Below are 72,089 nucleotides of genomic sequence, written 5' to 3' on the forward strand. Positions count from 1 at the left end.
TATTTTTTTGGCTAAAATAATTTTGAAAATAACTTTAAAATAATTTTTAAAATAATTTTTAAATTATTTTTTTGATAATTTTTAAATTAGTTTAATTTTAACTTAGTTTAATTTTAATTTAGTTTAGTTTTAGTTTAATTTAATTTAATTTAATTTAAATTAATTTTAGCTTATTTAATTTAATTTAATTTAATTTTAAATTTATTTTATTTTATTTTATTTTATTTTATTTTATTTTTGATTTTAATTTTAATTTAATTTTAGTTAATTTAATTTTAGTTAATTTAATTTAGTTTAATTTAATTTAAATTTAATTTAATTTAACTTATTTTAATTTAATTTATTTTAATTTAATGTAATTTAATTTTAATTTATTGTAATTTAATTTAAATTAATTTTATTTTACTTTTAATTTAATTTTAATTTTAATTTTAATTTTCATTTCCATTTTAATTTAAGTTAACTTATTTTAATTTAATTTAATTTAATTTCTTAGTCATCTCACTCGATTTATGTTTTCAATCAGAGTGCTATAATTTTGTGAGATGAATTAAATTTAATTTCAAGGTTTGGTTTAACTTTATGTTAGATTCTGGTTTAGTTTTGGGTTCAACCAACAAACATTCTTTGGATAAACTTTTCACCTAGACATCATTAGGGTAACCATGCCTTTGAGGTTTTCCAAATACTCCTATCCACTAAACTTAGTACAAAACCTTGGTCAAACTGGTTAGCATTCGTAAGGGGTAGTTTCAGTTAGTTCCACTAAGCCAAATGCACTAGGTCGAAGTCATATCTTCCTAGACATGCATAGATAGAGATTCCCTAACCTGCTATCATTCAAAACTTTACTAGTACCATAGGTCAAGTTAAACTTTTGTCTCTTTTTAATCTAATCCTAATTACCCTGTAGGGTAGGTAATTTTTGGAGATGCCAACTCGTTTGGAGTCTCTCTCTAAATTATTGATTTTTCTTTTAAGATTTTTGTATAATTAAGATTAGTTTTAGTTAAGATTAATGTTTAATTCGTAATTTAAATTTAAGTTTTTAATTTTGAATTAATTAAATTGATCAAATTATCCTTCTTTAAAAGAGTGTATTTAATATTTAAATTTTCTTTCAATTTCAATTTTATTAGGTTAATTGAATTGTCTTTCTTTAATAGATTATTGTTAATGTTTAAGTCTTTATTAGTTTTTAAATTCGAATTGATTAAATTGTTTGAATTATATTTATTTAAAGATTTATCTTTTAACTTGTTATTAATTGTTAATTTCGAATTTTCTTTAATATTTAATTTTGAATTTGTTAAATTTGGTTTTGATTTTAATAGAGTGTTTGAATTTATCCTTATATTTTTTTATCTTTTAAGTTCATATTATTAGTTAAATTTATTAGATTAATCTTATCTTTAAAATTTTCTTGGCTTTGGATAGAATTTTCTAGATTGATATTGTCAAGATTATTAAATAATTTATTAAGGTATTTATTGATTTCATCTAAATCTATTTCGTTATTTTTTGAATTCAACTTTATTTTAATGTTTGAATTAATTATTTCTGAATTAATTAATGTGTTTGAATTGATTTGGTCAATGTTTTGTTTGACCAAGTCAGATGTTAATTTGATCAAAGCCTTGATTGACTTTATCAAAATCTAGATAGTCATTCAAATTGATTTGGTTATCATTTGAATTTTTAAGGTTATTAATTATTTTCAGATTTTCTGAATTTTCTAAATTAATTAGATTTATTTTATCAGATAATATCCTAAGGGTATTTTTGCATGTATTGTCAAATACATTATTTTCACGTATATTTTCAGAAATATCCAAATTAACATGTATATTTTTTAAACTACTACTAGCAGGGGTATTTTGGTAAATATTACTAACCTTGAGTGCAACTCTAATGCAGTAGGCTTCTCCATTGGATCTGACTCGAGTCCAAATTCGATTTTGACTTGATCGTCTAACTCCAACGGCTCCTCGTAAAGCTTGGTCAGGCAGGTCCAAAACTCGTGGGCATCCTTGACCTTTCCTATTCTGCAAGTAACTTTGTTAGGTAATAAATCTGAAACTAACTTTATTACCTTTTGGTTTTCTTCCGAGTTTTGTGTTGATATTCTCAATGCCATACCACCATCGAAGTTGTTCATGAGGATAAAAGTTTCCATCTACATCCTCCAAGTACTGATGATAGAAAACTAAAAAGAGGTGCCAAGACTTGGTCTTGGATTAGCAGTACTGGAGAAAAAAATATAGTATTTCACTAATTTCAAAAAAAATAATAAAATATTAATAAAAAAATATTATTTCAAATTTTGGTAAATGCGATATTTTGCTAATACTAACCAACGGCGAAAAGATGACAATGGATTTTTGAAAAATAATTTTGGAGGGAAAAAATAAAAGACGTAAGGATATTTTTTAAACACAAACGATATCTATTTTTCTTTTAAAAAGAACCTCCCCTTGCTCGATTGGTGGTTGCACCAATTCAGAGTGGTAACTTTCTCTGATACTACTTGTTAGATTGTGAAAACGCTAGAGGGGGGTGAATAATGATCGTTTAAGAATTCGTAAATCAAATCGAGTACGCAACAGAAAGATAAAAGTAAACACAATGCTAACACAAACCAATTTTACTAGGTATGGAGCTTTCGGCGAATCCTACTCCAAGGTCCGCACGTGAGAGTGCTTTCGTTGGATAATCACTAATAAATCGTAATAAGTATAAGAATTTATATAATGAAAATACTGACCACAATAAAATAAAGGCTTAATCACTTAGTTGTCAGTGAGGCTTCGCAGTGTAGCAAGAGCGTCTTGGAAGCAATGCGCACGAGAGCAATCACAGAAGAGAGTTGTTGTTGAAGCTCTGGTGGATGCTTTCTTTTATAGGAGTGCTCCGGGCGCCCGGATCTCTTCCAGGTGCCTGGCCCATGACGTCGGCCAACCAGTCAACGCACTCCAAGCTATCGAGATAAGATTTACCTTCCGGGCGCTCGGACCAGTTCCGGGCGCCTCGACCATCCGGGCGCCCTGACCATCCGGGCTCCCTGACCATCATTTTCTAACACTCCTTTTTTTACAAGAAAATGTTAGTCCGAGGCAAAATATAATTTATACTACCCTGTAAAATAAAGTGTTAGCATAATTATATTCAAAATAGTAGTAATTAGATTCTGTCTTCCCGAGACCATAATCTAGTCACGATCTCAACTTAGATTTCTGAAATGGTTCTAAGTTGGATCGACGTCTACTGTTCCTTCGAACGGGAAACGCGTTCTCACCAAGTCACTCCCCTCCAGTGACTTATCTTAACTTACCTGCCAGACATCCGGTCAGCCCGTTGACCTGTCTGGATTTCATGCCAGCTATTAGGCCAGCCCATCGACCTAGCTAGACTTCGTGACAAACATCCGATCAGCCGGTCGACCTGTTTGGACTTTGTGTCAACTATCAGGTCAGCCCGTCAACCTAGTTGGACTTCGTGCTAGCTATCTGGTCGGCCCATCGACCTAGTTGAGTTTCGTGCCAGATATCCGGTCAACCCGTCGACCTATCTAGACTTCTCCTGTACACTTAGTCAAAGTGTCAGATCACTACAAAACTAACTTAACTTACTTTGTCATTCATCAAAACCTGAGTTAGACCGTTAATGTTAATCGCACCAACAATTATTTCCATTTTTATAATTCTAAACTTTCAAAGTTTATAAAGAGGCTACTCTACCTATTTAGAAGGAAATCATTTTAGTGAAACTTTCACTGCCTTGGATTAGCAATCTTCTCGGTTGTAAACCAGGTAAATCTTTGCCTCTTCCTTAATTAATGTTTTTATTGTCTTTAATTAATCAGCATGTATTTTTCATTGCTAAGTTTAGAAGCAAGAGAAATGTTAATTTTTTTATTACAGGGTTATTCACCCCCTCTAGCTGGCCTACCTAGACTTATAGTTTTTGTGTATTTGATTTTTCTTTATTCTACTGCAACTTTGATTCAATTTATAAAATGTAAAAGAAAGTTTTTATTGCGCAAGATTTACCCCCTCTCTCTTGTCTCTTTCTATCCTAAGTTGTTGACTGTTGTCTCAGCTATTAAACGATCACTAACTTTTAATCTGCAACTGATATCATCCTCAATTTTAGACATTAATCAATTGATAGATATCTACCTATCGACTGATAACAATCAGTTAAGTTAGGAAATCAAATTAAAAATTTACCAACAGTTGACTGATGTCTATTAGTCAAGTTGGCTAATTAAAGTGAGAATTTTTAGTTCTCTTTGAAATGAACAATCGATCAACTGATATCTTTGATGAATCGACTATAAGAAATTAGTCGAGTTGTTGAGTTGATTGCCAAATATTCTATTCACTTTACAACCACATGCGGTCAATTACTCAACTCAACTATTAGAATTATTATGAAAAATCCTCAACCTATTTTGAGATTTAGCATATCAATCGATTGCTATAACATAGCAATCAACTATTGCCATCCCTTTAGGCCGACTTGAGATTTTACAAACCCTAAACCCCAAATAGAAATCCCCTTCTATTTTATAGTTCAATAGTCGATTGATACACTTGTATCAGTCTACTGTAGCACTATTTTTAGCCATTCAAATGGATGATTTTGCCTATTTTTTAAATCTATCCTCAATTCTTATTTACCTCATGCTAGAGAACCCTATTCTCTAGACTTTTGTATCTAGAGACTTCATATCTTTGAGTCTTCATTTGCTCTGCATCCAATCTTTTGATATACTCGGATATTCTCTTTTGCCAAGAATATGACCTTCAGGCTTCTTGGACTTGCTTTCTATCTGATCTCCAGATTTGTGATGACTTGCTCTTGCCAAGAATCCGACCTTCAGCTTTCTTGAACTTCTCTTCCTTGCATTCAATCTCTAAACCTATGAGAATTTTTTATGCACACTTAACATGGAAATGAAACACCACATTCTCCATCTTAACTTAAATTCTTTCAAACATCAAAACCACATATCCGAAACATGATTGCATCAACATTCTCCTCAACCTTGACCAACCCATGTACAAGGCCTCGAAATGTCTTTAGATGCTTTGTTCGGTCTCCATTATTTGTCATATGTAACATATAAAATTTCCTCATGAGAAGAATTTGATTAATGGCGTTGCTCACCATTTAGCATTTGTCTCATCTCTACATAATGTCTTTTCATGTAGTCTAGCTAGCCACAATATAAACAATTTCAAGAATACATGATATGAAGCTACTAACTATTTTAACGGCTAATAGTTCCCAAATCTTTCTTATTGATATCTTACGACATTCTCTTTATTAGAGTATGTTGGGACCGATGATGTCGTTAAAATGGGGATAGAGATTTGTTTTATTCTTTTGATTTGTACTCATCTACAATAGATTAGTATGCTGTGGAAAGAAAAATATAAAAACAAAAACAAGCATATAACAAATTGATTTTTACATGATTCGGAAATCTTGGTTTCTACTAGGCCTATTGTTTTAGCATCCTAGTGATAACACTACTATCCTTTCTTCTTCTTCGATACCTTTCAAGGGCAGAGAAACCTCTTATAAATATATTCTTACAAATCAACACAAACAAAGACACACATACAAATAAAACTGAATACAATTAAAACAACAATTTACACTAATGAAATTTTATTTTAAGCACTTTTGGTTGCTTTGGATTTGCCTTCTGAAGGTCTTCCCTTCAAAATCTCCAAGAATTGATGTTCAAAATCCTCCATGAAACTCTCTTATAGAGTTAGTGTCATGACTAGTAACCCCCTAATAGTTGATTTCTTGTCATGATTAGTCAAATTATTTCCAAAATTTGAATATTGCACCTGTAGAACGACTCTTCCAGCTTAGCATTGATCACAATAATCAATTGTTTTTACTATCAATTGGCTATTACCACATCAATCAACTGTCTCAACTAAGTTCAAAACTTTTTATTCTCTCTAAGAGTGTCATCAATCGATTATTCATACCAAACAGTTGATTGATATACAACAACCTCCTCATATTCTCTCAAAATCCAAAACTTAAGGTTTTGTAGTCATCAGCTGATTGCTACCAATAGCACTCAACTGTATCCTTATCAAAATTATATTATTATCTTTTCTAGTATCCAATTGACCTCAATTTACCAAGACTTTCTTTGCCTAACATCCACTCAACCTTGACTTGTCAAGAGTTCCTTGGCCTAACACTCCGTCAACTTTGACATGTCAAGATTTTCTTTGCCTACCATTTGATTAACCTTGATCAATCGGGATTTCACCATTATCTAACATTCAGGCAACCTTAACTTATTGATTTTTCATCATTTTCGAGCATTTGGGCAACCTTAACATGCTTAGACTTCACCACTTTACCATTGTCTAACATCTAATCAACCTTGACCTACTAAGTCATCATCATTGCCTAATATTCGATCAACCTTGACGTATCAAGACTTCACCACTATCATATATCCAATCCTCTTTGACTTGTTTGGATTTTCCTTTTGGTTCTTAACATCCAGTCCTAGATCTATGATTTGTAAGGACTTCAGTTCTTGTGCCTAACATCCAATCCTTCATAACCTATTAGAACTTCCACTACTTCCCAAGTGTCTAGTTAACCTTAACTAATTTATATTTCATGTCTCATGCTAAGTATTTGATCCTGTATTAACCAGTTGGACTTCTCCCCTGCTAATTCCCTATTGGACTTTCAACTATCAAGTGTCTGGTCAACTGTAACCTGCTTGGACTTCGCCCTTACTAACTCCCTATTAAATTTCTAACCACTAAGTGTCCAATCGATCGTGATCCACTTGTACTTTTTCATTGTCAAGTATCCAGTCAATCTTGATCTACTTGACTTTTCACTCAACCATCTATGTTCAAAGCAATCTTGGTCAATATTGAGTCGAGGTCGATTGTACCAATAATCTCTCTCTCAACAAACTCTCTTTTTACTTGATATCTTTGCTCGCCCATCAAATATATTGACCTATTAAGCATCCGATTAACCACGACTTAATATATCACTCAAACTCAAACATATTGATGAAATATTGAAACTCAACTCAAGTTAATTCAAACTTGGTCAACCATGACCAGAGGTCGATTACACCAAATAGTACTCTAGAAATCTCGCTATGTTAACAAATTTGATATACTAAATCATCACAAAATGAAATTCAAAATTCCATTAGACATCTGAATAAAGTTTCTATTATACAAGATATCTGCCACATATATTGGTTGTTCTATCTACTATGAGATCTTGAATCCACCATTACAAGATTTGACAATCTATCTCAATACTCATACCATTTACAAATGTCTTTCATATTATTGAACAATGTTAGAGATCATTCTATTACCACTTGGTATATATTGCTACCTCAAACCATAGGCAAATAAATCCAAATTAGTGCCCTCAAATGTAAAATAACCATCACCACATGCCCACATGATAAAATGTTCATCTCCTTCAATTGAATATGTAGTACGAATAGAAAAAAAGGATCAATTTTAAATTGTTTGAAGTAATTCTACATCCACATCAAACCTCCAAGTTTATAGCATATGAGGGAAAAGTACAATAAAATATGGACAAATTAATGTTTATACCTTCCACAAGGGATCTCTTGATTCTCATCATAAATCCTTCTAGACACCAATACATGAAAAGTGAAAACCTCAATCTTAGAGAGGCTGTGCAATCGTTTACCATATCTTTTGTGATAGCCGACACCTACACGAATAATTTCATAAGAAACACAAAAAATTGTCAACTAGATTTCTTAGTCAAAATTGAATCACAATCAAATTTTGTGTGCTAACATTGACATGTGCAGCTACATAGTCGAAGGCTTCAACCACAAGAGATAGAGCATATTAATTAGCTAGTTGTTCTTTAGTTTTTCTACTTCATTACAAAATTTTGTAATTAGGGCATGGGAATATTAATTTGGTGGCACTTACAACAGTTGGAGAATGGGAAACAAAGCAAGCGAGTAGTGCTGTCTGAAACAAGGATGTCATAGAATTTGTTTAAGGTTCTAACCCTCGTTGGGCATGCATGTGAGGTAGGGAATCCAACACATCCATCACAATTATTATCTTACTATATTATTCCTCCATATTAATTAATTAATTAATTAATTAATTTATCATCCAAACCCTACTAGCTTTGATTCATAACACACATTTACACATCAGACTGGCAGCCACATGAAAGCCAGCTTTCTCTCTGCTAGTAGAACTAGCTAGGGTTTCTGACTTACTTCATGGTGTTCATTACTTTTCTATATCTTTTATTCATATATTTAATTCATTAAGATAAGTGAGTGAGTGAGGGGCAGCCCTTACACTTGAACAAACTCAAAGGCATTCAAACACGTGGTGCCACAGGAGTACTAGAGCTGCTCTCCTGCAACTAGCCAGCCCTTCTGCCACGTGTGCTGAATATTCAACATGTATCGTCTTCTTCCTCTCCATTTCTCCATCAAAAGTCTGCAAACCTGTAATGTGAATGCTTGTGCTTGAAGCAACAAGCAAGGTAAGGTAGTGTGTGTGTGTGTGGTGTGGTACATGAACAATTAAAATGCAGAGAATAAAGTAGATCGAATAACGTGGATGATCAATGCAAACCATGAAGTTTAATAATGAATTTTAAGTTTACGGTAAAGAGAGGAATCTGCTGCTTAAAAAAACTATGCTGATATTTGTGAAAAGGAGACAAGTTAAAGAGATAACCTTGGGAGACATGAATGGTGGTCCTAAAGTTAATGCTCCCGGTCCCAAAACATGAACCCATTCCTCCATTCAACCAGCAAGCAACAAGTGTCCTTCGTTGTAGGGCTCTCCTCCTTCGTCCCCCCTCCTCAAATACGGCCTCTTTGATGATTAAACTAGTGTGCAGTCTCCCTTAATGCATTTGCATAATACTTGAAAATTCAAATCATATTTTTCTGGGCATCTTCATTTTAGCATATCAGTTATAAATAAGCCTCCAGTGTTTATCCATCCCTTCACCCAAGGGGGTTTGTTTTCTTCTTCCTCCTCGTTTCCAAGACTAGTTTGATTAGGGTTTCATTTACAGTCTAAAATGAGCAAATCTAGCATTAGTCGAGTGGAAAAGAAGATGGTGTTGCCCTCTCTCATAGAATCTGAACTCTCATCTCAGCTGTCCCCTCAAGGTTCTTTTTATTTTCTTTTGGTCTTATTTATTTTGATCATCGATCTTCATTAATTGCATGGATTCCAAGAGCTTGGTGTTCTTTTCCTTGGCCTTTCTAAGTGTATATGTGAAATAATTATTAGGTGACATAAGGGCTCGGAGAAGGAGGAAGAAGGTGAAGGGAGAAGAGGCGAAGAAGCGAAGGTTGAGCGAGGAGCAAGTGAAGTTCTTAGAGATGAGTTTTAAGGATGAGAGGAAGTTGGAGTCAGGAAGGAAGGTACACTTGGCTGCTGAGCTTGGTCTTGACCCCAAGCAGGTCGCTGTCTGGTTCCAAAACCGGCGAGCACGACACAAGAGCAAGCAGGTGGAGGAGGCCTTTGTCAAGCTGAAGATGGCACACGACTTGGCCGTAATTGAGAAATGCCACCTAGAGAACGAGGTACTCAATTTCAATTGATCTAGATTTTTGAATCAATGTTGATTCGACATCATCACTATGATTATCAAGTTATTTTTGTTTTAACGATTTAGGATCGACTTGCTTAGGTGATGAATCTGAAGGAGAAGCTAAAGGAAGCTGAGGAAGAGATAAGGAAGTTGTCAATGGGGGATTGTTTCAGTGGAGGCAACATCAATAGAAGTGGTAGCCCAAGCTCGAGCTTCTCCAACGCAAGCCACCGACCAATTGTTGGATCGGAGTTTGGAAGCAAGGGAAAAGATGAACTAATTTATTTGCAAGAATATGACAACTTCTACATGACAATGGAGTGGGCTACTTTGTATGAAGATGTGTAAAATTATTAGTTTTTGGTTAATATCTTTATTATTAGTCATGTGATTAATCCTTATGAATTGTGATCCTTCCACTTAGTAATTATTCTCCTTTTTGGCAAAGATTTGTATTCCATGAGTGCTCGAAGTCCATGCTTGCTTGCTTTGAACACTAAATCATAGGTGAATAATTCAACATTATCACTACAAGATATTAAAGTCGTGAACATTGTTGGGTAGTTTTATTGAAAAATAAATTTGCTATGTTTCATGATGGTTCAAAATTTATAAAAAATTACTTATATTCTAAGAGTTAAATCTATTTGTAAGAGTCATGTTTAGTCCATGTTGTATTTGTGAGTGTCTCGCTCTAAGCAACATGGTAAATTATACACATAAACTTTAACTACCTTTTCCAAACAAAAAAAAAAAGTAAATTATCTTTTTTCAAAAATAATTTTAATAGAGTTTCACCTATATATTATAAAAGAAATATTGGTGCAATCAACCTCTGATTAAAGTTGATTATCCTCGAGTTGGTTTGAATTGAGTTTCGATATTTGATTAATATCTTTGTTGATGAAAATGAGATGTTCAAGTGAAATGAGAGATTGTTGAAGGAGGAGATTGTTCGTATAATCAAGCTCAAGTTAGGTTGACTAAGATTGATTTGAATATGGATGTGAGAGAAAAAAATCAAGTAGATCAAGATTGACCAAATACTTATAGTGAAGAAGTCCAAGTGGATGATGGTTGATAGAAAAATTTGATAATTAAATGTTTAATAGGGTGTTAACATGAGAGGCAAAGTCCAAGAGAGTCATTGAGGATTAGATACTTGTTGATTAAAAGTCCAATAGGAAGTTGGCAAAGACGAAGTCTAAGTAAATCATAATGGATCAAATACTTGACATAAGACGTGAGTGAGTCAAAGTTGATCGGATTTAAGTATAAGAAGAGAAGTTCCGGGCTGCTAAGATTGATCAGATACTAGGGAATAGTGAAGTCTGACAAGTCAAGGTGGATCAAATGTTTGACAAAGAAAGTCATGACTGGTCAATGTTGACTAGATATTAGGCAAAGAAAATCCTAGTAAATTGAGGTTAATCAAAACTATATAAAGTGAGAATTTAGCTTTGGTAAGGCTGAAACAGAGATATATCAGTGAATGTTATGGATTAATGATTGACTAAACTTGAGTTCGAGGTATGAGAGACTTTAAGGGGGTTTGTTACATATTAGTCAACTGTTGGATGAGCAATTGACTAATGGCACCGTTGCAATGAATATAAAATTTTAAACTTGGTCGAGACACTCAACTAATGCGACAATAGTCGACTGACAGTGAATAACAGTTGACTGTTGTGGTTGATGCTAAGTTGGAAATAGTCATTTTGTAGATGTAGTATTCGAATTTAAGTAGAGAAATCGACTAATAAGAGCTAGCAGTTGATTGTTAGGCAATTTTTAGTCCAGACTTGAACCCTATAAAAGAGGATTTTCATGGAGAATTTCAGTGCCGATTCTTGGGGGTTTTAGAGGAGAATATTGTTGCAGTTTCATACTTTCAAAAGGAAAACAGAAGTAATCAAAAGTGATTGAAGCAAAGATTTATTGTTGTAAAGTTATTTAATTTGCATTATTCTTATTTGATATTGTATCTTTTGTGTTCATGTTTTTGTGTTGCTTGTGTTAGAGTGTATACTAAAAGTCTAGCTTTTGTATAAACATTTAAGAATCACATTGGTCAATATCTACATTTATATGTTAAGTGTAGTTGTTCAATTAATTTATATTATAGATAACATGGTGTATGGTGTCACACACAGAAGATAATGTTATCGGTTCTTTATAAATTATAAACAGTAGCTCACGACTAAATGGAAAGGAACAAATCATTGGAATAGTCGTAGTGTAATTTGGTATTAGTTTATCTTAACTATAAAATTACACTAGTACACTCTGAGTGTATTTGCAGGACCATTTAAGGTAAGTTCCTTTTATGCTGACTTAATAAAAGAACAGGACCTTAGTTATTATGGAAGGGTGTGCTCTTAATCCTAATATAATAACAAGCACATATATTTAGTATTCACTACAACATTTTTTATTTTTGGCAACGCCTCTGATTGCAACGGCTTAAAAACCATTCTCTTAAAGTACATCAGGCAACGATTTTTAATAGTGTTGGTTTAATAACTTTTTTTAATATGCAACGATTAAAAACCGTTCTCTAAAATACATTTATTAAAAAAAATTATACTAAATAGATTAGGCAACGGTTTTTAATATTTTTTTAAAATATTGTTGCGCTACATTAGGCAACGGTTTAAACTACAATATTCTTTATTTTTTGCAACGCCTCTCATTGCAACTGTTTAAAAATCGTTCTTTTAAAATACATTAGGCAACAGTTTTTTTAAATTTTTTTGCAACGATTAAAAACCGTTCTCTTAAAATACATTAGGCAATGGTTTATTTTAATTTTTTTGCAATGATTAAAAACCGTTCTCTTAAAATACATTAGGCAACGATTTTTTTTAAAATTTTTCTCCAACGATTAATAACTGTTCTCTAAAATAAAATTCCTATTTTTATTTTCCTTTTCTAAAATTTCTATTTTTTTAATGATTTAAACTTATTATAATTTAACCCTTAAATTTTAAAATCAGAAACTATTAAAAAAAAAAATTATTAACTCAAATACATTATAATCCAACTCATAAATTTTAAAATCTTAAAAGTTAAATACATATAATATATCTTAAAAATATAAATAAAAAAAACCTTAATCGAACACATAAATTTTAAAATCTTAAAAATTAAATACATATAATATATCTTAAAAATATAAATAAAAAATAAAAAAAAAACCTTCTGCCCGCTCCGGTGCCTGGATTAACTCCCGTGTCTGTAAAGTCACCTGGCTTTTGATCTAAGCAGAGTAATCCCGTGTATCCAGAAACTGACTTTGAAATTAGTCAAAGAAGCGTTTACACTAAGACAATGAAAATAAATTGATTATATTAAAATTTACTAGAAGTTTATATATTATTGATTATATATAAATATATTTAGCACCGTAAGGGTGCTACCCGCGCGCGCATTTCCCTACTATTTTTTTGGCCGACCTTTTATTTTCCCTACTTTTTTTTTCTTTTCCCTCCTAAAGTTTCGCTACCCGCGCGCGTATTTCCCCCAACCGGCACAAGCGTCGTCAAAAATTTCCCCCAACCGGCATAAAGTTTCCCACGCACCCTCCAAAAATTGCTGTCTACCCCGCCGGCACAAGCGTCGTCTCCCCCGGTTACACCAGTCCATGTTTATATGGGTTCGCTTGGAGTAGCTGGTTAACAAACAGCAAGTCGGCCGCTTGCACCAGTCCTGAGACCTGATCGCATCCCTTACGAGGGAGAGGACGAAGAGCAGATAGATTTCGGCTTGAGTTCCGATTGAGAAGGCAACGGGTGGCCTTGAAGCAGGTGCGAGGTCTGTAGGTTGTTTCAATTTTACTATTTGTTGATTGCAAATGCTGTGGAAATCTTGCGCCCTTGATCCAACTATAATTTCAGTCTCTGCTTGATTATCACTACTTCATTATCACCAGATCCTTCGTTGTAGTAATGTGCACAATAATTGTTTGATATAATGCTTAGGAGATGTTTTTTATTCACTGTTTGCATTAATTTTTCTTTTCAAGTAAAAGGGGGAAGGTAGATTCCCTTCCCTGCTATAAGAAAGCTTCCCTGATATAAGAAAGCATTATTGAGTATGCTTGTGATATTGAGGGAAGTGCCTTCTCGTCATCCCCTAAATATCAACTTGGACAAAGCAATTGGAACTTGAAAGTTTTGATATGTATCGCCCTTTTATGTAGACATCTAATCCAATCATGACTTTAGCCGAATCTATCATGACAAATTACTTTTTACTAAATACTCCTTATACATGTTACAACCTTGTAACATGATAAGTTTCCTGGAACCATCATGTTTATTTTTATAAAACAGCAAGATGATCTTCAATTGAATAATAACCAAGTCAACTTTATTATCGTCAACGTCACCAACCATGTTGATCCCAACTATATGGGTGTAACAACATGTATTGTATCCTTTCGCTGAACTTTTTGCAACTATATTACTAAATAAGATAAACTCTGTTAACATTTCCAAAATAAGACTCAGATTTATATATATATTTTATTTTTACCTGTAAAAATTGCAATTCACCAAGTGACAAAAGCACAACTACAATCCATTCTATATTGAACCATGATTTCTTTATGAGTTCATATCATATCTAGATTCTAGAATATCAGAACTTAGTAACTTGGCCTGAGCCCTTCATGAGCCTGTAACTTTGGTTTAAAAGGTCTTAAGCCACCTGATTAGATCCAACACTCTGTGGTTCTATTTTTCAATCATGTACCTTTAAGTTTGCCAGCTGCAAATAACTTGATTTTTATGTCATATTTTATTTGTTAATTTTGCATCCTTCTTTTTTGTTTCCTTTTTTTTCTTCCCAGTAAAATAACAAGAACCAAAGAGATAGTATAGCACCTTTGTATTGGTTAGGTGCTTCAACACTTATGTGATTTGCTGAGATACTAAATTTTTACATGGAATTTTATTTTTACATGTTTTAAGTTCACCAATTGATTCTATAGGTTGAATTAGAGTGGAAGACCTAAGAGATAGATATGCCAAAGAAAAACAATAGTCGACATAATACAAAATAATACAAAGAGACTTACTTGACTTGAGTATTTGTAGTGATATAGTTTTGCAAAGAGCTCAATTGAGATAAACAATTGATAGTTTATTAGTGATAAGATTCATCTAGCCAACCCAAATAGTTAGGACAAACACAACTTGATGGTGAAGATAGGTATGATGATTTATTCTTTAATAAGATTGTTAAAAATCGCCTTTGAGCTCAGTTGTAGTGTTTATATTGTTCTCTATAACATGTAATGTTCTCTGTAACATGTAATACATTACTCTTTATATTGGTCATACATTGCCAAAACAATATCTGTCTGATAACCTTACCTATATTTGAGAATGCAGGCATTCTTGAACCTCTTTCCTTATGCTTAGTGTTATAGAATATGGTCTTTTATTGTGTACAGGATGCACTACTATTCTTTTTTATGTTAGTCTAACCACCAGTCTCATAGTGAACAGTATATAACCCTTTCACATTAAATTTAGATGTTTGTTATAATAGATGTTTTTCTAGGTTTTAACTGCAACAGCACATTTGACCAGGGAACAAGTAAGGTGCTATGACAAAAAATGATTTGGAAAAGTAAATATAACTCAACATCATATTCATGGCATTTAAGAATGTCATAGCTTTTCATTACATATTGGCATACAAGTAAATATTCCTTATCCTTTTTTATTTGATGCTATCCTAAGGAAGCCGATGGACAAGGCGTGGATGAAATTACCAAGATATAGCCCAGAATACATTAATGGTGTTGAAGTTTTTCTAAATTATGCGTACACAAAAGGAAACCCCCAAGGAGTAGAGATTTTGTGCCCTTGTGCTAAATGCCACAATGCTTTTTGGAGGACAAGGGCAGTGGTGCTTGATCATTTAATTGGATACGGATTTGAAAAAGGATATGATGTTTGGGTTCGTCATGGTGAGGGGCTAATAAACCTGATGGATCTCAATGGTGATATGGATGATAGAGAGGATGCAATTGATGATATTGATGGACTATTGTATGAACAATTTAGAGATGTGGCACAAGAAGAAAATGGAGTTGGTGAAGGCCCTAATGAAGATGCTAAAAAGTTCTATAATCTACTTGAAGATGCAAAGCAAGAGTTGTACCCGGGTTGCAAAAACTTCACTAAATTGTCATTCACTATTCGACTGTATTTGTTGAAGTGCCTTCATGGTTGGAGTAATGCATCTTTCAATGCTTTATTAGTGCTGTTGAGAGAATCTATGCCTCAATTGAATATTCCCGATTCATTAAACAAAACTAGAGGCATGATAAGGGATTTGGGGCTTGATTATAAAAAGATTGATGCTTGCCCTAATGACTGCATGCTATATTGGAAAGATCATGAGAATGACACCTCTTGCCATGTTTGTGGAGCTCCACGATGGATTGAGAATGTTGAAGGAGATCGCCAACTTGAGGAAAATAAGAAAGCTTACAAAATTTCTGGTAAAGTTTTGAGACACTTCCCCTTGATTCCTAGGCTTCAAAGGTTATTTTTGTGTTCAAAGACAGCTGGCTCATTAAGGTGGCATGAAGAGGAGCGTTCAAAGGATGGAAAGTTAAGGCATCCCGCGGATGGAGAGGCGTGGAAAGACTTCGATAAATGCCATCCTAACTTTGCCAGTGATTCACGAAACATAAGGCTTGGATTGACCAGTGATGGATTTAATCCTTTTAGATCCATGAATGTGTCTCACAGTACTTGGCCTGTGGTTTTGATACCATATAACTTTCCACCTTGGTGGTGTATGAAGGCTGAGTATGCTATGCTATCTTTATTAATCCCTGGCCCGCAATCACCAGGGAATAACATTGATGTGTACCTCCAACCATTGATTGAGGAGTTGAAGTTATTGTGGGATTCAGGAGTAGAAACATATGATTCTTCACTAAATCAAACTTTTCAAATGCGAGCAGCTCTATTGTGGACTATCAGTGATTTTCCTGGGTATGCTATGTTGAGTGGGTGGAGTACAAAAGGGAAATTAGCATGTCCTTGTTGCAATTATAACACTAATTCAACTTATTTGAGGTATAGTCGAAAGATGTGTTATATGGATCATCGTGTTTTTTTGCCTATGGATCATGAATATAGATCAAATACAAGGGCTTTTAATGGGAGAAAAGAATCCAGGCCTCCACCAACTTTGTTGAAAGGGAAAGATACCTTAGAATTATTAGAAAACTTCAATAATGTCTTTGGAAAGATGCAAAAAAAACTTACCAATGGTCCTTGGAAGAAAAAATCAATTTTTTTTGAGTTGTCATATTGGAAGCACAATAGCTTGCGCCATAACCTTGATGTGATGCATATAGAGAAAAATATATTTGATAATATAATTGGGACTTTGTTGGATATCCCAGGGAAGACAAAAGATCATGAAAAAGCTCGTTTTGACTTACAAGACATGGGCATTAGAAAGAAACTTCATCCCAAAGAGACAAATGAAGGTAAAAATATAATGTTCTCAAAAGCATGTTTCTCCATGACTCCGAATGAGAAGACTATTTTCTGTGGTGTTTTAAAGAAAGCAAAAATACCAGATGGTTGTGCGTCAAACATCTCAAGATGTGTTCATGTTGCTGAGAAGAAAATTTATGGTTACAAAAGTCATGATGCACATTTCATTCTACATTACTTGCTACAAGTAGCTGTGAGAAGCACAATGTCCAACCAGGTTTCCCACCCTTTAATTCGTCTTTGTTCATTTTTTCGTTGCTTATGCCAAAAAGTAATTGACGTGGGGGATCTTAATATCTTGCAATCAGAGATTACTGAAACACTTTGCCAGTTGGAGACAATTTTTCCTCCTACTTTTCTTGATATAATGGTTCATTTGCCTATACATCTAGTGGATGAGATAAAATTAGGAGGGCCAGTACAATTTCGATGGATGTACTTTCCAGAAAGATATTTAGGTAAATTGAAGAGTTATGTTCGTAACAAGAGTCGACCAGAAGGTTCTATTGCTGAGGGATACTTGGTTGAGGAATGCTTAACATTATGCTCACGATATTTGCATGGTGGTGTAGAAACAAGGCTTAATAGAATGACAAGGAATAGTGATAGATGTGATCCTTATGAAGTTAGCATTGGTCATTCTATTGGAAGTGCAAAAGTAATTTCTCTGGAATATAAGTTAAGGAGTCAAGCCCACCGTTACATCTTGTTTAATCATGATGAAGTTCAAGAATTCATTAGGTAAGTAAATCTATTGGTTGTTGGCTTTAATTATGTTAAAAGTATTTAACATTCATTTTAACAATGCAATTTCAATTGTAGGGAGCATGAAAACGTAATTACAAATGTTAAAAAAAGAAAGAAGTGGAGCAAAGCAAAGAGTCAAGGACAAGATTTCGTTGAGTGGTTCAAAAATCGTGCTTTGATGGATGATGTACTTGACCACCTTAAGGAGCTATCTAGAGGACCAAATACAATTGCAAGATGTTTTTCTAGCTATGTCATTAATGGTTACCGGTTTCATACAAAGCAACGTGATGCAAAACGCAAGACACAAAATAGTGGTGTTTCGGTGGTGTCAGTGACCCAAAGCTTTGCTAGCACTAAAGATGAAAATCCAACAACAAAACCAATAGCATACTATGGATCAATTATTGAAATAATTGAACTGGACTACTATGGTAGTTCTAAATTTGTGTTATTTCGATGTGATTGGTATGAAGTTGAGAACGACAAGTATGGGTTGACTTGTGTTTACTTCAATAAGAGATGTTATGTAGATGATCCTTTTGTGTTGGCTTCTCAGGTCCACCAATGCTTCTATATTGAAGATCCTTTTGATGCTAACAGAAAATATGTTATGAAGACCGTTCCACGAGACTTTTTTAATATGAAAGATGATATAAATTCAAATGCCCAGGAGTTATATCAAAGCGAGCCGTCAGATCATGCTGTAAATCTAGCTATAGTTGATTCCAATTATGAAGTCGAGTTGGTCAGGGATGATATGCCGGCGACGGTTATTGAAAATCCATTTCTTAAGTCAAATATGGTGGAATCCGAAGATCAATTAAATTTTGATGCCACTTTGTCGGAATCCATGGATTAGTCTATCTGTACTGATTTTATTTTGTTAATTCAATAGTAACTAATTAGTCTATCTGTACTAATTTTGTCACTTTTTGCGCCAGACATTTAAACACAATGAGTATCTTTTATTTGTTCCAAATTGTTAATATTTGCTTATCTGCTATTCAAATAATTTCTTTACTTTATTTGTTCTAAATTTCTAATATCTACTATTCAACTTGGCTGGTTCTAGAGTATTGTGTTGGTGGTGACCTCGTGACATTATTCAAGCAGGTGAGTGTGTTTATTTTTTGCAAACCAAGATTTTTTTTTCCAGATTGCATTTTGATTGGCCAGATGATTAAGTAGTTTCACCTATCTAGCAAGCTCCCATCCTAAATGTTGGGATCTTAGATGGACCGATCAGATGTCGCTCTTTCCAAATGCACGCAGCTTCTGATCGGTCTGCGGACCGATCAGGCACTAATCTGATCGGTCCCGAGACCGATCAGGCACTAATCTGATCGGTCCTGAGACCGATCAGATGTCGCTCTTCCATTGCGCTTACAGCCTCCTGATCGGTCTCCAGACCGATCAGTAAAATCATAGTAGGCTACTGATCGATTTCTGATCGGTCTGCAGACCGATCAGTAATCGCTCAGTAGCCACTGATCGATTCCTGATCGGTCGGCAGACCGATCAGGTGTCCAAGGTTTCACTGGATCGGTCTGCCGACCGATCCAGCTTCTTGACTCAGTCCGGGTCGAGCCCTCTCTGACCTAGTCCGGACAATTTGATCCTTCAGTATATTATTTATCTTATAGTATCACCAGTCTCTTTGTTTACAGAAATTTGTTCTTAATTCCAGTGCTTTTGTTCTTAATTTTTCATACATTGTCTCACTTGTTATGTTATTGTTTTAATCATTTTATGTGCTTTTGGTTTTTTTTCCTTTTTTAGAAAAATGAACAGGAGAATTGATATTGAACCTCATCAATTTCAAGTTAAGTCCAGTGCTGAATTGCTCAAACTGTATAAAGTAAAAGTAGAAGGTGCCAAGAATATGAAGAAAAATAAAGAATCTACTTCAAAGCAAGAGCCAAGGAAAAATTCTACAGCTGGAAGTGCAGTCCAAGAAGCTAGAAATACTCAAATACAACATCAAAAGAAAGACCAAAGGAAGCAGCCATTGACCACTACAAGTGCAATTCAAGAAGGTGCCAAAAATATGAAGAAAAACAAAGAATCTACTTCAAATCAAGAGCCAAGGAAAAATTCTACTGTTGCAAGTGGCATCCAAGAAGCTAGAAATACTCAAATACAACATCAAAAGAAAGACCAAAGCAAGCAGCCATTAAGCACTACAAGTGCAGTTCAAGAAGTTAGAATGCAGCAAGAAAAGTTAGAAGTAAGATCTACTTTGATGCAACATGGAAAGCAAGAACAGAGGAAGAAGCTATTTGCCATTGGAAGTGCAGTCCAAGTAGGAAGATCTACTCAAACACACCACAAAAAGCAAGACCAGATGAGGCAATCCTTAGCCACTGGAAGTGAAGTCGAAGTTGGAGGATCTACTTACATTCCAAGTCAAAAAGACCTTGATAACCATGCATTTTTAGTCCAACCTGAATCATCTAAGAAGTTTGATGACCAAAATGATAGATTTTGTCCAAATAATTTGAAGAGACAACTGAGAAATACAATAGGAGATCATGGTCAAGGATCTACGGAAGAACAACCAGCCTCTAAGAAGCCAAAGGCTACTTCAAAGTGTCCTGCTATATCACTTGAAAAATATATTAATAACCATAGGGATCAACTTGAAGAAGAGGAATTAGAAGATGAAGAGAGTGAAGAAAATGACATAGAACAAGAAGTTGAAGGGGATATCAACTTTGAAAATGAAGAAGATGAGGATACTAATGACAATACAACCGAAGGTAACATTTTTTCTAGTTTAAGGGGATATCAACTTTTGATTTTAACTCATTTGTGTTTTAAGTGTCTTTGCTTATTTTAGACATTATGAAAATATGAAATTTCTTGTTTATTCATAATGTTAATTAGGGGCAACATCGAAGAGAAAACGAGGAAATACATTGTGTAAAAAAGTTCATGAACGATCGATAAATGATAGACAAGAAATCATCTTGAATAAAGAAGGAGAACCCGTTGGACCAGACCAGAAGACAGTTTCTCAACTTAGTAGTTTCTTGGGAACAATAGCAAGAAGTGCAGATTTGTGTCCTCTTACTTACACAAATTGGAAAGCTATACCAAACAAACAACACATATGGAATTATATCAATGTATCAACTTTTTTACTTTTGTGTTTCTACTACATGTGTGTTTTTGTATTTTTATAAATTAGATCTTTATAACTGCATTACTTTTCTTGGCAGCAAAAATACATCATTCCAGAAAAAGGGGAGAAGGCTGTGTATGGTATTATAAATGATGCTTGGAGGCGATATAAATGTTGGATTAAGAAAAATCATTTCACCGAGTATACAACCATGCGCGAGCGGCTGAAAAATCGTCCTCAAGACATACCAGAAGCACACTTTAGAGTGTTGATGGATTATTGGAGACTTGAAACCATTCAAGTAAGATACATAATTTTATAATTAAGTAATATTTTATATTATATTTTCCATGTTTGATAAAATTCATTTTTCATTGATGAATTTAGGAAATAAGTGATCAAAATGCTAAAAATATTGCTCAGCAAAAATGGAGACACCGTGCAGGGCCTATAAGTTTTGCTTGTATAAAGGAGAGATTGGTATTCTATTCTATTTGTTATAAGCATACATTTAAATTGGCCTAAAATTAGTGCTTAAATCATTGTTTTCTTCTTGCAGAGTGCAAGCAATGAGGATAAAGAGTCTCCAACTCAAGCTGAAATGTTCATTGAAACTCGACAGAGAAAGAAAGGAAAACAACTAGATCAAGAAACAAATAATGCAATTGTAAGTGTTTCTCTACGCTTTACATGTCAAATGTAATTATTCACTATCACAATTAACATTACTTATACAATTGCTAGACAAAACTTCGAGACTTGATTGAAAATTCTAGTGTACCTTCTACTGAGGCTTTTAAGACTGTATTTGGCAAAGAGAAGCCAGGAAGAGTGCGATGCTATGGAAGAACTACAACACCTACACTCTTAAAAAGAAATGAAGAAATAGCAGAAATTGAGAAAAGGCATGCTAATGAAGTCAAACATTTAACTGATAAGGTGCACGAGATAGAAGCGAAACATGAAGAGATGGAGGTGAAACATAGTAAAGAGATGGCGGTAATGGAGCAAAAATTTCAACTTCTTCTAAGGACCATGTTAAATCAAAATGACTCGAGTAGACATGGAGTCTTTGGCAGCTTTGTTATCTCCATGTGATGCTAATAGTGGTCTACGTTCATCCACATCAACTCATGCTCCAAATAATCCCAAGGTAAAAATGAAGTTCATATTAAATAAATATTTTTGGAATTTGTTCAAATATTTATGCACTCAAGGCATAACTTGTGGTAATTTCCTTTTTCAATAGACTTATTGCATCCTTGGTATACCTGTTAACTTGACTTATTGCACGTAACCTCTTGACTTATTGCATCCTTCAATAGACTCCAAATTTAGTTATTAGTTAGATCTTCATATCTTGTCCTTGGTACTGTAAATTTATGTCATTCAACATGAGTCACGTCATCACCATGAGTCAACATTTATCTAATAATTTATTCAACATTTATAACTCTCTAGTAGCTATGATTTTTCAATTATTACTTATGATGATTGGTGAGGTATTAATATTTTAACTTTTATATACAGGATCCTAATATGGATGGTGATCATGTGGATGAAGATCAAATGTTGGACATAGAAGCGGAAGAAGATGATGCTATATAGCTTGATTTTTTAGTACAAGTACTGATAGTGGATGAAGGTCAAATGTGGATGCAGATCAAATGTTTTGATCAGTAATGATAGATGACAAATGATTTTATATTTTGTGTGCAAAGATTTAAGTTTAAGGTAGAGAAATATTAAGACAAATGTAGATGAAGATGATGCATACTTTATTAATTAGTATATTTGTTTGAGTATTATAATATTTTGTTTTGGATAACAATGTACTTAATTTTCTTCAATATGTATGTGGATGATTAATATATTTTGAGCATGTTTTTCTTTAATTGGTATAATTTTCTTCAATTGGTATATTTTCAGTATTAATTTTTTCTGTTGCTATCAACAACAACAGTTTTCCTCTGTTGTTATCAATAACACCGGTTTTCCTGTGTTGCAATCAAAGGCAACGGTTTTTCCTGTGTTGCAATCAAAGGCAACGATTTTTTCTGTTGCTATCATAGATAACGGTCATAAACCGTTGCCATAGAATGATTAAAAAACCGTTGGCTAATATTCATCAAAGGCTACGGTTTTTTTTATAGTGTTGCGAATTATTAGTAAAACCGTTGCCTAAACAAAAGGCAACGGCTGACTATACCACGGTTTAAAAACCGTTGTCTAAAGAAAAGGCAACGGTTTTTATACTTTAGGCCACATTTTTTGGACGTTGCCATTGGTGAAAAATGTTGTAGTGATTTATTTCTTTGACTTATCAAAGGGTGAGATTTAGCTTGATAAATCAATAGGGCCGATAAGTTGGGAAATGATATTACTTATAGTGTGTGTTGTTGATTATAGAAGGAAACTGTGTCATAGTAATCTAGGTTGATAATGTCCCCAAGAGGAGCTCATAAGGATTGTCATGTTAAACCCTGCAGGTGGACTTAGTCCGACATGATAATAAGGTTGAGTGGTACTACTCTTGGACTAAGATATTAATTAAAGTGAGTTGTCAGTAACTCAATTAATTAGTGGACATCTGACATCTTAAACACAGGGAGATTAACACACTCATGATAAGAAGGAGTTCATAATGTAATTTGGGATTGGTGCGGTAGTGCAATAATAACTCTCTAGTGGAATGAGTTATTATTGATGAACTTGAGTTGTGTGTTCGGGGCGAACACGGGATACTCGAGCTCGTCGGGAGGCCAAAATCAATTTCTCCTCTAGGTCCCTATCGTAGCCTCATTAATGCCTCATATCCACTCATGAAAAGCCCATCTTGGTGTCCAAGAGGGGGTCGTCCCATGGCTTGGTGACCAAGCCATGGGGCCAGCCACTTCCTCCTCAAAGGGGTCGGCCTCTTGCTTGGTGCCCAAGCAAGAAAGGGGCGGCCACATAATTCAAAGTATGAGGGGTGTTTTGAATTCTTAAAATCTTCTCTTTGTAGATATCTACAAGTTTTAAAAGAGAAATTTCAAAATTATAAAACTTTCCTTATTTGAATTAGGTCACATGGTTTAAAAGAAAGTTTTAAAAGTTTTAAAACTTTCCTTTTTTTTAACCATCCACATGGTTTTTAAAAAGAGAGTTTTAAATTTAAAACTTTCCTTTTTGTAACCATGTTAAAAAAGAAAATTTTAAATGAGAAGTTTTAAATCTTAAAACTTGTTTTAAAATTTTCCTTTTTTAAAACATCCACATTAGGAAATTAAAAGAGAGCTTGTAAAATTTTATAAGAGCTTTCCTTCTTTACTTATAAAATTTTTACAAGATATATTTTTCTTCTTTTAAGAGCCGACCACCCTTGCTTGGTGCCCAAGCAAGGGGCCGACCATTCAATCAATTAAGAGGAAAAAAAAGGAATTAAAAAGAGGAAAGGAAAACAAGAGGAAAATTTTAATTTTTTGTAAAAATCTTTCCTTATTTGCCTTGGGCGAGTATTATAAAAGAAGGGGAGGAGAGGCCTCATGATGCATCAATTCTTATTCTCTTGCTTGTGCTCTCTCTTGTTGTAACGACCCGCCTCCTACTAACTAAGCTGTAAGGCCGAGGGTTACATTATCCTGTTGCTAAACTCTTCTTAATGTGTGGAAAACTGATCTAATTTAAGTTTTTCTTTATGCTAATGCAATTTCCTTGTTCTACATGTGCTAAGGGATGGGATCTAAGGTACACATGACATATCTTTCATCCCCCATGGCCAAGAAGCTACAACTAAAGGTTTCTAGTCAAAATCTAGCTTCCCGATCGATTGAGCTTATCACTCAATCGATTGGAGCTATTGGATCGATCCACTGATCGATTCAGCTTGCTACTGTGCACGGGGGTCCCGTCTGGATCGATCGGCTGATCGATCCAGTCTGGCCAATCGATCCAGTGATCGATTCCAGAGCTCTCTGTTCGCGACAGAACGCTACCGGATCGATCGGCTGATCGATCCAGGAGCTTACTGTTCGCGGAACAAGCTGCCCAATCGATCAGCTGATCGATTGAGGAGCCTCCAATCGATCGGCTGATCAATTGAGGTTTCTGATTTCGTATCAGAAGTATGATTTCAGCACTGTTTCGTGCTCAAATAACATATATCAACTCTATAAGCAAAAACAAAGCTACTAGACCTATCATTACTCCTGGCTAGCTAACTAAGATCATGATAATCAGTAATCTAAGCATAACTATTACAATTCAAGACACTTAATTAACTAAAAGTGTAGAAAAGTAACACTACAAGAAATACTAAGTTCTTAAGTTGCTAGTTTCTCCAAAGATCTTTATTCCAAGTTCCTATCCACACACATCTTCATTGCATTGTCCTCCAGCCTCCACTAATCCATCTTTCCTTTACCTTTATCTGCAGTATAAGGAAAAGAAGTATCTGTAAGCTTGGGAGCTTAATAAGAAACCATCTACCTCACAAAACATGCATACGATGCGATTTATGCTTTTAAAACATGCTATTTGAAATATATACTGAACATGTTAGAGCATGGCATGACATACTATCATACAAAACATAGAAATCAAAAGCTGATCACGACAATATCTTCTAGTATCAACAAGGTAGAACTAAACTGATACAATAGCTAACTAAACTAATGCTAAGCTGATACGAATTCTGAACTGTAATCACATAACTAAATTGTGAAGCTTTGAAAAACTATTTATCATAAATAGATGGAAATACTAATCATGCTGCTGATGGGCCCGACAACTGTACTTGCTATGCGCGCATCCCTAACTAGACCTGAGGTAGCTAATCTCAAATCTAGTAGGGTTTACTAGGTTATCTAAACCTAGGGACGACTATAGGAGCCCAACCCAAGGACAACTGAAGTCCAGTACAGTGCCACTGATAAAAGTAAAATACTGTTTTATAACTGAATTATCTAATCTTGCTATTTCTAGGTTATCTAAACCTAGAGCTAGGTTATCTGAACCTAGAGGCGACTGTGGGAGCCCACCCATTGGACCGTAGTCCCATAGTTGTAGCAAAACTAAGTATGCTATAAAATTCTCATATTGCATTTATCTAAGCTATTAAAAATGCACATGTTGCATTTAACTGAGCTAAACATTTTATCAAACATTTGGTGTGCACTAATTCACACCCTATGTGCTGAAAATCTGTATACAACTAAACTAAGGCATAAAAACGTGAAAAGAGCTACTTATACTGCAGGTGAGGGGTTTCTTACTTCCTGCGCTAGATTTTCTTACGATCCGATCGCTAGGTTTCCGGAGAAGATGATCGCTTCGACGATCCTCTTGCGTCTATGCTTCCTTCTCGCGGAGGGGAGCGTCCTTGTGCCGGAATCGTCGTCGGAGGGTGCTCCTATGATCCTAGGGGCGGAACCCTAGGCTTCTTGGTCTTGGGCGCCGAGATAGTGAGAAGGAGAGGGGGCGGCGTGTGAGGGTTTTAGGAAGAGGAGAAGTTGTCGTTAAAAATAATAACTCCTCTCTTAATTTTCTATTTGTATTAAGTTGTTAATACCACCCAACTAAACCTTAAATATAATTGTTCTCCTTTCCTTTCAGCACACCCCTGCTGGGACCCCTTGGTTACTAGAATCACCCTATATGACATAGAGTCCATAGGTCTCGGATTCGATTCTCGCTTAAGCTATTTTATGTTTTCATTTATTTTTGCTACTTCGGCTATTCTAAAAATTCCATAAAAATATCCTAAAATTCCAAAAAAATCATAGAATATTTCTAAAATTACTTTGAGAATTTTCCGGACGTTATAATCCCCCATACCTTATAAATAGTTCGTCCTCGAAATTAGAATAACTCTGGGTACTTCTGTCTCATACTAGCTTCTGTTTCCCAAGTTACCTCTTTTATTGTGTGATTTTGCCAAATGACTTTTACTAATGGTACCTCCTTATTTCGTAATTTCTTAACTGCTCGGTCTATTATCTGAATAGGCCGACTGACATAGCTGAGGTTTTCGCGGACTTGTACCGACTGGGGCTCAATCACCTGGGTGACATCTGGGATATGCTTCTTCAGCATAGAGACATGAAACACGTTATGGATAGCTGACATCTCCTGGGGTAGCTCTAGCTCATATGCTACCTTGCCAACTCTTCTAGTGATAAGGTATGGTCCCACATATCTGGGACTTAATTTGCCCTTCTTCACAAAACGCATTACTCCCTTCATGGGAGCCACTCGGAGAAATACTGTATCCCTAACTGAAAATTCTAAGGGTCGACGCCGTGTATCAGCATAGCTTTTCTTGCGGCTCTGAGCTGTCTCTATCCTCTGGCGGATCTGTCGTATTGCTGCTGTGGTTTCTGCTACTAGATCTGTCTGAAGTTCTAGTTCCTTCTGTTCACCTCTCTCATACTAGCAGATTGGAGATCTACACCTTCGCCCGTAGAGAGCCTCGTAAGGTGCCATGCCGATGGTGGCCTAATAGCTATTGTTGTATGCAAATTCTGCTAAACTCAGATATTTGCACCAACTTCCCTTGAAATCTAGGGCACATGTTCGGAGCATATCTTCGAGTACCTGATTTACTCGCTCCGTCTGACCATCTGTCTGAGGATGGAAGGCTGTGCTAAACTTTAACTTGGTACCTAATGCTGACTGTACACACTCCCAGAAATGTGATGTGAATCTACTGTCTCTGTCTGAAATGATGGTCCGTGGGATTCCATGCAGTCTGACAATCTCCTTAAAATACAACTGAACTAGCTGCTCCATGGAGTAGGATATCCTGATAGCTAAGAAGTGGGTTGATTTAGTCAATCTGTCGACTATTACCCAGATGGTATCAAAACCATTCGTGGTTCTGGGTAGTCCCACTATGAAATCCATGGAAATATCCTCCCACTTCCACTCTGAAATCTGGATAGGCTGCAGAACTCCTCCTGGTCTCTGGTGTTCTGCCTTGACCCTCTGATAGGTCAGACAGGTATTGACATATCTGGTGATGTCTCTTTTCATCCCAGGCTACCAAAAACGTTTCTTCAGGTTTTGATACATCTTGGTGGAGCCAGGATGCATCGCTTAAGGAGTCCTGTGAGCCTCGTGTAGAATTTTCCTCCGTAGTTCTTCCTGATCCGGAACACATAGTCTGTCACCAAAATACAATACCCCACTATCGGATACTCTGAACTCTCCCCTCTCTGATTCTGCTAACCCTTGCTTGATTTTCTGAATTTCAGGGTCCTGCTCCTGAGCTGTCTGGATGCCACCAAGCAGGGTAGAGGCTAATGTCATAGCAGAGAGTTGTCCAACTATGAGTTCGAGTCTGAAATCTGCAATCTCCTTTTGTAGGGGCGGTGACATAGCTGCTAGGGATAATAAGGCAGTACTGGACTTCCTGCTAAGTGTATCTGCCACCTTATTGGCTTTTCCTGGATGGTAAAGGATGTCTATGTCGTAGTCTTTGACCAGTTCGAGCCATCTGCACTGTCGCATATTCAGATCCTTCTGAGTGAAGAAATACTTCAGACTCTGATGATCTGTATACACTCTACACTGAGCTTCATACAAGGAATGTCTCCAAATTTTGAGAGGGAAGACAACTGCTTCAAGCTCAAGGTCATGAGTAGGGTAATTCTTCTCACATTCCTTGAGTTGTCTGGAGGCATAGGCGATCACCTTGTCATTTTGCATCAGTACCGCTCCTAGTCCCAACTTAGAGGCATCACTATAAATATCAAAGTTGTCTGTGTTTTCTGGCAGAGTCAGAATAGGAGCACTGGTCAATCTTCTTTTTAGCTCCATGAAACTATTCTCACAGTCCTCTGTCCACTGAAATTTCCTGTTCTTTCTGGTAAGAGCTGTCAATGGGGAGGCTATCCTGGAGAAGTCTTCTACGAATTTTCTGTAATAGCCTGCTAGTCCTAGGAAGCTTCTGATTTCACTGGCGTTCTTAGGTCTTTTCCAGTTACTCACTACTTCTATCTTACTGGGATCTACCATGATACCATCCTTGGAGATGATGTGACCCAGAAAGGATACCTGATCGAGCCAAAATTCACATTTCATAAACTTGGCGTATAGCTGTTTTGCTGGAGGATCTGCAGTACTATTTTAAGGTGCTCTGCGTGTTCTTCTTGAGTTCCTGAATAGATAAGAATGTCATCGACGAACACAATAACAAACTTGTCTAAGTATTCTCTGAATACTCTGTTCATAAGGTCCATAAAGGTAGCTGGAGCATTTGTCACGCCAAAGGGCATGACTACGAACTCATAATGTCCGTATCTGGTCCTGAAAGCCATCTTGGGTATATCACCTGCTTTAACTCTAACCTGGTGATATCCTGACCGGAGGTCTATTTTAGAGAACACTGCTGCTCCCTTTAACTGATCAAACAGGTCATCTATTCTGGGAAGAGGATACCTGTTCTTAATCGTGACTTGGTTCAGTGCTCTGTAATCTATGCACAGGCGCATGCTCCCGTCCTTCTTCACGAACAATACAGGCACTCCCCATGGTGAGTGACTAGGACGTATGAAGCCCTTGTCAAGCAGCTCCTGTAGTTGCTCTTGAAGTTCCTTCAGTTCTGCTGGAGCCATGCGGTAGGGTGCTTTAGAGATGGGATTTGTACCGGGAACAAGTTCTATCTCAAATTCGATCTCCCTGTCTGGTGCTAGGCCTAATAACTCCTCAGGGAAGACTGCTGGATAGTCATATACAACTCGGACCTCCTCTAGCTTTCTGTCCTTGTCCTGGCTAGTACTGACTACATGTGCTAGGAATCCCGTACATGCCGAATCCAGTAGTTTCTGTGTCTTCAGAGCTGAGAGAAACTTCTTGGCCTTTCTCTTTGGTTCTCCGTTGTACTCAAATTGTACTCCTGCTTCAGGTCGGAATATGACTTTCTGTTTACGGCACTCGATAGAGGCACCGTATCTGATCAGGAAGTCCATTACAAAAATGACGTCGTAGTCGGCCATATCTAATACTATCAGATCACCAAAAAGCTCTTTGTCTGCTATAATGACAGGCACTGCTCGGAGCCAGTGTGTGGATGCCATAATCTCTCCCGAAGGCAGCGTCGTCAAAAACTGACCACTGAGTACCTCTGGGGGTATTGCCAACTTCTCGACGAATGCCCTGGATATATAAGAATGGGTTGCCCCAATATCGAATAAGACAGTTGCACTTTGCTGTAAAATACTAATCTGACCTGTAATAACTGTCGAGGCGTTCGCTACGTCCTCTCTGGTGAGTGAGTAGATCCTCGCATTCGTCATGGCTGAGGGGGCTTCTAGTCTGCCTTGACTGATGTGTGATCCATCTATTGCAGCCTACATCTGATGTAACTGGGTTGGTTTGTCTCCGTATTGTATCGGCTGTGGTGTAGGAAGACTGGTCTTGTTCGGGCATTGCTTAGTCATATGCCCTTCTTGGCCACATTCGAAGCATCCTCGTGTGCCCTTGCGACAAATTCCGGGATGGAATTTCCCACAAGTAGAGCACTTGGGGTAGCTAGGCTGTTTACTAGCTGGTCCTCCTTTTGGGTAACTCCCTGGCTTACGTTTGTTGCTGGAGTTCCCTTTCCAGTTAGAGTTGTGGCCCTGGTGCTTCTGAGTACTTGAACCTCCTTGGCCCTTAGACTCTGAAACGGTTTGCTTCTGCTGTTTGATGTTGTTCTGGTAATGCTCGGTGGTCAGAGCACTGCTCACTAGTTCTTCTATAGTTTGTGGCCTACGAACACCGCTGGCCACATTCATTGCTATTTCCGGCCTCAACATCTTGAGCATCAACCGGACTCGTTCTCTTTCAGTGCTGACCAGTTCAGGGCATAGACGAGTCAGTCTGTTGAATTTCCTCACGGCCTCCTCAACTGAAAGGTTGCCCTGACGAAATTCAGTGAACTCGTCGTAGTGGCGGTTTGTGACCCGCATGTGGAAGAACTCCTAGAAGAATTCTCTTTCGAAGTCGGCCCATGTTATCTGATTCACTGGGCGCTTCATTTTTATTTTCTCCCACCACATACGTGCGTCTCCTGTCAGGCAGAAAGAGGCGCATTTCACCTTCTCGTGTTCTGGCCAGTCCAGAAGCTCCATCGTACTCTCCAGTGTTTTGAACCAGGCTTGAGCATCCCATGGTTCACTGGTGCCTGAGAAATTCTCTGGCTTGATCTTCTGCCACCAGATCAGATAGGCTTCCCTCATTGCCCCTGCTGCTGGGGCTACTGGTGTTGCAGGTTGGACTGGTGGGACCTCTATCACTACTGGGGTTGCTAAGTTAGGTTCTGGAGTGACAATAGGAGTGTTCTGCTGGTTAGCCCTTAAAGTGGCTATCTCCTGTTGTTGTTCAGCTAGTTGCTTCTGTAACTGAGCCACTACCTCTGCAAGGTCTGGAGGAGGCACTGAGCTGTCTGCCTCATGCTGAGGCTCAGTAGCTGGTGTCTTTCTAGCTGGGTGTCCTCGTACCATTCTCTAAAGAAATAGAAGACATACATAACTAATACAATCATATTACATAATTACTACTATCGTGTTAGATGCTATCATATATGTAAGCATGCTTTAGTTATCTAGGAGCATGAAAACAAACAAAACATATATAAAGTGAGAGATGTTCTTACTTGGAAGCTGCAGGTACAATGCTGATGTGCGTGTAAGGAAGTATGAAACTTGCTCTGATACCACTCTGTAACGACCTGTCTCCTACTAACTAAGCTGTAAGGCCGGGGGTTACATTATCCTGTTGCTAAATTCTTCTTAATGTGCGGAAAACTGATATAATTTAAGTTTTTCTTTATGCTAATGCAATTTCCTTATTCTACATATGCTAAGGGATGGGATCTAAGGTATACATGACATATCTTTCATCCCCCATGGTCAAGAAGCTACAACTAAAGGTTTCTAGTCAAAATCCAGCTTCCCGATCGATTGAGCTTATCACTCAATCGATTGGAGCTATTGGATCGATCCACTGATCGATTTAGCTTGCTACTATGCACGGGGGTCCCGTCTGGATCGATCGGCTGATCGATCCAGTCTGGCCAATCGATCCAGTGATCGATTCCAGAGCTCTCTGTTCGCGATAGAACGCTACCGGATCGATCGGCTGATCGATCTAGGAGCTTACTGTTCGCGGAACAAGCTGCCCAATCGATCAGCTGATCGATTGAGGAGCCTCCAATCGATCGGCTGATCAATTGGGGTTTCTGATTTCGTATCAGAAGTCTGATTTCAGCACTGTTTCATGCTCGAATCACATATATCAACTCTATAAGCAAAAACAAAGCTACTAGACCTATCATTACTCCTGGCTAGCTTACTAAGATCATGACAATCAGTAATCTAAGCATAACTATCATAATTCAAGACACTTAATTAACTAAAAGTGCAGAAAAGTAATACTACAAGAAATACTAAGTTCTTAAGTTGCTAGTTTCTCCAAAGATCTTTATTCCAAGTTCCTATCCACACACATCTTCATTGCATTGTCCTCCAGCCTCCGCTAATCCATCTTTCCTTTATCTTTATCTGCAGTATAAGGAAAAGAAGTATCTGTAAGCTTGGGAGCTTAGTAAGAAACCATCTACCTCACAAAACATGCATACGATGCGATTTATGCTTTTAAAACATGCTCTTTGAAATATATACTGAACATGTTAGAGCATGGCATGGCATACTATCATACAAAACATAGAAATCAAAAGCTGATCATGGCAATATCTTCTAGTATCAACAAGGTAGAACTAAACTGATACAATAGCTAACTAAACTAATGCTAAGCTGATACAAATTCTGAACTGTAATAACATTACTAAATTGTGAAGCTTTGAAAAACTATTTATCATAAATAGATGAAAATACTAATCATGCTACTGATGGGCCTGACAACTGTACTTGCTATGTGCGCATCCCTAACTAGACCTGAGGTAGCTAGTCCCAAATCTAGTAGGGTTTACTAGGTTATCTAAACCTATGGACGACTATGGGAGCCCAACCCAAGGACAATTAAAGTCCAGTACAGTGCCACTGATAAAAGTAAAATACTGTTTTATAACTGAATTATCTTATCTTGGTATTTCTAGATTATCTGAACCTAGAGTTAGGTTATCTGAAGCTAGAGGCAACTGTGGGAACCCACCCATTGGACCGTAGTCCCATATAAGTTGTAGAAAAGCTAAGTATGCTATAAAATGCTCCTATTGCATTTATCTAAGCTATTAAAAATGCCCATGTTGCATTTAATTGAGCTAAATATTTTATCAAACATTTGGTGTGCACTAATTCACACCCTATGTGCTGAAAATCTATATACAACTAAACTAAGGCATAAAAACATGAAAAGAGCTACTTATACTGCAGGTGAGGGGTTTCTTACTTCCTGCGCTAGATTTTCTTACGATCCGATCGCTAGGTTTTCGGAGAAGATGATCGCTTCGACGATCCTCTTGCGTCTATGCTTCCTTCTCGCGGAGGGGAGCGTCCTTGTGCCGGAATCATCGTCGGAGGGTGCTCCTATGATCCTAGGGGCGGAACCCTAGGCTTCTTGGTCTTGGGCGCTGAGATAGTGAGAAGGAGAGGGGGCGGCGTGTGAGGGTTTTAGGAAAAGGAGAAGTTGTCGTTAAAATAATAACTCCTCTCTTAATTTTCTATTTGTATTAAGTTGTTAATACCACCCAACTAAACCTTAAATATAATTGTTCTCCTTTCCTTTCAGCACACCCCTGCTAGGGCCCCTTGGTTACTAGAATCACCCTATATGACATAGAGTCCATAGGTCTCAGGTTCGATTCTCGCTTAAGCTATTTTATGTTTTCATTTATTTTTGCTACTTTGGCTATTCTAAAAATTCCATAAAAATATCCTAAAATTTCAGAAAAATCATAGAATATTTCTAAAATTACTTTGAGAATTTTCTGGGCGTTACACTTGTAGCCGGCCCTCTCCCCTTTCCTTTCCCCTTGCTCTCTTTTGTTCCTTAGTGGTGGTTGTGGTCGAAACTTAGAGAAGGAGGAGGAGCTTTTGGGTGGTGTTCATCTTGGAGATTCGTCGCCCACACGACGTCCAAGAGGAGGCGAGGAATACGGTAGAAGATCAAGAAGTCGTTGCATACAAAGAAAGATATAACTAGTAAATATTTTCCGCATCATGCTAGTTTTTCTTTGTATGAATTCCAAACACAAGAAGCATATGATTCTAAAGTTTCAAAATTTTGATTCGAGATTGTATTTTTTTTGTTTTTCGAATTTGTGATTCGAGTTTGTGTTTTTTTTCGAATTTATGATTCGATTGTTCTTTTTGGTTAAACCTAGGGTTATATAAGGAAATTAAATATTAGATTTCTTTAAAAGGCTTTGTCTAGGCGGTGGTAGATGATCTCATACCCAAAAAGGACTAGTGCCTCGTCATGCAGTCCTGGAAGTCAATTTTAGAAATTAATATTTAATTGAATTTATAACATAGGTGGATTTGGATCAATAATATTAAGCATCGTTTTCGATCCAAATCTAAACCATTAAGAACAGATAAGTTAAATTTAGAATCAATAATGTTAAGTTCTGTTTGCGATTCCTAATGTAATTTCTAAAGAACATAATAGGTTGTTTAGGAAAGGTTCGACACTTGTACAAAATTTTTGTACAGTGGAACCGGTACGATCTTCCTAGGACCAACCAACAATTGGTATCAGAGCTAGGGTTTGCCTCTGTGTGTTTGGTTTTCAGTTTAATTATGCATATGTCATACATAATTTAGGTAGGATAATAGTAGGATATGTTAACTCTGTGGTTGCAGGCTCCAACTATTATGGCTTATGGTTATTGTGTGTGATTGAACCCTTGGACATGTCAAGGGCATTTTATTGTGTGTGCATGATTGTATTTAACTAATACAGCAGGAGCTATATTAGCCCTAGGATTTTACATTTATGTTCGATCAGGACTTGATGTACATTCCCTCATGGAATATAGGATCGATGTATGTAAAATTTTATTTTTTTTATGTCACGGATCGTATCCTTGCGAGGCGTGGTGCTATTGGAGGACCAGAGGCGCAGCGAAAAAGGAAGCTCGATGGACCCGTCGGCATGAACCCTAAAGCTGACAGCACACGTAGGACAATGATGGAAAAGGTCATAATAGTTGGAAAATTAATTTTCATATTTATTGTTTTTATTTACTGTGATGTGTGTGATGTGTGCTTGCTAGGTTAAACTTCCTCACCTTAAATAACTAAGTGGGAGAGGGATTTTTAAATAAATTCCACAATCTCCATTACTGGTTTGTAAGTGATGCAAACAAACTTGCACATTGGCTTTGAGTGCCTTCCTCTATATCGGATGAGTTTGTTTGTGGATCACTAGATCAAATTTTCATTTTGGATGACTATAGAAAATTAATTAGGAGCGTGTAATCTTTCTCATCGGAAGGGGTACAATCTTAATTAATGGACTAAGTGTCAAGTAATGGTAAACACTTAACCTCATCTAATAGTATCATTCCCATCGGAATCACTGCTATCATTTGTGTGACTGAAGGAAAACCAACTATTAATTTGCCATAAAGATAGGTTGACAAGATAATAAAATTAAAACCCCCTCTTACAAATGTTGAGATTTTATATACGTCTACACTATCGTGGCATACAAAATTCACGGTGTTTGAGGTAATTTTATTTGTCAAGATAATAAAATTAATGGGTAAAACCCCTCTTACAAATTTTTGGATTTGTATACGTCCACACTATCGCGGTATACAAAATTCACGATGTTTGAGGTAATTTTATTTGTCATAAAGAAATGTTGACAAGGTTATTAATGGGTAAAACCCTCCTCTTACAAATGTTTGATTTTGTATACGTCCACACTATCGTGGCATGCAAAATTCATGGTGTTTGAGGTGTTGATGAATTTAAATGATATTATTTTGAAGAATCAATATTATTTTAAATTCAAAGTTTTGACCAAGTATTTGATCAAAATTTTAAATTCAAAGTTTTGACCAAATATTTGATCAAAGATAAACCAACTATTAATTTTATTTGTCATAAAATTAGGTTGACGAGATAATAAAATTAATAGATAAAATCTCCTTTTTGATTTTGTATACATCCATACTATCGTAGCATACAAAATTCACGGGGATTTTAAGGTGTTGGTCTTGACTAAATATTTTAGTAATTCTTAGGATTTCAAATGTTTGTCAATCCCCTAGCTATTATACTATAGAATAGACTTAGTAGTCCCAATTAAGATTAGAAATAAGACTTGGACATTAAGATGGGTTGTCCTCTCAGAACTAAGAACAATATAGGTGTATTTTATTCATTAGTTGTTGAAACATGTTTAGTGGTGTTATCTACTGGTACCTGGTGTGTATATACGGGAGCCACTAATCATGTCTGCAAATCATTGTAGGGTTCCAGGAAACCCGACAACTATATGAAAGGGAAAACACCGTCTACATGAGCACTACTGCAAAAGTAGCAGCTATTGCAGTGGGAGATGTTTATCTTCTGATGGGAATAAAATATGGATTTTAAGAAATTGTCTTTACGTACCAAGTTTAGAAAGAACTAGTTTTCAAACTATTCAAAGAACTTGATATTCTGCCTCTTTTAATAACAAAGTTGTTATCAAGAAAAAGAGGGAAGTTATCTGTTCTGGTACATTGGTTGGTAATTTATAAATCCAATAACTCCTACGATACAACAAATGGAAATTAATAACATATCTTCTAACTCTAATAAGAGAAAGCAACCTTCGGAAATGAACCAATCATATCTTTGACAACTAAGGCTAGGTTATATTAACTTAAGTAGGATTCAAAGGATAATAGCCGATGAACTTTTGGGTTCATTGGTAGTGAAAATCTTTCCAACCTGCGAGTCTTACTTGCAAGAAAAAATAACCAAGAAGTTTTTAAGTCTAAGGGGTATATAGCTAAAGATGTGTTGGAATTGATTCATTTTGATTTGTGTGGATCTTTGACTATCCAGGTAAGAGGAGGATTCGAATATTTCATCTATTTTATAGACAATTATTCAAGATACGAGTACATTTACATGATGCACCACAAGTCTAAGTGCTTTGATAAGTTCAAAGAGTACAGGGCTGATGTGGGGAAACGTCAAAGTAAAAGTATCAAGACACTATGGTGAGATCGTAGTGGCGAGTACCTCTTGGGAGAGTTTAGGAGTCACTTATCAGAAGTTGGGATTCAATCCCAACTAACTGCACCTGGTACACCCCAATAGAATGGTGTAGTTGAAAGAAGGTATAGGACTCTTATGGAAATGATTAGATCAATGATGAGTTATTCAAAAAATTACCAAATTCGTTTTGAGGATATACTCTGGAAACAGAAGTGAACATAGTACCTTCTAAGTCAGAACTCTCTACTCACATAGAATTGCAGAATAGACGTAAGCCTAATTTGAAGCATATTCGGATTCGGGGTAGTTTAACACATGTGCTAAAAGGAGACACTGATAAGATGGACAGGAGTTCACTTGTTTGTGGGTATCCTAGAGAAACGAAAGGAGGTTTATAGTCCTAAAATTCAGAAGGTCATGGTTAGCACCAATGCCTGATTTTTAGAAAAAGACAATGTAATGAACCATAAGCCCATAAGTAAATTTGTTCTTAAGGAAATAATAAAGGACACGTCTAATCTAGTACCAACTGTATAAGATGAGATATCACAAGAAACTGCAACACGTATCACAAACGATACATAATTACAGACAGTGCCTCGTTGTAGTGGGAGGGTTGTTAGGCAACCTGAAAATTCATGTTTTGGGAAAGTCTTTGGACTTGTGTTACGCAACCGCAAGTGTACGGTTTCGTCATCAGTAATATAAAAGATTTGTCGAATCCACAGGAACTGTTGATTAAACACTAGAGATGTCGCAAGTAGGTTATCTAAACGGTCGAAAGTTAACTTTGGCGCTTGCAAACTAACGAGAGTGATTGAAGAGAGAAAGAAGGTTGAGAGAAAGAGAGGGAAGAGATCTTGGAGGGAATGAGCTTCGGAAGATGGATTCTAGGATTTCGGTTTCATTGTAATACTAGGAGATACTACATAGATTACTTAGTTTCTACCCTCTATGTCCATGCTCTGTAGGAAGTTAGATTGGTCAATATCCCTAAGTATCGAATAGAGACGATCCCTGTAAAATCCTATAACAGTTAACCCCCCCTGTCACGAGGGCACCTCGATAGACCACAGGAATTTGTGTCTAGTAAATAGCAATAAGAATAAAGGTAGATGGTACGGGCCCCTACTTCCTTATGGAGGAATTGCATCTCCTTTCAAGAGAATGTCCTAGACGTCCGTGAACGGGTTACCCTTGTCACTAGGGCCTCTCAAGTGTGTAAAATACCGAAAATAGGCGAATATTAATAAGGGAATTTTCTGAAATTTTTGAAAATTTTTCGGAAATTTTTCGGAGCTCGTATGGACGAGTTAACGGGGATAAAATTTGAGTTCCAGGAAAGCCTGTTTAGGCTACCCATTTAAGCGAGGAAAAGTTTACTTTTTCCTTTATTTTTCTTTTATTTATTTTCTTTATTTCTTTTTCTTCTTTCCTCCGTTTTCTCTTCCTCGCCGAACCCACGCGCGCCCGACTCCTTCCCTGTGCCCTAACCGGCGCCGCACGAGTAGTTCTCCTTTTATTCCTCTCTATTCTCCCGATCCTCTGCCCTAGCCACATTGCGCCGCACACCCGAAGCCCTTTTCTTTTCTTCTCCCGAGCGCAGGCCGCCTCATCTGTGCTGGTCACCGCGCGCCCTAGCCTCCCGCCGAGTGCCGCTCCTACTTTTCCCCAAGCGCCGGCGACGCTCACTCCATCGGCAGTTCCCTACTCTGTGCTCGTGCCCTAGCCTACCTTGCCGACGCCGGTGAGCGCCTTGCTGCGATCTTTGCTAGTGCTGTCCGAGACCAGTGCCTCGGTGACGGCGATTTGCCACCGCCACGCTCTCCCTTCTGCCCTCTGTCCTGCTAGAGCCGACCATCACCGAAGGACCTCAGTGTGCCCTAGTCCCGAAACCGCCGTCGGCCAATTTCTCCTCTGTTCTAGCATCGGTGACTGTACCTCTTTCCCTCTCTTGGCGGACAACTAGAGTCGCCGGAAAACGAGAGCTCAAGAAGGAGACTGAGGGTAGCAGTAGTCCGGCAGTGGGATTGAAGGTGAGGGTTTAGGGTTTGGTTTTCGAAATTTTTGCTATGTTTTGTGTCCTGCCGTGAGCAGTAATGTGTTTGGGTGGAAGGGTTGTGTTAATTGAGGATGGTGGTCTCTGGTTGTAGGGTCCTGATCTTCAGCAGCCGACATTTCCTTATTTCAGCATTTACTCTTTGATTTTTCAGCAGCAAGAACGGTTGTGGAACTTGAGGTAAGGTGTAGAGCATTTTGTATATGCTATAGAATATGGTTTTGATTCGATTGTTTAGATGGATGATTATGAGTAGATTGAGGTTGTGTCTATTGATTAGGGTTTTGTCCTAATTTAGGGTTAGAGATTTCATTTAGCTATTTATGGGAATTGTAGCTAAATAAAATATATTTACATTGGTGTCACAGGTCTTTGACGCGAGACGAGTATCTCGATTATCGGATTGGACCATTTCTTATTGGAAGCGGGTACTTTTGACTTATGTCATTTGATATGCATAGTAATGAATTTAACAAATAGCAAAGATTTTGTTTCTTATTTGTTTCGGTTAATCACTACCCAATACCTGTTACATGCTTGGTTGATTGCTTGTTTTGCATCTCATACTATTCCTTACCTGCTTATACATGTTTATAGGGGTAGTGATATACCATGTTTCACCATGTTCAGGACCTAGATCTGATGCCTTACCTGATCTGTGTACCCTTGATATGATTTATTTGCTATGGTGCACATCATGTTTGTATATAGATTTGTTTCAGTATATTACCATGCTTAGTGTCATGCACCATTCGCATGATTGCATGTTGTGTGATATATTGCTCCATTATTGTCGAGCACATCGCCAGTTTCATCACTGTTCGGTGTTCCGTTGTTGACGCTCATGGGTAGCGTGACGCAGCGTGGTAGCACGTCAGTTTGCTCGTTCGGTGCTCCGTTGGTCCGCTCATGGGTAGTGTGATTGCAGCGTGATAGTACGTCGAGACCCCTCCTCGTCATTTTGTACCGGGAGATGAGAGCATTGCGCTTCCCCATTTATGATTTGGGGTAGGAGTATGTGTGTACTCCGACAGCATCCCGTCCACTCGGTTACTCATCAGGAGTAGTGATGTAGAGTGCACGATTGTCACAGCCCTACCTACTCGGTCCCACCATTGGGTGTGAGATGGCTGACTGGCGTCAGGGGTGACCATGATTGCATTGGCATCATACACATTGATGCATTTATTTCTTGTGATTGTGTTTGCTGCATTTATTTGCTGCATATTGGTTGGATGCCCATGCTTGACATGTATACAAGATTTCTATACCTCTCGGACTGTTTATCCTTGTACCATGTCCTGGTTAGTACAGTTTTCTCCTGTTTTCTACAGTTTGCATTTACCTTTATTTCATCAGGAGACTGTACGCATGATTAGTGCTAGATGTTACTTCCTTACTATGTATATCAGTTGTTACCCGTTGAGCGTTGAACTCACCCTCGCCTCCGTTATTATTTTCAGGTTGATGCTGTCAGGAAAGAGTTCCAGTTGCTAGTCCCCTGTAGACCACGAAAATGCTGGATGATCTTTTAGTTTTATTGTTTTGACTATGTCCGACTTATTCTGGTTTTGATACTATGGATTTTTGATACTATGGATCTGGTATGAATGTACGTGTCGATGGTTTTGGTGTTTGGATATGTTTTACTACATGCCTGCCTGGACGGCAGAAGATGTGAGTTGATCTTATTGTCGGATTTGAGCTTTACGAGTGTAGTTGAGTAGGGTTGTTTTTGAGTCCTATTTCTGTTTCAGTTTGATTATTATTAAACTGCGTGGTTGTGTCAGCAGAGGCTGAAATTTATATAAACTGCGTGGTTGTCTGTGTGTTGTATTTTATTTTTGTTATTATTCCAGCCGCATGTGGCTGAGGTATATAGTGTTTGTAGAAAGTTTCAGATTGTCCGCCGTACAGGGGAGATGCTGCCGAAATTTCTTCGGACAGGGACTCCTCCGGGGCGTGACAATTTATTTGGTATCAGAGCTTAAGTTTTACGATCGTTGTTTTCGTATTTTGGATATTTGGGATAACTTGATACCAATTTATATGGTATCAGAGCGCCAAAGTTTGGCGATACTTGTTTGGTTTCCGTGTGTTGGATTTTCGAGATTTATCTGATACCAATTTATTGGTATCAAAGCAGGGGGTGATACCTGCTTTTAGTATTCTGGATATATTGTGCTAGCCCAAGTTTGCGAGTCAAACTGGGTAGTTATTTTGGTTGCACGGATTTTCCATTATGTATACATTTTGGACTTTCGTTTCGGATTAATATGGATTCCGGTGATTTTCTTGTACGAAATTCCGAGGTCAATTTGGGGACTGGACAGCGACGGAACATCTCCAGACAGCAATTATGTATGATGTTATTTTGGTAATTGGCTATACTGGTAGTAATATCTGTAATATAATTTAACAGATATGAGGCGATCTACGCGTATTGCTGCGAGACGTGGCGCTGGACGACCACGTACGAGAACCGCGGGATCTCTGGATATGCCAGAGATGCCTTCTGTTGATGAGCCTGTCGGCCAGGGACAGACTCAGCATGCTGCGGGGGCGTCGGGCTCTCAGACCCCGATGGCTCCCTTAGAGGCACCTACCTCAGCTGCACCGACAGTATCCACTCCTACTGTATTTCCGGTACCACCAGGGGTACCATTGGCATTCCTGACACCAGCTCCAGCCCAGCCTATGGCGTATTCGGCACCACCACCACTTTGGCCTACAGTGTACCTGACACCAGCGGCACCTATGCTCCCAGTACATACGGTGTACCCAGCAGCACCTGCATTAGGGATACCGACTGCTCCACATCTGGTACCATTGCCTACCGTACATCCAGCCGCGGCCACCTATGTTCACCCTACAGTGCCACCGACGGCATATGCTCCAGTTTACCCAGCAGCACCGGGAGTACCTCCTCCGGTTTATGCACCGGTACCACTTGTAGTACCAGCTCCAGTGGTTTCGCCAGTCCCGACAGTCATTCCGACACACCTCACTGACATTGTTGCGGCACGAGCCAGGATTCCAGTGTTGGTAGAGTTGATGAAGAGTCGATTTACACTCTTCCGAGGAGACCGTGATCCGAGTGTGGCCCTGTCTTGGATTGAGACTATGGAGCGGACTTTCTTCTATATGGCTTGCTCAGAGTGGGAGAAAGCAGAGCTGGCTGCTTTTCATTTATGGGACACGGCCGACACCTGGTGGACTACTCAGTGTTCCATCATCCGTGAGCAGAACATCACTTGGGCCAGATTCAGAGAGGCTTTTGAGAGCCGTTTCTTTCCACGAGCTTATGAGATGGCTCGCCGGCAGGATTTTCTGAGTTTGCGACAGAACAATCGATCGGTGATAGAGTATAATACAGAGTTTGACAGCTTGGCCAGATTTTGTCCAGAGCTAGTTGCTGAGGACAGTTCACGTATGCAGCAGTTCATTCAGGGGCTGGATGGACATTTGCAACTAAGACTTGTCGGTCTTGGTATCACATCTTATGCGGAGATGTTGGGCAGAGCCCTCATTATTGAGTCAGCTCAGCAGAGAGTTTTTCTGGATAGGAAAAGGAAGCAGCCGAGTCAGACATCTGGACAGAACCAGCAGTCACAGGCTACACCACAGCAGAGCAGGCGCAGTCAGTCAGATCAGGGTACTTCTGGGGTAGCTAGTAGGCCTCAGAAATCAAGGCAGTCTTCTTCAGGACATTTCCGGTCTCCACAGCAGAACCGGAAACAACCCGCCAGCGATATTTGGTGTTTCAGATGTGGGTCCAGAGATCACATCACCACAGCCTGTACTATGGGACAGTCAGTTTGCTTTTATTACAAACTGCCTGGGCACCAGAGTCGAGATTGCTAGCTGAAGGCTCAGCATACTTCTCCTGGAGTTACTGCTCAGGGAGGACAGCACAGTCAGTCAGGGTCTCGACGAGGAGGGCGGAGATTCCAGCCCTCACATCATCAGCAGGGGATAGCTTCACCTGCAGCAGCATTTGGCATGCATGGACAGGAATACTCCAATGCTTCCATAGCACCCAGAGTTCTGTTCCGGGACCTTATTATCCGACGCAGGGGCAGTATCAGATGCAGCCTCAGCCTCTAGGCCAGTACCAGACTCAGTCCCAGCCATCGGCACAGTATCAGTCGCCGCCTTCTCAGTCTTCTCTGGCACATTATCCAGCAGCGCCTCAGTGGCAGGCTTCTGCCCAGCCGCAGCAGCCGCTGGCAGTGTTACCACCTCCTCCTCCGCCAGAGACTGGACGTGTTCATGCGATTACCAGGGAGGATGCACAGCGGGCCGACGGATCCGTTTTCCGCGGTATGATTTCCATTTATGTATTTTCCGCTGACATATTGATTGATACTGGTAGCTCACACTCTTTTATATCTCGTACCTTTATGCGGGAGATTGGTAGATTACCTACTTTTAGACTGCAGCGATTGACCGTCTCCCTACCGTCCGGTGATACTTTAGACGTCACCCAGGAGGTCAGAGGTTGCCCGTTAGACTTTGGCAACATGATACTTACGGTAGATCTTCTAGTATTGGAGATAGTCGAGTTTGATATCATACTTGGCATGGATTGGCTGTCAGTATATCATGCTACCGTTGATTGCCAGACGAGGGTAGTCACCTTCCGGCCTCCGAACCAACCCTCGTGGGATTTCACTAGCATCAGAGATGACAGCATATCGATCATTTCGGCGATTCAGGCTCAGAAGTTGTTGTCACATGGCTGTCAGGGTTTTCTGTTATCTATGATTAGTACTGAGGACAGCAGTAGTTCGCAGCTCTCCAACATTCCTGTAGTCCGGGAGTACCCAGATGTATTTCCAGAGGAGCTGCCAGGTCTGCCTCCCAGAAGGCAAGTGGAGTTCGCTATTGAGCTAATTCCGGGGACCGCACCGGCATCGAAAGCTCCTTATCGTATGGCACCAAAAGAGTTGAACGAGCTGAAGGTTCAACTCCATGAGCTTTTGGATAGGGGATTTATTCACCCTAGTGTTTCTCCATGGGGTTCTCCGGTATTATTTGTCAAGAAAAAGGACGGCACTATGAGGTTATGTATTGACTACAGACAGCTGAATGTAGTGACCGTCAGAAATAAATATCCTTTACCATGGATCGAGGATTTGTTTGATCAGCTCAGAGGTACTTCAGTGTATTCTAAGATTGATCTGCGATCCGGATATCATCAGCTGAGAGTCAGAGAATCAGATATTCAGAAGACAGCTTTCCGTACTAGATACGGTCATTATGAGATTTTGGTAATGCCATTTGGGCTTACCAATGCTCCAGCGGTGTTTATGGACTTGATGAACCGCATCTTTCTGGAGTATCTGGATCAGTTTGTTATCGTTTTCATTGATGACATATTGATCTACTCGCATTCCGAGGAGGAGCATGCACAGCATCTTTGTATAGTCTTGGAGACTCTTAGACGACATCAGCTGTACGTGAAGTTCATCAAGTGTGCATTCTGGTTATCCTCAGTCGGTTTTATGGGACACGTGGTTTCTAGCAGAGGTATTTCAATTGATCCTCAGAAGATCGAGGCTGTCACCGGTTGGGAGCAGTCGAAGTCAGTTCATGAGATTCGCAGTTTTCTGGGATTGGCCGGATATTATCGATATTTTGTCGAGGGTTTCTAACGTATTGCTATGCCGCTGACATGCCTTACCAGGAAAGGCGTGAAGTTCACATGGTCCGAGGATTGCGAGACCAGCTTTCAGGAGCTGAAGCAGAGATTAGTGTCGGCTCCAGTTTTGGTTTTACCTTCTGGAGAGGTCGGATTTGTACTCTACACCGACGCTTCTCTACAGGGTTTGGGTGCTGTTCTGATGTAGCACCATAGAGTAGTCTCTTATGCTTCTCGTCAGCTGAAGGAGCATGAGAAGAACTACCCAGTTCATGGCCTGGAGTTAGCTGCCATCATATATGCTTTGAAGATTTGGCATCATCATCTGTACGACATTACATTTGAGATTCTCACTGATCATAAGAGTCTCAAATATATTTTTACTCAGAAGGAGCTTAATCTTCGACAGAGGAGATGGATGGAGTTCCTGAAGGACTACGATTGCACCATTAGCTACCACCCGGGGAAAGCTAATATGGTTGCAGATGCACTCAGCAGGAAGTCCAGAGGGACTTTGGCTTACCACCGAGTTTCAGTTACAGACTTGGTTCAGGGTTTCTCTGAGTTAGATCTTGAGGAGCAGGGACCGACAGAGCAGGGTATTCTGGTTACCATGGTTGCTCAGTCGTCGATCAGGACGAGGATCCGAGAGGCCCAGGCTAGTGATCAGCATTTGTAGTTTATTGGCAGTCAGATAGCTTCCGGTCAGCAGACCGAGTTTACACGAGATGAGGAGGGTATTATATACTTCCGAGGCAGATTATACGTACCTCAGTCTCATCCGGTCTTACAGGAGCTACTCCAGGAGGCACACCGCTCTCGATTTGTGATCCATCCAGGCGGGACCCGTATGTATCGAGACTTGAGGCATTCCTATTGGTGGAACGGTATGAAGAAAGACATCATGGATTTTGTAGCTAGATGTCTTGTCTATCAGCAGGTGAAGGCTGAGCATCAGCGACCTGCCGGGTTACTTCAGCGGATTCCTATTCCTGAGTGGAAATGGGAACATATCACTATGGATTTTGTAGTGGGATTGCCGAGGACACGACGAGGCCATGACGTGATTTGGGTAATCGTTGATCGATTAACCAAATCCGCGCATTTCTTAGCGATTCGGAGGACTGATTCCCTGGACCAATTGGCAGATCTGTATTGTCAAGAGATCATCAGATTACATGGTGTTCCATTGAGTATCATTTCGGATAGAGATCCATGGTTTACGTCACGTTTCTGGCAGAGTCTGCGGCAAGCCTTGGGCACACAGCTCCGTTTCAGTACAGCCTTCCATCCACAGACAGATGGACAGTCAGAGCGGACCATTCAAACTTTAGAGGACCTGCTGAGGTCATGTGTTATGGATTTCGAAGGCAGTTGGGAGGACCATCTGCCATTAGTAGAGTTTTCTTACAACAACAGCTTTCATTCGGCTATCCAGATGGCACCGTTTGAGGCGTTGTATGGTAGACCTTGTCAGACACCCGTCCTCTGGGATGAGGTTGGAGAGGCTCAGATGTTGGGACCTCATAGAGCTCAGCAGGATGCAGAGTTGGTCCGTACTATCAGACGGAGGATGTCAGAGGCGCAGGACCGCCAGAAGAGTTATGCTGATCGGAGACGCAGACCACTAGAGTTCTCTGTTGGCGATCATGTATTTCTGCGAGTTTCACCCACGAAATGAGTGAAGAGATTTGGCCTCAGAGGTAAGCTAGCTCCGCGGTATATTGGCCCTTTCGAGATCTTGGAGAGGATCGGAGTGGTAGCTTACCGGTTAGCACTTCCACCGTCCTTGGCAGGTGTCCACGATGTATTCTACGTATCTATGCTGCGGAGATACGTGCCTGACCCGACGCATGTACTAGCAGATATTCCAGTTCCAGTTCAGCCTGACATTACATATGAGGAGATTCCGGTACGGATTCTTGATCGGAAAGAGCGTCAGTTGCGGAACAAGACTATTCGGCTGGTTAAAGTCGGATGGCAGCATCATTCGGATGAAGAGGCTACTTGGGAGCTCGAGGATACTATCCGAGCTTGATACCCCCATCATTTCACTTGAGGTATGTGATTTAGTTTACCGTTCAGCATTTATACTTTTTGTCTATTGTTAGTACTTGCTGATGGTAGATAACGAAATTTGGGGACCAAATTTTTATTAGTGGGGGAGAATGTACAATACCGAAAATAGGCAAATATTAATAAGGGAATTTTCCGAAATTTTTGGAAATTTCTCGGGAATTTTTCGGAGCTCGTATGGACGAGTTAACGGGGATAAAATTTGGATTCCGGGAAAGCCTGTTTAGGCTACCCATTTAAGCGAGGAAAAGTTTATTTTTTCCTTTATTTTTCTTTTATTTCTTTTCTTTATTTCTTTTTTTTCTTTCCTCCGTTTTCTCTTCCTCGCCGAACCCACGCGCACCCGACTCCTTCCCTGTGCCCTAACCGGCGTCGCACGAGTGGTTCTCCTTTTATTCCTCTCTATTCTCCCGATCCTCTGCCCTAGCCACATTGCGCCACACACCCGAAGCCCTTTTCTTTTCTTCTCCCGAGCGTCGGCCGCCTCATCTGTGCTGGTCACCGCGCGCCCTAGCCTCCCGCCGAGTGCCGCTCCTCCTTTTCCCCAAGCGCCGGTGACGCTCACTCCATCGCCGGTTCCCTACTCTGTGCTCGTTCCCTAGCCTACCTTGCCGATGCCGGTGAGCGCCTTGCTGCGATCTTTGCTAGTGCTGTCCGAGACCAGTGCCTCGGTGACGGCGATTTGCCACCGCCGACGCTCTCCCTTCTGCCCTCTGTCCTGCTAGAGCCGACCATCACCGAAGGACCTCAGTGTGCCCTAGTCCCGAAACCGCCGCCGGCCAATTTCTCCTCTGTTCTAGCATCGGTGACTGTACATCTTTCCCTCTCTTGGCGGACAACTAGAGTCGTCGGAAAACGAGAGCTCAAGAAGGAGACTGAGGGTAGCAGTAGTCCGGCAGTGGGATTGAAGGTGAGGGTTTAGGGTTTGGTTTTCGAAATTTTTGCTATGTTTTGTGTCTTGCCGTGAGCAGTAATGTGTTTGGGTGGAAGAGTTGTGTTAATTGAGGATGGTGGTCTCTGGTTGTAGGGTCCTGATCTTCAGCAGCCGACATTTCCTTATTTCAACATTTACTCTTTGATTTTTCAACAGCAAGAACGGTTGTGGAACTTGAGGTAAGGTGTAGAGCATTTTGTATATGCTATAGAATATGGTTTTGATTCGATTGTTTAGATGGATGATTATGAGTAGATTGAGGTTGTGTCTATTGATTAGGGTTTTGTCCTAATTTAGGGTTAGAGATTTCATTTAGCTATTTATGGGAATTGTAGCTAAATAAAATATATTTACATTGGTGTCACAGGTCTTTGACGCGAGACGAGTATCTCGATTATCGGATTGGACCATTTCTTATTGGAGGCGGGTACTTTTGACTTATGTCATTTGATATGCATAGTAATGAATTTAACAAATAGCAAAGATTATGTTTCTTATTTGTTTCGGTTAATCACTACCCAATACCTGTTACATGTTTGGTTGATTGCTTGTTTTGCATCTCATACTATTCCTTACCTGCTTATACATGTTTATAGGGGTAGTGATATACCATGTTTCACCATGTTCAGGACCTAGATCTGATACCTTACCTGATCTGTGTACCCTTGATATGATTTATTTGCTATGGTGCACATCATGTATGTATATAGATTTGTTTCAGTATATTACCATGCTTAGTGTCATGCACCATTCGCATGATTGCATGTTGTGTGATAGATTGCTCCATTATTGTCGAGCACATCGCCAGTTTCATCACTGTTCGGTGCTCCGTTGTTGACGCTCATGGGTAGCGTGACGCAGCGTGGTAGCACGTCAATTTGCTCGTTCGGTGCTCCGTTGGTCCGCTCATGGGTAGTGTGATTGCAGCGTGATAGTACGTCGAGACCCCTCCCCGTCATTTTGTACCGGGAGATGAGAGCATTACGCCCCCCATTTATGATTTGGGGTAGGAGTATGTGTGTACTCCGACAGCATCCCGTCCACTCGGTCACTCATCAAGAGTAGTGATGCAGAGTGCACGGTTGTCACAGCCCTACCTACTCGGTCCCACCATTGGGTGTGAGATGGCTAACTGGCGTCAGGGGTGACCATGATTGCATTGGCATCATACACATTGATGCATTTATTTCTTGTGGTTGTGTTTGCTGCATTTATTTGCTGCATATTGGTTGGATGTCCATGCTTGACATGCATACAGGATTTCTATACCTCTTGGACTGTTTATCCTTGTACCATGGTTAGTACAGTTTTCTCCTGTTTACTACAGTTTGCATTTACCTTTATTTTGTCAAGAGACTGTACGCATGATTAGTGCTAGATGTTACTTCCTTACTATATATATCAGTTGTTACTCGCTGAGCGTTGGACTCACCCCCGCCTCCGTTATTATTTTCAGGTTAATGCTGTCAGGAGAGAGTTCTAGTTGCTAGTCCCCTGCAGACCACGAAAATGTTGGTTGATCTTTTAGTTTTATCGTTTTGACTATGTCCGACTTATTCCGGTTTTGATACTATGGATCTGGTATGAATGTACATGTCGATGGTTTTGGTGTTTGGATATGTTTTACTACATGTCTGCCTGGACGGCAGAAGAGGTGAGTTGATCTTATTGTCGGATTTGAGCTTTACGAGTGTAGTTGAGTAGTGTTGTTTTTTAGTCCTATTTCTATTTCAGTTTGATTATTATTAAACTGCGTGGTTGTGTCAGCCAGAGGCTGAAATTTATATAAACTGTGTGGTTGTCTGTGTGTTGTATTTTATTTTTGTTATTATTCCAGCCGCATGTGGCTGAGGTATATAGTGTTTGTAGAAAGTTTCAGATTGTCCGCCGTACAGGGGAGATGCTGCCGAAATTTCTTCGGACAGGGACTCCTCCAGGGCATGACAGAGTGTACGATCTAGAGCACTCTCTCTACGAGAGCAGCAGTTCCTAAGGGATTGTTTCTGTAACGACCTGGCCCCTCGGCCCCTTGGGCATCCCAACTAGCGGCCCATTTGGCGGCCCCTTGGCGGTCCCTTGGGTGGCTCAACTGGTGGCCCAACTGGCAACCTCTTATGTTGTCGACCGACAACCCTCGGCCGTATCGTTACTCACTAGGACTTCCCACCCCTGGCCAGTGGATTTTTGCCTTCCCTAGGATTCGAACTCTAGACCTCCAGGCTAAGTACTAGAGTTTATGAATCCTGGTAGCCAAGTGAGCCACAATGGCGACCCATTAGGCGGCCCCTTGGCGGTCCCTTGGGCGGCCACAATGGCAGCGCAACTGGCGATCCCTTATGTCGTCGATCGACGACCCTCGGGCATGTGTCGTTACTCACAAGGTTTTCCCACCCCTAGCAAGTGGATTTTTGTCTTCTCCAGGATTCGAACTATAGATCTCCAGGATAAATACTACCCCTCGGCCCCTTGGGCGGCCCAACTGGCGATCCATTTGGCGGTCCCTTTGTAACGACCACCCTTCTTACTATACTATACTACTCTCTAAGGATGACCGTTACTTAACTACTAACTCTACTTAACCGGTATGATCGAAACCACGAGGAGTCTCTACCGAAAAATTTCGATAGAGTCTCCCCTGTACCGGTGACCTTAAACTGAGATACAAACATAATATACATCAGCCATAGGTGGCTGGAACATATATCAAACACACAAAAGAAATAACATCACCACGCAGTTTAATAAAATCAAATCATGCAAGTCATGAATAGCGGAAACAAAATAAAATACAGCTTCTTACTCCAAAATTTTTTTATCAACCTATATACAGAATTAATCTAACAAATTCTTAAACTAAGTTCCAAGGCTTCCATAGTCCTGGCATCACACACTATCCAGAGGAACCAGGGCAACACCAAACTCGATCACAAACACCTCAAATCCGTAGAAGAAAATTGCAAACATTCACTAGATGAAGCCTCAACATCAATGAAAATCGATTTGCAACTTATTCCTATCTCTGAGCATCATAGCACCAAACCAAATCTATCTAACATGCACGCTAGGGTTCCACGGCTACTACAATCTTTACAGCAGCAAAGAAAATGAAAGGGAAATAAAAGCATCAAATCCAAATTCAAGCTATAAAAACTCGAGGTATAAAACCCACATGCTTGATCTTTACCCATCCTGTTCTTCCTTTGAAGGTCATGGCAGTAAACCCTAAGCTAACCTTCTTCACAGAAAAATTTGGAACACAAAAGGAATAGAAATCCGGAACTATCCTACTGCAGGTGAGTAGCGACTTACAGCGTGTTCTTGGATTCAAACCGAATGGGAAAAACTTCTAGGGTTCGGACAGCTTGAGATCTCCGGCCCTTCTTCGTGCTAACAGTTCCCTCTTGACGAGGGAAGCTCGGATCCGAGAAGAACTTGCGGAATCCCTTTAGCCGGCCACCGGAGAAGCCCTAGCTCCTCGCTGTGGTTTCACCCGAGAGCAGCCGTCGCGCGAGAGGAGCAAAGAAGGGTTTCAGGAGAGGGGAAGAAGTTAGGGCACGGGAGATTCAACATTAACTCATCCCTTTTATAATCCAATATTCTGTTACCTTCCTTAAGTAAATTTCCTATCTTTTCTAAGTAGAACCGACGGCCTGAACACTTGGTCAGCCTCGGCTTGGCTCGTGGTTGGAGTCGCGGGTTTGAAACTCGGCCGAATCATTTTTCCGCAACCCTTTTATCTTGAATATTTCTGTTCCTAAAAACTGCTTAATATTAATTTGGTTCAGTTTTCTTTACAAAACACTTGCTGGTCACTTGGTTAACCCGATTCGCTTAAGGCTTTGCTTAACCGAAGGTCTTCGGTTCAAATCTCGGCTTGGACATTATTTTTGTCGAAACTTCTTTCGTTTAGTAAAAATACCAAACGACCTCCAAAAATTACATAAAAATACTCTAAAAATCCCTAGAATATTTCTATAGCATTTTTAAATATTTTTAAATTACTTTTAGGACTCTAATTGAGGAAATTTTGGGCGTTACAATTCTCCTTACCTTATAAAAAGTTCATCCTCGAACTTAGAATAATTCTAGATATCTCTGTCTCATACTGTCCTCACGCTCCTAAGTAACTTCCTCGTGCTTCTGGTTCTAAATGACTTTCACTAATGGTACTCTTTGTTCCTTAGTCTCTTAACTTTTCGGTCTCCATTATTCATATCGCATCGTACCCATTAGTGGTCCTTGGAAGGTTTGATATCTTTTCTATCCTTTCTAAACATACTTATGTATATGAATATAAGAGAACAAAACATCTATCTTACTAAAGCGCATATAAGCAATTACTCAATACTGCAAATAAGAAAGAAAGCATAAAAGGAAAACTTAAATACTTTCTTACTTGAAGACGGCAAAGATGGTGCTGATGTGTGATGCTGGAGAATGGGAACTGCTCTAATACCAACTGTAACGACCACCCTTCTTACTATACTATACTATTCTCTAAGGATGACCGTTACTTAACTACTAACTGTACTTAATCGGTATGATCAAAACCACGAGGAGTCTCTACTGAAAAATTTCGACAGAATCTCCCCTGTACCGGTGACCTTAAACTGAGATACAAACATAATATATATCAGCCACAGGTGGCTGGAACATATATCAAACACACAAAAGAAATAACATCACCACGTAGTTTAATAAAATCAAATCATGCAAGTAATGAATAGCGGGAACAAAATAAAATACAGCTTCTTACTCCAAAATTTTCTTATCAACCTATATACAGAATTAATCTAACAAATTCTTAAACTAAGTCCCAAGGCTTCCATAGTCCTGGCATCACACACCATCCAGAGGAACCAGGGCAACACCAAACTCGATCACAAACACCTCAAATCCATAGAAGAAAATTGCAAACATTCACTAGATGAAGCCTCAACATCAATGAAAATTGATTTGCAACTTATTCCTATCTCTGAACATCATAGCACCAAACCAAATCTATCTAACATGCATGCTAGGGTTCCACGGCTACTATAATCTTTACAGTAGCAAAGAAAATGAAAGGGAAATAAAAGCATCAAATCCGAATTCAAGCTATAAAAACTTGAGGTATAAAACCCACATGCTTGATCTTTACCCATCCTGTTCTTCCTTTGAAGGTCACGGCAGTAAACCCTAAGCTAATCTTCTTCATAGAAAAATTCGGAACACAAAAGGAATAGAAATCCGGAACTATCCTACTGCAGGTGAGTAGCGACTTACAGTGTGTTCTTGGATTCAAACCGAATGGGAAAAACTTCTAGGGTTCGGACAACTTGAGATCTCCGGCCCTTCTTCGTGCTAATAGTTCCCTCTTGACGAGGGAAGCTCGAATCCAAGAAGAACTCGTGGAATCCCTTTGGACGACCACCGGAGAAGCCCTAGCTCCTTGATAACCATGATTTTACTATACTATTCTCATTCATATAATCATGGTTTGATGTAGTTTTCATATATAGAACCCATATTTACATTACATTTTTTATACATTGTATCAATTTTGGACTAAATTGTAAATTATGTTATTATGGCTTAATTTGATGCTAATATTTGATCCTTATTTTGTAGGCATCAAAAGGGTCATGGACCCGATCAGATCAGGCTGCATTTGGGCTCAAATCAAGGGCTAATCAAGTCGATCAAGCCTCGGAGCATTATAGGCCGTTCATCCAAGATTGAGCAGATCTGAGCCATCCGTTGAAGATCTGGCCGATCCAACTTAATGGGGAGCAGATCTGAGCTATTTATGAAGATCCAGAAGTTTTGATCCAGATCTGAGTTCATCCAGCCATTGATCCAGCCGGATTAATCTGGACCGTTCATTGAAGACTGGGCGGATCTGGACCATCCAGTTATGATCTGATCGATCCGACCTACAGGAGAGTAGATCCAGACCCTAGATCAACATCAGTACCTTCAGATCATATTTTGGATGACTTTTCACCGTTGATTTAGCCCGGAATCATCTCAGCCGTCTGTTCAGATCCAGATCTGATTTAAATCTGAGAAGCTACAGTGCAGAAGACGAGCTTGGCGATCTCGCGATTCTGGCCACTGTTCATCCTTCTTCTCCGCGACGCCGCAGCCTCCCATTCCACTTCCAGATATGATCTTCACTTCTCTTCATCTCCGGCGAACCTCTAGTGATCTGGCGAAGCGCAGAGCAGCAATTTAGGGGCGTTCTCCGGTTGTGATCTTGCTGTCCGCGAGCTACATCCAAGCCAGATTTAGGGGCGTTCTCCGATCTGAGCTTCTGCCATTCTCTCTGGGGGATTTAGGGGCGTTCTCCGGTTCTCCAGAGATCGATCCATCTTCATTTCCACCTCGCGTCTCCAGATTTAGCAAGAGTGCTCTGTTTCTTCGGCGGCTGGTGATTTCAGGTGAATCCGAGCTAATTAGGGCGTTCTCTATGGCTTTTGAATTCTCCTGAATGTGCTGGTGATTCAGAGGTAGCCGGTGATTGCCGGAAGGGCATTCCCAGAGGCAAATCTGTGGTTTCAATAGAGAGAAGAGAGGTTTAGTTTCGGTTTTGGTTTGTGGAATGTCTTTAGGCTTTTGTTTCTTTAACTTTGTCTTTGAATTGTTCAATTCCTTGCTCAGATCTAAAGATCTGATAGTATAGAGTACATTTCAGTTCTTGATTTCCTTTCTTATTTCAGTTCTTGCTTGCATTTTCTTTGAAAACCCATGTTTGATGTTTTACTTGATATTCTGATTTTATTAATGTGTTGCAACCCGAATCTTGTTTAACTACTAATTAGTTAGCTAACTAGTTTATGTTTTGAATTAGATGTTCTGATTAACCTTAGTTTGATTAATTTGGGTTCTCTAGTGAGCTAGGCGTTGTGCTTTACATTAGATCTATTGGGCTGTGATTGAGTGAAATTCATGAATGCTTAACTGAAGGTTTTTGTTTGTGTTCCTCTGTTGAAGGTTACTGTGATTGAGCATTCAAGTTTAATGGTTGAATTAAGTGTAATTGAGAATTGGATGAAACTCTGGTTTTGCAAGTTGTTTGAGATTTCGAATTCACTTGCTACTTGATACCTTTGCTATGTGAATTGGATTGTTAAGGCTGACCATGAGTTAAATTGATATCGGATTCATATTGATGATGTAGGAGTAGAATTTGAATTGAATCTAGAGTGTGCACACATTTACTAGTCAATCCTTGGAAAAATACGACTTGGGACTCCTTACTACACGTGTTTCATTTATTTAATGTGAGTTCCAATCTTTATCAATTTGGGGTGCCACGTGACATGCAAAAAGGTCGACACCACTCCTCACTGTGGTTTCGCCCGAGAGCAGCCGCCATGCGAGAGGAGCAGAGAAGGGTTTCGGGAGAGGGGAAGAAGTTAGGGCACGGGAGTTTCAACATTAACTCATCCCTTTTATAATCCAATATTATGTTACCTTCCTTAAGTAAATTTCCTACCTTTTCTAAGTAGAACCGACGGCCTGAACACTTGGTCAGCCGCGGCTTGGCTCGTGGTTGGAGTCGTGGGTTCGAAACTCAGTCGAATCATTTTTCCGCAACCCTTTTATCTTGAATATTTCTGTTCCTAAAAACTACTTAATACTAATTTGGTTCGGTTTCCTTTACAAAACACTTGCTGGTCACTTGGTTAACCCGATTCGCTTAAGGCTTTGCTTAACCGGAGGTCTCCGATTCGAATCTCGGCTTGGACATTATTTTTGTCGAAACTTCTTTCGTTTAGTAAAAATATCAAATGACCTCCAAAAATTACATAAAAATACTCTAAAAATTTCTAAAAATCCCTAGAATATTTCTATAGTATTTTTAAATATTTTCAAATTACTTTTAGGACTCTAATTGAGGAAATTTGGGACGTTACACCCTTGGTCGGCCCAACTGGTGACCCCTTATGTCGTCGACTGACGACCCTCAGCCGTGCTGTTACTGTTTCTTCTCTTAAGGGGGTGTCTTAGATGTCCAGAAAAGATTATCCCTGTCACTAGGGTACCTTGGTCAATACGCTCTAGGGTGTCCCCTTTGCGGGATTAACCATCCTCCACATCAATCAACAAAGCATGAAATATAAATATATCACACAAGCATGAACAAGGCATGAACAAGACATCGAATAAAAATAAGATAAATCTACATAGTTCTACATCTCCATCGCATTACAAGTACTCTCTAATCCTATAAGAGGATGTCTACTCCATTGTGAGGGAAGAACAACCCCAAAACATAAAGAGAAACATACTTACAATCCTAGAAGAAGAGGAAGAAGAGATGCTTGATGATTCCGATGTCTTGGGGATGCTTCCTTGCTCCAGAGATGGACGGATCATGAAGGGACGGCGGTGGATGAAGCTCTACGGCTTTCCCCGAGGGGAGGGACGAAGTCCCGAACTAAAGATGAACCCAAGAATAGGGTTCTTGACCCTTTTATATGCTAGGGAATGAGCGTCGCACGGGTCGCGGCATGGTCGTGCAAGGTTGGCACGGCCACGCCTTTTCTCCCTTCTGGTTGAGTGGCACGGTCATGCGAGTCCACACGGCCGTGTCTTCCTTGGCCGCTGGTTATGAGGCACGGCCGTGCAAGATTGCACGACCATGCTTTGCTTCCTCTCTGGAGTGGCCACACGGCCCTGCAAGGTTGCACGGCCGTGACCTTCTGCTTCTCTGTCCAGGGTCACACGGCCGTGTGGATTCACACGGTCGTGACCTTCCTCCTCTCTAGAATGCTGCTTGGCCACGGGTTGATTGGCACGGTCGTGCCATTCGGCACGGCCAAGGCCCTCTTCACCACACGACCGTGTGGCCTTGCACGACCCAAGCTCCTGTGTGCTCTTTTTCTCCATTTCCGCTCCAAATAACGTCCTGTCAACAAGAAAACAAGCAAAGAGCATATCTCCGAACAAAAGAGTATTTATAATGAGTATGCACTAAAGGAGACGATTATGAAAAGAATATATATGCATAAAGCAAGTAAATGTGCGCTAAAACATGCATAAACAATCATAAGATCTACGCACATCACACCCCAGACTTAAACTTTTGCTTGTCCTCAAGCAAAACCCGTAATCTAGATTCATGTGGTTAAATAGTGAATCATAATCTCTAGCAAGTCAACATAATTTTATCAAATGGTTTCATTGGTGAGCAAGATACAAAAGTAGTTTAAGTATGACCTAAGTAGTAGTCCTCCATGCTCAGTGCGAAAGTGACCTAGATTTATCAAGTTTCAATCCCTAAGTTTAGTCAAGTCGTCATAAAATTATGTTCCTTATGCTTCCAGCGATAGACACTTACCTGCCACACACAAGGTTCGTTCCTCTCAAAAATGCTATGCATCGTCTACTCAATGTCTCAAAGGAATACTCAGTATCAAGAGAAACATAGCATTCATTTCCCCAGTAACCTAACTCGGTCTCAAAGGGGTGAATTGCTAGTTTCCACTCACGACAACAATTTTTTTATCCCTTATTTTTTTCATTCATTTTTTTTTGAATGTTTGCAAAGTACTAAACTTGAACTAACTTTCATTTTTTTTTGGGGATTAAATTTTTTCCAAATGAGCTTACATGATCTGAGTTTATCCAGCAACCAAAATGTAGTTGAAAGGTCACCATAGAAGCACAGGTACTAGTCCAATTCTATGAATGATGACTATTTTAGAGTTATCAATCATCAAAAATAGGCATAGTATATAGAGATCCTAAAATAAGGTCAATACTTAAACTCTTATAGTAAAAATATTGCTCAGTTCATGCTATCAAAGATAGAAAAAGATAGATCACTAAACATACTAGAACCATAAGTAACACATAAACCACATAAAATCTAGAGTAGACGTGCTAGTATTTTGCATTAAGGAACAAACAATCATCATATGATGTAGGATGCAACTACTAAACAAAAAGAAATAAGTAAAAACTAAACTAAACTGAATGCATCTAATGCATCCCCCAGACTTAAACTTTTCATTGTCCCAATGAAAACTAATAAACAATGTGGAGGAATTTTAAAGTAAGAGAAGTTACCAAGTGATGAGACATTCATGTTTTTGAAGATACTCCTCTATCCAATGCTCATATTCTTCCACAATTTTGAAATCTACAAAGATAGACAAGAAAAATTAAGTAGAGGGTATGATTTATTATCAATAAAGTAAAAACAAACTAAAAAGAAAACAAGGAAAATGAACTTGGGTTGTCTCCCAAGAAGCGCTTGTTTAAGGTCATTAGCTCGACCACCTCATTAGATTTAACGAAATCGCGATCTTGGAGGGGTAAGATATTTTAGAACCCTCTTACCAAGGGCTCTTATTATGGAGGGAGCTTTCATCAAAAAAGTGAAGAATAACTCTCTCCATTTTCGTCCTCTTGGTTCCAAAAGATCGCTAGAAATACTAACCTTGCGTTGTTGAGATATACCTGAAAGTTCTAGACATGTGGATGTGACTCCTTCAGAATTAAGTATTGGTTCTAGCTCTGACTCAAGTGATGATGCTTCTGAAAGTGGTGATTCATGGGGCTTTGCTTCCATTGCACAAGTCCCTACATATTGGACCACAATATGTTCAATCCTTGCAATTCTCATAATCTCATAAGGTTGTGTGGATAAAGAGGTGATTCTTGAGATGTTGCTTCCACAACACAGCTCCCTACACTTCCTTTCATAACATCATCATCAACACAAGTATCAAAAAATAAACAAATATCAATATCCTCAGTGGGAGAATCATCTATAGGAGGATCACTAACTTCATTTGCAGTTTTAAGTTGATCTACCACATCACACTCATCATCTGAAAATTCAATTTCATCATAACACCCTGTAAACCCAGAAGGTAAATCTGAAAACTTGTTATCCATTGCATTATCATCAAAATCCTCATCTGAAGAGTCCTCATCTTCATATACGTCCAAAAATCTACACTCAACCATATTAGTGTCACAAAATCTGCCAAAGTCTTCATTTTCATTGACCCTCACTAGCCTTTGTGGAAAAGGAACCTTTAGTGAATGTCTTGGGAAAGATACTTCCTTTTCCCTATATTCCCTTTGAGCTTGCGGAGGAGGTTCAATTTGCTTATCTAGTGTTAGTATGATCAATCATTGAGGGAAGGGTACTTGTGGCCTTTGTGAACTTCCTAGAGTAATGAAACTGAGGTCTTGTGATCTTCTATTATTCTTCTCCTCAATTCTATACAAGTCATTTTTTAGAAGTTCTTCATGATTCTTGCTGCCCCTCAACTTAATATCATTATAATTTTCACTAGATCTTATATATGTAGGAGGGGGATCTTCTTTGAACCATTTTGAAACTATGCTCTCAATCCTTGCCCCCAAATGTCTGAACTCCTCATTCTGTGACTTCTGAATTTCGACATTCTTGGGTGGTTGAACTGCATTTTGTTTGACAGGCTCTCTTGTATATATGGCTTATACTTCTTGAATTTCTGAGGGAGATTCCATCCAACTTTTGCTCGACCATCCATGGAGATTCAATGTCACTTGATCAATTAATGTATAAGCTTCTTCTATACTCTTGTCCATAAAAGAACCTCCAGCTGATGAATCTAGCAAACACTTATCTAAGAAAGAGATTCCCCTATAAAATATATGTAGGGTCAGCCATTTTTCCAAACCATAACGAGGGCACTGTCTTTGTAGACTCTTAAATCTGTCCCATGCTTCAAATATTGATTCTCTATGTGCCTGAGCAAAATTCGTGATGCAACTCCTCATGTAGATTGTTCTTCTTAGAGGGAAAAAGTGATTCAGAAATTTCTGCTCCAATTGTTCCCAACTTGTGATGCTTTGAGGACGGAGAGAATATAACCAAGCCCTTGCTTTGTCCTTGATACTAAATGGAAATGCCATCAACCGGACTGCATCTGCTGATACTTCTTCACAATTCACCAAATCACAAAGCTCTAGAAATATCTCAAGATGCAGATGAAGACTTTCTTATGCTTCTCCTCCAAATTTGTGACCTTGTATCATGGAAATTAACTCTGGGTCTAGTTGAAAATTTTCTGCTTCAAAATGAGGCTACACAATGGGAGACATAAATCTTGCAGAAATAGGTGCCGAGAAATCTCTTAAGGCCCTACTTGACATGTTAGTGCTCATCGAAATAAAATGAGAAAAAAATAAAAATGAAGAATTAAAGATAAGAAATGAAATGCTATATGAAAAATAAGAAACAAAATGTAGAATTTAAATTGCTAGAAAGAAAAAAAATACAATTTTTTTTTTGATTATGTATATGAAAAACAAATTGTAAGTTAAAATGGAAAAACAAAAACTATTCACAAGTCTAAGTTAACTAAATTGCTAATCTGCTAATGTTAATGCGAATAGTCCCCGACAACGGTGTCAAAAACTTGTTACGCAACCGTAAGTGTACAATTTCGTTGTCAGTAATATAAAAGATTTGTCGAATCCACAGGGACTGTTGATTAAGCACTAGAGATGTCGCAAGTAGGTTATCTAGACGGTCGAAATTTAGCTTTGGCGCTTACAAACTAACGAGGGTGATTGAAGAGATAAAGAAGGTTGAGAAAGAGAGAGGGAAGAGATCTTGGAGGGAATGAGCTTCGGAAGATGGATTCTAGGATTTTGGTTTCATTGTAATACTAGGAGATACTACATAGATTGCTTAGTTTCTACCCTCTATGTCCATACTCTTGTAGAAAGTTAGATTGGTCAATATCCCTAAGTATCAAATAGAGACGATCCCTGTGAAATCCTATAACGGTTAACCCCCATGTCACGAGGGCACCTCGGTAGATCACAAGAATTTGTGTCTAGTAAATAGCAATAAGGATAAAGGTAGATGGTACGAGTCCCTACTTCCTTATGGAGGAATTGTCTCTCCTTTCAAGAGAATGTCCTAGACATCCGTGAACATGTTACCCTTGTCACTAGGGCCCCTCGGGTGTACGATCTAGAGCACTCTCTTTACGAGAGCAGCAGTTCCTAATGGGTTGTTTCTCCTTTTAAGGGGGTGTCTTAGACATCCGGAAAGGGTTACCCCTGTCGCTAGGGTACCTTGGTCAATACACTCTAGGGCGTCCCCTTTGCGGGATTAACCATCCTCTACATCAATCAACAAAGCATGAAATATAAATATGTCACACAAGCATGAACAAGGCATGAACAAGTCATAGAATAAAAATAGGATAAATCTACATAGTTCTACATCTCCATCGCATTACAAGTACTCCCTAATCCTAGAAGAGGATGTCTACTCCATTGTGAGGGAAGAACAATCCCAAAACATAAAGAAAAACATACTTACAACCCTAGAAGAAGAGGAAGAAGAAATGCTTGATGATTCTGATATCTTGGGAATGCTTCCTTGTTCCAGAGATGGACGGATCGTGAAGGGACGACGGTGGATGAAGCTCTATGGCTTTCCCCGAGGGGAGGGACGAAGTCCCGAACCAAAGATGAACCCAAGAATAGGGTTCTTGACCCTTTTATATGCTAGGGAATGAGCGTCGCACGGGTCGCGGCATGGTCGTGCAAGGTTGGCACGGCCACGCCTTTTCTCCCTTCTGGTTGAGTGGCATGGCTGTGTCTTCCTTTTTCGTTGGTTGTGAGGAACGGTCGTGCAAGATTGCACAGCCATGCTTTGCTTCCCTCTGGAGTGGCCACACGACCATGCAAGGTTGCACGGTCGTGGCCTTCTGCTTCTCTGCCCAGGGTCACACAGCCGTGTGGATTCACATGGTCGTAACCTTCCTCCTCTCTGGAATGCTGCTTAGCCACGGGTTGATTGGCACGGCCAAGGCCCTCTTCACCACACGGTCGTGTGGCCTTGCACGACCCAAGCTCCTGTGTGCCCTTTTTCTCCATTTCCGCTCCAAATAACGTCCTGTCAACAAGAAAACAAGCAAAGATCATATCTCCGAACAAAAGAGTATTTATGATGAGTATGCACTAAAGGAGACGATTATGCAAAGAATATGCATGCATAAAGCAAGTGAATGCGCGCTAAAACATGCATAAACAATCATAAAATCTACGCACATCAACTTGATCCCTGGTGAACATGAACCTGATCCCCGGAAATATGACGAAGCGCTCCAAGATAAAGATGCAGCATCTTGGCAAAGAGCGATGAATTCAAATATAGAATCCATGTATTCTAATAAATTCTGGGAGCTTATAGAACCACCAAATAGTGTAAAAACCATTGGGTGAAAATAAGTCTACAATAGAAAAAGAAGGACAAACGAGAAGGTGAAAATTTTTAAAGCAAGTTTTGTTAAAAAAGGAAAACCTTTTACCGGTAGTCATGCTTAATTCTATCCGGATTCTTTTATCTATTGTTGCTCATATGGATTATGAGATTTGGCAAGTGGATGTCAAGACATCTTTCCTTAATGGAAGTCTTGAAGAAAGCATTCATATAAAGCAACCAGAGAGGTTCATTGAAAAGGGCAAAGAGCATCTAGTATGTAAGCTCAATCGGTCTATTTATAGAATGAAGCAAAGCTTCAAGGTCTTGGAACATCCGGTTTAATGAAGTAATCCAGACCTATGGATTTATTCAGTGTCCGGATAAGTCTTGTGCATACAAGAAGTGTGATGGAAACGTGGTGGTATTTCTTGTACTATACGTAGATGACATTTTTTATAGTTAGAAACAATATCAAAGTGTTGTCAAAAGTAAGGGTATGGTTATCCAAGCAATTCGATATAAAGGACTTGAGAGAATGCACACATATTCTCGGGATCAAAGGGATCACAAGAAAAGAATGTTGTGCTTATCCCGAGCTTCATACTATCCTAGCTCGTTTTAGCATGCAAGACTCCATGAAAGGTTTTTCTACCTTTCAGGAATGGAATAGCTTTATCAAAATAGATGTCCCCGAAGATATCAAAATAGATAGAGGACATGAAGACAATTCCTTATGCTTCGGCTATCGGAAGTCTAATGTATGTAATGCTGTGTACGAGACTGGATATCTGTTTTGCCGTGGGCATGGTTAACAAATATCAAAGTAACCCTGGACAGGGACATATATTGAAGTTCCTTAGAGGGACTAGAGATTATATGCTAGTTTACAAGGTAGGTGATTTAATCCCTGTGGGTTATATGGATTCTTACTTTCAATCAGATAGGGACAATAGTAAGTCGATCTCGGGGTTTTGTGTTTACTTTAGGAGGTAAAGTCATGACTATGGAGGAGTGTTAAGCATAGGTGCTTTTCTGGACTCCACCATAGAAGCTGAGTATGCAACAACCTCTAAGGCAGCCATAGAAGCTATATGACTCAGAAACTTCATGATGGACTTAGATGTGATTCTTGGTTTGCCCAAAAGTATTACAATGAATTGTGATAATAAGTGGTGCAGTAAAAAACTCGAAAGAACCATGAATCCATAAGGCAAGTAAACACAATAGAGCGCAAGTACCACCCAATACGAGACATCGTATAACGAGAAGAAGTTGTTGCCGCCTAGATTGCATCAGGTGATAACCTAGAGATTCTTTCACTAAGGTCCTTAAGGCAAAGAGCTTTTGATGGGCATGTTGAAGGTTTAAGAGTCAGATGTATGGCAGGGTATATGGCAGCATAGTCTTTTAATATAAGTGGGAGATTGTTAGAGTGTATACTAAAAATCTAGCTTTTTGTATAAACATTTAAGAATCACATTGGTCAATATCTACATTTATATGCTAAGTGTAGTTGTTCAATTAATTTATATTGTAGATAACATGGTGTGTGGTGTCACACACAGAAGATCATGTTATCGGTTCTTTATAAATTATAAACAGTAGCTCACGACTAAAAATGGAAAGGAACAAACTATTGGAATAGTCGTAGTGTAATTTGGTATTAGTTTATCTTAACTATAAAATTACACTAGTACACTCTGAGTGTATTGAGCAGGACCATTTAAGGTAAGTTCTATTTATGCTGACTTAATAAAAGAACAGGACCTTAGTTATTATGGAAGTGTGTGTTCTTAATCCTAATATAATAACAATCACATATATTTAGTATTTATTTCTTTAACTTATCAAAGGGTGAGATTTAGCTCAATAAATCAATAGGCACGATAAGTTGGGAAATGATATTACTTATAGTGTGTGTTGTTGATTATAGAAGAAAACTGTGTCCTAATAATCTAGGTTGATAATGTCCCCAAGAGGAGCTCATAAGGATTGTCATGTTAAACTCTACAAGTGGACTTAATCCGACACGACAATAAGATTGAGTGGTACTACTCTTGGACTAAGATATTAATTAAAGTGAGTTGTCAGTAACTCAATTAATTAGTGGACATTCGACATCTTAAACATAGGGAGATTAACACACTCATAATAAGAATGAGCCCATAATGTAATTTGGGATTGGTGTGGTAGTGCAATAATAACTCTCTAGTGGAATGAGTTATTATTGATGAACTTGAGTTCTGTGTTCAGGACAAACACGGGATACTCGAGCTCGTCGAGAGGCCAAAACTAATTTCTCCTCTAGGTCGCTATCGTAGCCTCACTAATACCTCATATCCACTCATGAAAAGCCCATATTGGTGTCCAAGAGGGGGTCGGCCTATGGCTTGGTTACCAAGCCATGGGGCCGGCCACTTCCTCCTCAAAGGACGGCAGTTCGTCGAACGCACATAATATGTCAGTTCGGTATTCCATGTCGGCTCGTGTCTGACAATGGACGACAGTTCGTCGGACGGCAGCTCCGAGAATGGTGCGAGGGATACACTATTCAACAACACTTCACCTCTGTAGCCTATCCGCAAAGCAACGGCCAGGCCGAGGTCGCCAATCGGGAGATTGATAAGGCCTAAAATCTATATTAAATGTCACAAATAGGCTTATCAAATTAACAATTTAATATTTCACTGAACCCCTTAATTTCACATTAATATTGTAGTAACGAGCCCAGGATCGATCCGAGGAACCAACGGTAGAATGTAATTTAGGATTGTCTTTTTATTCCTATTTTTGGGGTTTTCGATATAAAAATGGAATTGGGGGTTTAATACTTTGAATATAAATCTAACAAATGAAAACAAGCACAGCGAATAAAGAGATTAACCTAAAGCAAGAATGAAATCTAACAATGTGCCAATGTTCCAACCATAATGCATTGTCACCCTACATTATAATTAAACCATCAACACATTTAAACTAAATATGAAATAATGAGACAGGAATAAAATCTGATCTAAAACAAGATGTAAACCCCAACTTAGAACTTAAACTCTAAACAATTAATCAAGCACAACTTAAACTCAAATTAAACTACAACAAGGTAAAGAAATATTAAATTACTTGCATAAAAACATAACAACCATAAAAGTAATCTGTTCTAAGTTACAAAACAATAATAAAAGTAAACTAAAACCCTAACCAATCCAACTCACAACCAATCTCACCAAACTTCACACTCTTGCCGTCACACAAGAGTGCCAAAGTCGAGACCACCCAATTTCGGACCTCAGTGGAGCATCTCAGTGGCGTATCGGTTCAAGTAATGCTCAAGAACACCGACGGACCACCCCCGGCGAGCTAAGAACATCCCTAAACCCACTCAAGTGCCGAAAATCTGGAAATCTGCCATCCTTGACCTCTGAATCTGGAATGGGAGCTACGGAATGTGAATTGTGGTCGGATGAAGCTCAAGAACGTCGGAGGACCACCGCCGAGCGTTGATGATGGAAATCGAAGCTCAGATTTAGAAGAACACCTCCAAATCTGAGGTGAACAGAGGCATCGAAGAAATGGAGATTGCGCCGGAGGGAACACCCAAATCGGTTCCAGAGAATCGGGATGAAGCTGCTGGGACGTCCTTCACCGAGGTTGAAGCTCGGAAGAATGATCGGAGAAGAGAAAGGGGCCGAAATCCAGAGAAATGCCACGGGGACGAAGCTGCTGTGCGTGGAGGATTCGACATTGGAAAACACTGTAGCTTCTGTGTTTTCAATCTGTTCCAGATCTGAACCGACGGCTGGGATCAATTTGAAGCTAAATCAACGGTGAAAGTTCATCCAAAATCTGATCCGAAGGTACTGATGTTGATCTAGGGTCTGGATCTACCCTCCCGTAGGTCGGATCGATCAGATCATCACTGGATGGCCCAGATCTGCCGATCTTCAATGAACGGCCCAGATTAATCCGGCTGGATCAATGGCTGGATGAACTCAGGTCTTGATCAAAACTTCTAGATCTTCATCAATGGCTCATATCTGCTCCCCATTAGGTTGGATCGGCCAGATCTTCAACGGATGGTCCAGATCTCTCCTATTCTTGATGAACGACCCATAATACTTCAAAGCTTGATCTTCTTGTTTGAACTCCAATTTGAGCCCAATTTTGATCCAAATAGATCCAAATTCAAGATCCTTTGATGCCTAAAAAATAAGAATCAAATATTAGTATCAAATAATATAAAAATAAAGTAATTTACAATTATGTCCAAAAATACACACAATGCACAAAATGTGATGTAACCATGATTTTAACCTATGAAATCAACATCAAACCATGCATATATGAATCAAAATAATGCAGTAAAATCATGGTTATCAAATCCCCCACACTTAGTCTTGAACGTCCTGTGCAAGTAAAGAAAACTAAAAATCATCTCCATAGAAAATTCCCTAGCAATACCTAGAAGATAGTAAAAAGAATTTAACTAAGACCATCTAAAGATCACCAACAATCATGAATACAATCCAAACAATAATCAGTAGGTATGGTAGTTTCAATCCAATTACAAAATTAAGCAAGTTGCATCTCACATGGGATTTACCTATTCTAGCTCTCACACTTAAAATTGCATATATGTGGAGTTCACTCAATGCAACTCACAACATTTCACTACCATAAGCTTGCTTATTTTCTAATTCTCCACCACTATAAACATAACATACATGAATCAAAAGGATTTGTCAACAAGAATTGAAATGAAAGCAAGAAGAACAATGAAAGTGAATGAAAATGGCAAAAGAAAAGTATTTAATGAAGAAAATGAGAAGATGAGAGTATTGGAGGAATATACTTGATGAGTTGACCAATTTGATGTGAAAAGAGATGAATATCATTTGTCATTACCAATTCAAAGTATTAAGCTAACCTCCCCTTCAATTTGATAGCAATCCGAAAATCTTGATACTCTATCTCCACTCTTGATACTCTTTGTTTTGCCATTTTTTTTCTGTTCTGTTTTTACACTTCAATTCCAGCACCAATAGCAACACCAAATCAAGATTCTCTGAACTCCAACAGCAGCCCTCCAAGCAACTCTGATTTTTGGTCTTCTCACTTATCAGAAATCTTGGTTCAGACTTGATGAAATGTGTACATCATTTGCAAATTCCATTCTGCAGATTTTTTTTTTATTTTACTAGACTGGATTGGACTGGTTTCTGCATACAAGATTGATTTTTAATCCAGATGTTGCAGAATTGAATCCTGGAGAATTCAACTATAATCAACATAGTTCCAACAACTTCAAGCCATAATCCAAATTCTGTTTTTCTGATTTCTGCAGATTTTCCATTCCTCATCTTAGAATTCTAACATTAGAAGATAAAGCAATCTTAAATCACCTTATGGAGAAGAATTCCCTCCCCCACACTTAAAGTATTGACCGTCTCGGACAACAATGAAACTCAACCAATTTGCTCCAAGTTGATACAACAATTCCAAAACTGCAGAATTGAATCCTGAAATTGATGGCTGAACTGGATCTCTAGGCTCATCTGATGGAGTTCAATCTGTTTGAAACTATTTTGAACTATATCTACCATTACTTTAAGCTGAGAATAGAGCTTATGTTCAGCAGCTTCAGTTTCAGAAACCAAATTTCTGACTTTCGACATCTGCATTTCAGAAATAAGAATTACATGCATAACATAATTTGTAGAATTCCAGAATTCAGACTTATGACTAAATTCCAGTTTAAACTTAAATCATGAAGAGTTAAATTGCAAACATTGTTGGAAAAGCACCATTCAAACACAAATTCAGATTCCACATTTCTGAGTTAGAATCCACAACTTGGTGTCACAGCAAAGCATAGTTCAAAACTCAGAAATTCCATTCTGCTCTTGCATTTCCAGCACCTCTTTCTTCCAAGTTCTGAGTCAAAAAACTTCAAATAACACTTCCACTAGTACTTAATTAATTTGAATTAGCCATTGTACAAAAATTTTGTAAAAGATATTGGCACAGTATGGAATCAAGTTCTAGCTTCAGAATTTTTGGAATTTAAAACTGGTTCTCAGATTCTACAACTGAAGATTTGTGTTTCAAGAATTTGCAATTCAAATATTCTTAGGCGTAAGTTCTGCTAATCAGGTTTATGAAGGAGTATCACAGACACAAATTCACAACATTAGCCCAGAACTATCCAGTCCCATTGGCAATTCCAGCAGTTTAATAATTTCAGAATTTTCACCTTCCTATTCTCTTATCTGATTTGTGCCAACTAAAGATGCTGTCCACATCAGCATTGCTTTAAATTAAAGCTTCAATCATTCCGGAGCGAAATGAAAACCTTTGCCAAACTTAATTCTACATGCTTCAAACTAAATTCCTTCAATGAAGAATATCAAAATTCTGAAACTTTGCTTCAAATCAATCTCAAACAGATCTGGTACAACTTCAATGAATTGAATAATTTCAGCTTCTATAATGCCTTCATTTCTGTTTAACTGCCATCACTGTTCTTGTACCAAGTTACTGCCATTGTCTCTTTTCCCTCAAAGAAATATATGGAATGGTGCTCACCACTTGAATTTTCCTGAACTTGACGATCAGAATCTAGTAGCTACTCATGCTCACTATTCTGATTTCAGATTTCCATGCATGACAGATAATTTAGTCCACAGCTCAATTTTTCAACAGCTCAACAAATTCAACTTGCTAGATTAAGTTTCAGCTTAAATCCTCAAGAATTCAGCTCATCATTTGCAGAATTAAGCTTCAATTGGAATTAAAGAAATCAGATTTGAAGATTGGAACCAACTTGCAAATTCAAAACTTCACTATAAATTCTGCACTCAATTTCAGAATTGACAACTCAAGAACATCTCATTTTAAGTCATAAAAAAAATCTAGCTTGAGAGGATATCTCATTTGGCATTGAATTCTGGATTTAACAGCATAGAGATTGTGCACTAATCATGCACTTGATGAATGTTTCTGCAATTCAGAAACTTGAAGTTCTGTACTCTTCAGCCTCTATTGTATAGAGCTTTCATCCAAAGCATCCTCAATTCCTTGAAGGCCTAAGTTTCAGCATTAAGATTCTGAGGTGGCTTCAGCTTAAATCAAATAGAATCCAGCTAGGATGAGAATTTCATTTGGCTCTAAAATGCTAGAAGTTCATATTTAGATTGCTATCCAAAAATAGCATAAACATATTGGTATCAAATTCTGGCTTGACAAATTCTGCTAACCAAGTATTCAGCGTAACTAAAACTCCCATTGCATCGAGATAATAGTAGAATTTTGCTGAACAGAAATCTCAATAGAATTTGGCACCAACAGACTTTAAATGTCAAATTACAGAACCTCTTAATTCCTATCAATTGCTGCTCCTAAATTCCTTTCTTATAAAGTTCTGGAATTTATAGAATCTGCCCAAACTTCAACTAATCAGATGTGCAGCTACATGTTTAAGAATTTAGTTCACTGACTTTACAGAAATTTGACACATGCTTTGACAAATAGAAGTCCTGCTCTTCCAAAAAGTATAATTCAGCACTAAATTAATAAAAACTCGAATCCTAAATACTGCTGTTCAAAAACAGCATGAAGAGTTGGCAAATTGCATCAAGTTCAGTAATTAAACTCGAACAAACAACACCTTAAATTATCCAGCAACTCCAGGAAATCAGCAAATTCAGAAATTCAAATCCCCTTCATTTTTCAGTTCATGCTTCAGATCTTCTGAATATAAATTCCTAATATCTTCAAGCCTTTTTAGTAAATAAAGAATTGTTTGATGAAGGGTTAAACAAAATTCCAGCAGCTCATAGTTTCCTTTTCAGCAGTTTCAGTAATTAAATTCAATGAGATTGCAGCACTGAACATGAATGTTAAAGCTAACACATTCAGAACTGGCAGTGAGCAGTTTCAGAGATAAAAGTCATTGGAAACATGAAGAAGATTTGGTACAAAACATGTATCAAAGACACCTTCTTCCCAGATTCTGGTTCTGCAGATTTTTTTTTTCTATTTCTGTTGGTGTTTCCAATTGAAGGATAAACTTCAACTTGCACCTCCGAACTTCAAGATTCCTTTAAACTAAAGTGCAAGCAGCTTCAACTTGCTGGATTTAATGTTGGCAATGAATACTTAGAGTGAATTCAGCTTGAAGCATCAGGAATTTATCTTATCAAATGAGGAAAAACATCCCTGATCATTCCTGTCTCTGCACAAACTGGAAATTGAATTCAATGGAGTCTGATTTGGGTGGAGAAGCAAACAAGTATGGTGTCAAATCAATAGCCACAGATTTATACAAATCTGCACCTCCAAACTTTGCAACATACTAATTTCAGATGGTATAGTTTGAGTTCTGAAATTTTCAGAAGAAATTGACGTTCAGTTTCTGAAAATCCAGAACTGTACTTAATTTCCAGCAATTTAGCAAACTTATTTCAAAACCTCCATACTGTGCAAGCTAATTTCTGTGTTCAAAGCTCAATTCGACTCCCCTTTTGCAACTGCAAGCTTTTGTCTTCAATTTTCCTTTTAATTTACATTTTCTTTTGCACTTGATCTTAATCAAAACTACATCTTATTTATGTTCAATGGCAAATCTCACACAATGCAGAACAGTTAGCTGTAAAATTGACTTCTTATTAAGAGTTTCGACTTTGTATCAACTTTCCCTTGTTTAACCCCCAAAAGTCTCAATACTTCTTCATCTTGCTTCTTAAGATCCCTATCAATGCATATCTGAGAACTTTCCATTTCCCAGCAGCTTTTGCTCATCACAACTCTCATCCCAATTTGGCACAGAATTTACTCACTATTCATTTTGTAAAATCTGCACTTCTTGGCTTTCCTGTTCTTTCAACATCATTCCCTTTTGTTTTCACTGTTCCAATTCAGATTTGAACTTCCATTTCTTGAATTGAATATCACTTCACAAAACTAATCAACCATCACTATCTCCTTTTATTTCTTCTTCCTGCATCCAATTTCCAGCCAGCCACTGTTTTGGAGTTCTAAGATCATTGTTTCCAAATTCTGCATTTCTGAATTTCTTTACCAACAGATTTCTGAATCAACAGCAATTCAAAGTTACACTTTTCAATTATGCTTCACAGTTTGTATTCAAAATGAACTCCAAAGAATTCTCCACACAATTCGAAGTAGGAAACTTCAAGAATCTCAAGCATCTACAATTCTCCCCCACACTTAACCTTTATCCACATCTTGATCAAGTTAACTCATCAAGCAATTAAACCAAAACTCTAAATGAAATAAGAATGACAAGCAAAGAAATTCAAGAATTGGAATGCTAGATGAGAATGGTTAAAGAAAATTGTGAGGGAAGGAATTGAAAAGTATAAAGAGAAACAAAATTGACAAAATCCTCAATTTCCATGCACACAAATGCTATTATGATTTTGAAAAGAAACTAAGCAAGTTCTAGAGTTTCATTTGCTATGAGTGCATGCCATACAACAATTAAATAAAATGTAGACTTTAAGTGGTCCTCTCTAGGCATTTTCATGCAATCAAGCTCAACTAATCAAATTGGAATCCACCACCAAATTAACCGATAATATGCAAGAAAAGCATCCAATCATGTCAAATGACCTAATTTGATAATCAAATTTAAGAGACCATTTACCATCTTAAAAGTATTACTTAGAAAGTTCTCATGGAGAATTTTATTCAAATGACGTGCTATGTATACCAACTAAATGCAAAGTATGGAAATAAAATTGTAAAATGTATAAACAAAGTGCAAATGCAAAGTATGAAACCAAAGAAACGTATAACAAATTTATTAGAGAAAAACTAAACACATAGCATGACTCAAAATTCAAAAGCAAGCTAAATCGGAACCAACTCCCCTTTAATTCCCGATGGCTGAAGAAGGTTAAGAAGTAGTAGCCACCCCGGAAGTGGAGTAATCATGGTTCCACTCA

The 72,089-nt window shown here is 38.7% G+C and overlaps 2 protein-coding genes, 1 long non-coding RNA gene, 1 other non-coding gene and 1 pseudogene across 4 annotated transcripts; all 5 read left to right on the forward strand.

Annotated features, from left to right (window-relative positions):
* The first annotated feature begins 8,956 nt into the window (after window positions 1–8,956).
* On the forward strand, window positions 8,957–10,095 carry LOC121994241 (homeobox-leucine zipper protein HOX14-like). Its single transcript, XM_042548344.1, has 3 exons — window positions 8,957–9,220; window positions 9,345–9,640; window positions 9,748–10,095. The coding sequence occupies exons 1-3, from the start codon at window positions 9,130–9,132 to the stop codon at window positions 9,994–9,996; spliced, it is 636 nt and encodes a 211-aa protein (XP_042404278.1). The 5' UTR covers window positions 8,957–9,129; the 3' UTR covers window positions 9,997–10,095.
* Window positions 10,096–15,405: 5,310 nt separating this feature from the next.
* Window positions 15,406–18,789, forward strand: LOC121995094. Its single transcript, XM_042548925.1, has 2 exons — window positions 15,406–17,921; window positions 18,003–18,789. Exons 1-2 carry the CDS (start codon window positions 15,406–15,408, stop codon window positions 18,787–18,789), a joined length of 3,303 nt encoding a protein of 1,100 aa, XP_042404859.1.
* A 924-nt stretch (window positions 18,790–19,713) lies between these two features.
* On the forward strand, window positions 19,714–22,662 carry LOC121995095 (annotated as a pseudogene).
* A 16,490-nt stretch (window positions 22,663–39,152) lies between these two features.
* On the forward strand, window positions 39,153–39,671 carry LOC121994243. Its single transcript, XR_006115653.1, has 3 exons — window positions 39,153–39,232; window positions 39,350–39,435; window positions 39,624–39,671. It is a non-coding gene; the product is annotated as an uncharacterized LOC121994243 (long non-coding RNA).
* A 19,903-nt stretch (window positions 39,672–59,574) lies between these two features.
* LOC121998958 lies at window positions 59,575–59,680 on the forward strand. The gene has a single exon (XR_006116736.1). It is a non-coding gene; the product is annotated as a small nucleolar RNA R71 (small nucleolar RNA).
* The last annotated feature ends 12,409 nt before the right edge of the window (window positions 59,681–72,089 follow it).

This window comes from Zingiber officinale, chromosome 6A (genome assembly GCF_018446385.1).
Source record: "Zingiber officinale cultivar Zhangliang chromosome 6A, Zo_v1.1, whole genome shotgun sequence".
Classification (NCBI taxonomy): Eukaryota; Viridiplantae; Streptophyta; class Magnoliopsida; order Zingiberales; family Zingiberaceae; genus Zingiber; species Zingiber officinale.

Coding starts and splice junctions, on each gene's coding strand:
- LOC121995094 (XM_042548925.1), top strand. CDS start 15,406: ATGGACAAGGCGTGGATGAAATTACCAAGATATAGCCCAGAATACATT. Junction 17,922..18,002: donor GAAGTTCAAGAATTCATTAG/GTAAGTAAATCT, acceptor TTTCAATTGTAG/GGAGCATGAAAACGTAATTA.
- LOC121994241 (XM_042548344.1), top strand. CDS start 9,130: ATGAGCAAATCTAGCATTAGTCGAGTGGAAAAGAAGATGGTGTTGCCC. Junction 9,221..9,344: donor ATCTCAGCTGTCCCCTCAAG/GTTCTTTTTATT, acceptor AATAATTATTAG/GTGACATAAGGGCTCGGAGA. Junction 9,641..9,747: donor AATGCCACCTAGAGAACGAG/GTACTCAATTTC, acceptor CGACTTGCTTAG/GTGATGAATCTGAAGGAGAA.